We start from the raw sequence: 72089 nt of genomic DNA on the forward strand, positions 1-72089 counted from the left end.
AATTAAATTCCTCTGGAGCAGTAGTTTTCAGTGTGCAGACTTCACTTCTTTATTTGATTATATTACTCAGTTGTCTTGCACCTGCATCCTATTTGGATGTTTGGGATGTGCACACCATTTTTGTGTTATTGATTCTTTCATAGATTGATCTACACCATTTATTTGTGGAAATGATTAAAGGGTCTTGGGACATGCACTGGATGAAGAAAATGAGAAATAAAACACTGACCTGAAACAACCTTAGTAACACTTTCAGAGATGATCTCTAGTATCTGGAGAGAGCTAGCTGTTACCATTACAAATAATTTCCATGCAAACAACCCTAAAAAGTGTGCCAATATCTGGTAACACTTTTCGAGCTAATCACTTGAGTGATTTGATTTGTTTTCTCATTCAGTATCTTTTTTTGGGTTTTGGGTCAATTGCTGATTTAGGCTGTAAATATCTTTAACATAACAAAAATATTTGAACTGTAATTAGGTCAAGACCTGTGTGAAACTACTTTAGCTGTGTGTTTCTTGAAAAATAATTAGAATATTTATCCACCAAACAGCATTCAGCATTCAACAGCCACATCCTGTAAACATTTACATTGATGGACAAAAAATAAAATAAATAAATAAATAAAGATGGCCACTGAACTGACTTGTCCATCAGGGAATTATTGATCAAAAATGAAAATTGTGTGAGTATACTTCATGTCATTTCAGAACATATTTTTTCTCTCTTCAGGTGAACATAAAAGAAGAATATTCTGAAGAATATGTTTCATACAACGATGTCTGAAGGGGGAGCTTTCATGAAACATGAAAAACAGCAACCACTGATAAGTGCAAGAAAGTATGCTTTCAAACTATAATCAACTTGATTTTTATTCCAAGTTAGTGTATGGTAAGTAGACTTGCAATATAGTGCATCACCCGTATGAATCATTATTTATGATGGTTTATATATATATATATATATATATATATATATATATATATATATATATATATATATATATATATATGTGTGTGTGTGTGTGTACTGTATATATATTTCCTGTCATTCTTAATTTTGGCTTTATATGGGATGATGCAAAAACCTCAAAATAAATTTGAAAGTGATAAAATGTTACAGCTTCACTTAAAGGGGGGGGAGGGGGGGGGGTGAAATGCTATTTCATGCATACTGAGTTTTTTACACTGTTAAAGAGTTGGATTCCCATGCTAAACATGGACAAAGTTTCAAAAATTAAGTTGTACGTTTGAAGGAGTATTTTTGTTCCCAAAAATACTCCTTGAGGTTTGTCACAAGTTTCGGAAAGTTTTTTTCGAGTATGGCTCTGTGTGACGTTAGATGGAGCGGAATTTCCTTATATGGGTCCTAGGGCACTTCTGCCAGAAGAGCGCACGCTCCCGTATAGCGAGGCTGAGCAACACAGACATTTCACTCAGAGCGATTCACTGATCAGAGCGAGCGCGTCGCGAAATGTCACAAAAGAAGTGTGTTTTTGGTTGCCAGGGCAAGACAACCCTGCACAGATTACCAAAAAAAAAAAAAACTGCATTAAGGGACCAGTGGATGGAGTTTATTTTTACAGAGCATCAACGGAGTTGTGCAAGTGTTTTTGTTTGTTCCCTGCATTTCGAAGATGCTTGTTTTACAAATAAGGCCCAGTTTGACGATGGATTTGCACATTGTTTATTTCTTAAGGATGATGCAATCCCAACGAAAAAGGGTCACGATCGTGTGTTGGAACCGCAGGCGGTGAGTAAAACTGCTTCAAATATCTCTGCCTCCTTGTTAGTGCATCTGTCTCCCATGCCGGAGACGCGGGTTCGAGCCCCGCTCGGAGCGAGTCGTTGCTGCTGCTGCTCTCGTTCAGTTTCAGCCTCTGGATTTGATTCTGGATCATAAATATACACTGAATCTGACTGTTAGCCATGGTTTGTTTTGGATGATGGTTTTTCCATTTTCTCGTATGAATATAATAAAACTAAAGACTTTTAGGAGTTGTGAAGGATGCAGTACTACTCTATAGGTACTCAAGATTAACAGGAGATTGAGTGAAAACGAGCATTTCACCCCCCCCCCTCCCCCCCCCCCCCTTTAACTGTCACAAGAGTCACTCCAATCATTCGACCACTTCACAGCCATATTAACAACCACTTGGAGAGCAAGGGATGAGTAATTTACATTTACTACTCTTCCTCTTTTCAATTAAAATCTCATTTCATTCCACACCCTTGAAAAATGGGAAGTTTCAAAGGAAAGAGGCTGATTTCTTTCTCTCTATCATCGACTCAGAAGCTCATTCTGAAGGGAGTTCATTAACCAAATGGCTGTAACTCTATGTGGCTTGTTGTCATTCAGAGTAAAGGCCTTTTATTTGACCCCATTTACAGCCAGCCAAACATTTTTAGGATTTGGGGGATGATGGCAGAGCAAATGTAAAGTCTGACATCAGAAGCCAGTGATTTATACATACAGAGGAGGGAAACTGATTCAATATTTCCTTTTAAAGCCATATTAAACTCAGATGTGGGAAGCATTGAAATTAACTTATAATAGAAACACTTTAGAATCATGTAGCCGTTTCTGTAAATCCTGTCAATAAACAGAAAATGATCAGCTATATGCGATTAAATGGTCTCAAATTAGAACTGGTGGGTCACGACCCAAAATTGGTGGAGAAAACACTTTCAGTCTTTCATTGACATACTGTACGAAAGGTGTTTTGTCCAAGAAAACATAATGGTATTTTGGCAGAAATTAATCTGTGACTATAGTTAATCAAACATGACATATGCTAACATATATACAAACTGACATATCTTCATAGTCTAAAACTACAAACAAAACTATGCAAGGCTGAGGAAAATACAACTAAATCAGTTTGAGAATGAAATAAATGTGATTTGATTTAGTTTTTTTGCATTGTTTGGATGGTGAATTACAGGTTATCAGGAGAATTACACCCTAAAAATTCATATAGTGTCAAATGATTTCAAAGACATTTTTTAACTATTGTACAACAGTTATGGTACTGGATTGGGTCACCACTTGGTATTCGATGTAAAATCAGTGTCTCGAAGCATTAGCCATAGCATTTGCATACAGAGCACATCAATTAGAAATGGTATTCACCTAATAGTGGTGGTCTTTATTTAACTTGAGAGAGGAATATAAATTGAGTCTGAAAAAGGTGAAATTGGGCTGGAAAGCATCTTGACACTTTCATTTAAAGCAGGAAATATCAGCAGCACATTGTTTATCCATCACTTGATTCTGTATATATACAAATACATTTGTAAATGTTGTTAAAAAAATAAACAACATACAAACTTACATTTCAAGCATCAAATGTGAAACAAAATGAAATATATATATATATAAATATATTATATTTTTATATAAAAATAGGTCGTATTGTATAAATGGTGTGTAATTTCATAAAATCTGTTTTACACTGATTTTCCAAAAAAACAAACAAAAAAAAACGTACTTTTCAAGGATCAAGTGTGACCCAAAAGTGAAGGAACTCAGTCAAATGTATTTTAATAGAAAAAATAGAAATGTTATAAATATTGTGTAGTAAATCTCAGGTAAAAGTACGGAAACAGTTTTTATTTGAAAATAATATCTTAAACTCTTTTCAATCTGGTTTTAAATTTTTCTAATTTAATGAGATAACAACAATTTCATTTGACATATTCTGTGAATAGTTTAATTTATTTTCATGAAAAAAAGGTGATAAAAACTGTATAAACACATACATTTTCCTAAAAATAAATAAATAAATAAGTAAAATAATAAATAAATAAAAATAATACACTTAATTTCAAGCACCAAGTGTGACCCAAAAAAGGAGGAGTTTAATTTATTTTCATGGAAGAAAAATAGATGATAAAAACTGTATAAATATAGCATAGTATTACAGAATCTCCTCAAAATTCAAAAAAAAAAAAAAACTAAAAATATTATTGAATATTTTCATGGGAGAAAAATAGATGATAAAACTGCATAAATATTGCGTAGCATTATAAAATCTCCTTAAAATTCAAAATAAAAAACTAAAATATAATACTGAATAAAAATGTATTACTTTAATCTTCCTAAAAAAAAAAAAAAACACTTAATTTCAAGCACCAAGTGTGACTCAAAAATGAAGGAGTTTAATTTATTTTCATTGAAGATAAATCGATGATAAAAACTGTTTAAATATTTCATACTATCATAAAATCGCCTAAAAATTCAAGATAAAAAACTAAAAATATTACTGAATAAGAAAATGTATACAATAATTTTCTTTAAAAAAAAAAGGAATCTCTTTAAAATTCTAACTAAAAAAAAAACAAAAAATATTATTGAATAAAAATATATTACTTTAATTTTCCTAAAAAAAATACAAACAAACAAACAACAACAACAAGAAAAAAGCACTTTATTTCAAGCACCAAGTGTGACTCAAAAAAGGAATTTCATTTATTTTCATGGAAGAAAAATAGATGATAAAAACTGCATAAATATTGCGTAGAATTATAAAATCTCCTTAAAATTTCAAAATAAAAATATTTTTGAATAAAAATGTATTACATTAATTTTCATAAAAAGAAAGAAAATAATAAATAAATAAAAATAAAAACACTTAATTTCAAGCACCAAGTGTGACCCAAAAATGAAGCAGTTTAGAGTTTAATTTATTTTCATGGAAGAAAAATAGATGATAAAAACTTTAAAAATATTGTGTAGCATTATAAAATCTCCTCAAAATTCAAAATAAAAAACTAAAAATATTGTTGAATAAAAATGTATTACTTTAATTTTCCTAAAAACAAACAAACAAACAACAAAAAACACTTAATTTCAAGCACCAAGTGTGACCCAAAAAAGGAGGAGTTTAATTTATTTTCATTGAAGATAAATAGATGATAAAAACTGTATAAATATTTCATGCTATCATAAAATTGCCTAAAAATTCAAGATAAAAAACTAAAAATATTTCTGAATAAGAAAATGTAAACAATAATTTTCTTACAAAAAAATATATATATATATTATTGAATAAAAATGTATTACTTTAATTTTCCTAAAAAAATACAAACAAACAAACAACAACAACAACAAAAAAAACACTTAATTTCAAGCACCAAGAGTGACCCAAAAAGTTTAGAGTTAAATTTGTTTTCATGGAAAAAAAAGGTGATAAAAACTGTATAAATATAGCATAGTATTACAGAATCTCCTCAAAATTCAAAATAAAAAACTAAAAATATTATTGAATAAAAATGTATTACTTTAATTTTCATAAAAAAACAAAAAACACTTAATTTCAAGCACCAAGAGTGACCCAAAAATGAAGGAGTTTAATTTATTTTCATTGAAGATAAATAGATGATAAAAACTGTATAAATATTGCGTAGCATTATAAAATCTCCTCAAAATTCAAAATAAAAAACTAAAAATATTGTTGAATAAAAGTGTATTACTTTAATTTTCCTAAAAAAACAAAAAAACACTTAATTTCAAGCACCAAGAGTGACCCAAAAAGTTTAGAGTTAAATTTGTTTTCATGGGAAAAAAAGGTGATAAAAACTGTATAAATATAGCATAATATTACAGAATCTCCTCAAAATTCAAAATAAAAAAACTAAAAATATTGTTGAATAAAAGTGTATTACTTTAATTTTCCTAAAAAAACAAAAAAACACTTAATTTCAAGCACCAAGAGTGACCCAAAAAGTTTAGAGTTAAATTTGTTTTCATGGGAAAAAAAGGTGATAAAAACTGTATAAATATAGCATAATATTACAGAATCTCCTCAAAATTCAAAATAAAAAAACTAAAAATATTGTTGAATAAAAGTGTATTACTTTAATCTTCCTAAAAAAAAACAAAAAACACTTAATTTCAAGCACCAAGTGTGACCCAAAAATGGAGGAGTTTAATTTATTTTCATGGAAGAAAAATAGATGATAAAAACAGCATAAATATTGTTTAGAATTATAAAATCTCCTTAACATTCAAAATAAAAAACTAAAAATATTATTGAATAAAAATGTATTACTTTAATTTTCCTAAAAAGAAAGAAAATAGGAAATAGATAAAAATACAAAACACTTAATTTCAAGCACCAAGTGTGACCCAAAAATGAAGCAGTTTAGAGTTTAGTTTATTTTCATGGAAGAAAAATAGATGATAAAAACTTAAAAAATATCGTGTAGCATTATAAAATCTCCTCAAAATTCAAAATAAAAAACTAAAAATATTGTTGAATAAAAGTGTATTACTTTAATCTTCCTAAAAAAAAAAAAACACTTAATTTCAAGCACCAAGAGTGACCCAAAAATGAAGGAGTTTAATTTATTTTCATTGAAGATAAATAGATGATAAAAACTGTATAAATATTTCATACTATCATAAAATCGCCTAAAAATTCAAGATAAAAAAACTAAAAATATTTCTGAATAAGAAAATGTATACAATAATTTTCTAAATATATATATATATATATATATATATATATATATATATATATTATTGAATAAAAATGTATTACTTTGATTTTCCTAAAAAAATACAAACAAACAAACAACAACAAAAAAACCCACTTAATTTCAAGCACCAAGTGTGACCCAAAAAGTTTAGAGTTAAATTTGTTTTCATGGAAAAAAAAGGTGATAAAAACTGTATAAATATAGCATAATATTACAGAATCTCCTCAAAATTCAAAATAAAAAAACTAAAAATATTGTTGAATAAAAGTGTATTACTTTAATCTTCCTAAAAAAACAAAAAACACTTAATTTCAAGCACCAAGAGTGACCCAAAAATGAAGGAGTTTAATTTATTTTCATTGAAGATAAATAGATGATAAAAACTGTATAAATATTTCATACTATCATAAAATCGCCTAAAAATTTAAGATAAAAAAAACTAAAAATATTTCTGAATAAGAAAATGTAAACAATAATTTTCTAACAAAAAAAAAATATATATATTATTGAATAAAAATGTATTACTTTAATTTTCCTAAAAAAAAAAAACAATAAAAAAAAAAAAACCTAATTTCAAGCACCAAGATTGACCCAAAAAAGGAGGAGTTTAATTTATTTTCATTGAAGATAAATAGATGATAAAAACTGTATAAATATTGTGTAGAATTATAAAATCTCCTCAAAATTCAAAATAAAAAACTAAAAATATTGTTGAATAAAAATGTATTACTTTAATTTTCCTAAAAACAAACAAACAAACAACAAAAAACACTTAATTTCAAGCACCAAGTGTGACCCAAAAATGAAGGAGTTTAATTTATTTTCATTGAAGATAAATAGATGATAAAAACTGTATCAATATTTCATGCTATCATAAAATCGGCTAAAAATTCAAGATAAAAAAACTAAAAATATTACTGATTGAGAAAATGTATACAATAATTTTCTTACAAAAAAAAAGGGAAACTTAAATTTCAAGCATCAAGTGTGAGATAAAAATGAAGAGGCTCCGAGCGTTAAATTCTTCACATTAATGTTTTTAATGTACAGCTGCATAAACACTTTTCTCCAGCAGTGCTTTGAATGTTGGTTTCAGACACATGATAATTATAATAATATCAATAATGATGATGATGATGAAGTAATTTTATTCTGAACTCTACACTACAATGACGTGAACTCGTGAAAATAGAGTCAGAGAAATATGAAAGAGCAGTGTAAATATGAGCTGATTCCACACACACACTTGTGTATTTGTCTGTTTGTGTGTGTGACTGAAACATCTTCATGATGATCAGAAACAGGAAACTGATGTTCAACTTCCTGAAGATGAGATTCACAGGAGTTCAGATTAAAACACACACTTTCACATCATTACACACTCAACCTGTGTGTACTAGTCTGTGTGTGTGTGTGTGTGTGTGTGTGTGTGCGCGTGTGTGTGTGTGTGTGTGTGTGTGTGTTTAATGTGACACAGAGACACTGAAGAGTTGTTACAATAACCAAGTGTAAATCCAGCGAGTAGAGGCTGAGTGAATGTGTGTGTGAGTGTGAGTGTGTGTGTGTTTAGTGTTTAATGTGACACAGAGACACTGAAGAGTTGTAAGTATTAAGGTAAAATCCAGCGTGTAGAGGTTGAGTGAATGTGTGTGTGAATGTGTGTAAGTGTGTGTGTGTGTGTGAGTGAGTGAGTGTGTGTTTAGTGTTTAATGTGACACAGAGACACTGAAGAGTTTGTATAAAGGTAAAATCCAGCGTGTAGAGGTCGAGTGAATGTGTGTGTGAATGTGTGTAAGTGTGTGAGTGTGTGTGTGTCAGAGACGCTGTAGAAGGACAGAGAGCCGCTCGACTCGTCCAGAAACACTGCGACTCTCTTACAGGAGTCTGGAGCAACAGAGATACGAGTCTCTTTATTATTGTGACGAGCAGTGAATCCGTGATCAGAGCATTCAAGACTCCAGGAGATATCATTACGTCCAAACCTACTGTCATTACTCCCTCCTTTCCTCTTGATTTCTTTATAACACACTGATATATCAACATATCCGCTCCGTTCAGTCTCCCAGTAACAGCGTCCAGTCAGTCTCTCTGAACACAGAACCTGACGCCAATAACCAAATCTGTCGGGATGATCAGGATACGACTGATACTCAGAGACATACGTCACCTTTCTGTTCTCCTCAGACAGAACGAGTCGAGTGTGTGCTGTGTTTGGATCCAGTGTGAGATCACAGGCGTCTGAACACAACACACACACATTACAACACACACATTACAACACAACTACAAACAACAAAACTGTGTTTCTGTGTGTGACTTACATTTGTGGAGTCCTGTGATCATGAAGTCTCCTCCATGATCCACACTAGAAAACAACCACACACACACACACACACACACACACACACACACACACACACACACAGATCATTTATTAGAGAGAAGTAAACAATGTTTTCACTTTAGATGATATTTCAGGAAGCGCATCATATTATCAGGATGTTGTCACGGTAACTTCTGAGTCTCTAAACTTCGGTTTCATTAGCCGCTAAAATAAAACACTGCACGCTACAAAACCTGATGTTCATCTGTGGACAACAGGCTCACACACACACACACACACACACACACACACACACACACACACACACACACTGAGATGCACTTGGGCTATTGCTTGATGGACAGTCTGCTGAACCTGATGTTCAGAAATAATCAGATGAGAAATGTATAACATAATCAGTTTATATTTCTCACAGCAATGTTGAAAAGGAAAAGATTTATTCACCCATTTATCAATGTCCATCTAGAGTCAGGTGTAGAATCCAGAAACACGCTGAGATTGTTTTTCTAATTTTAATTTTGTCCAGCAAACACTTCTTTTAAACTTAACATTTAAACTGAAACTAGGAAACAATGTCAATGTGCTAGCTGCTTTAAGTCAGTTAAGTGTAGTTTCTTGACTTTTGTTATTATCAAGTCTTGATGTATCACTATACTTCACTTTACTGTGAGAAAACCTGTCCGTGTAAAGAAGTTATCACTTAAAGTACTTTGATAACCATCAACCTGAAAACTGGAGGAACATCTGCTCATTAAATATTTCTGCTGCTTGTTTTAAGACATTTTTTATGAGGAACTACATTCCACTGTTTCAGTAAGAAGGTGAACAGATTAATCCAATATAATATTAGTTCAGATGTATATTTGCTCTATATGGAAACAGTAATATAATACCCTGAGTTTGGACGTCAGCACGGACAGATGCAGTGCAATGCTGCAGTGTAGCACGACGGCACCCATCTCACAGTACAGATCACGATCAAGATCATTTAGAAAGGGTTTTAAACGACAAAACACACTCATTTACACACATCTGAGAATCAGAATATCAGATAGTTCAGGACATGAGCGAGTTTGTGAATATTTAACGTAATAAACACGATCTGTGTGTCACAGTGTTGTGGCCGCGGTGTGTCACGTGACGAGCCTGACGCGTCGCCATGGAAACATAGCTGCTTCTTTAACGGATGCTCTGTTGCTTAGTTACGTGCATTCTGTGACCGTTTAAACCCCCATGTCAATCATTTTGGTCTTGTGTCGCTGTGTCTGTAAAATATCTCAGAGATGGGACGTTGTAATATGGACGCAAATCATCCGCAATATAAAAATTGTGATTGATTGTGTAATGCGCTTTGCCCTTTCCGAGCCGAGGGGAAGCTTCGACAATATAGTCTGCTCAATGTCCTCTGTTTAGCAGCAATGACATATTTGTGGTGTTTCCAAAATATTTTAGTTTTACTCTACAAAACTTACAAATAGTGCGGCTCTTGTCCAGCTCATTTCGCCCTTCAACTTCACAGAAGCCAAAATATTTCCACACGTCAGCTTTTAACGAGAAGGGTGTTTGGACATCGCGCTCAGCCGTTGCGTCTCTCTCGCGTGATTTTTTTCCCCAAACCGGTTGAGCGCAAACCACGCCCCCTACGCGAAAACCCCACCCCGCAGCCGTGACTCACGTCTCTAGCTCGATTTCATTGGTCAACTCTGTTACCTCACCTGAGAAGAAGTTTGGACGTCAATCAAAGTCGTTGCTGGATCCGTCGCCGACTAACGGTAAACAGTTCTTTTCAATAACATTTTATTATTAGAAGTATTTGTAGGTCTCAATGTGAGTTTATACATGTATTATTAAAGTTTTCATTTGAACTTTATCTTATTCATTAGGTTCGCTCTCAGGAGAGTGCGCATGTTTGGGCTGTGGTGAAGACCAAGCCGTACATCTGAAGGTAAAAATATGATTTCACAAAAAAAAATTAATAAATAAACATTGTACATATTTATATATTTTACCAAAGTAAACTGTCTCTGATTTTACTCAATGACAATGATATTCGACTCACTCATTAAACGCTCACTACTGGCACCTACTGGCATCATAATTTCTTGTTTTTTTTTATATTAAAAAAATATTTAAAATAATCTCATGATATTATTTAATACAGTTGTATTTTTCAGTGTAAATTATTACATTTTATAGGTATAGATAATCACATTATTATAAATTGTATTCATGGATCAAATGTAAGAATTTGAAATAAAAGTATTAATGAGATTAATGGGAAAATGCCCTCTATAAAGGAAAAAAAAACCAAAAACAAAAAAAACAAACTGTATATTCTATGGCCCTACACCAACCCTACACCTAACCCTAACCCTCACAGGAAACTGTGCATTTTTACTTTCTCAAAAAACCTCATTCTGTATGATTTATAAGGGTTTTGAAAAATGGGGACATGGGTTATGTCCTCATAAGTCACCCTCTCCTTGTAATACCTGTGTCATACCCATGTCATTATACAGAGATGTGTCCTGATATGTCACAAAAACAAGAGCACACACACACACACACACACACACACACACACTACCAGTCAAAATTTGTGATAATAATGAATTATTATTTTTCATTTTATTTATTTACTTATTTATTTTTACTGTTGTTTCTTATGCTCATCAAGGCTGCATTCATTTGATCAAAAAATACAGGGAATTTTTTTTTATTGTTAAATATTATTATGGTGTAAAATAATTTTTTCTATGTTTTCTAAATCTAATTTATTCTTGTGATCAAAGCTGAATTTTCAGCATCATTACTTCAGTCTTCAGTGTCATTTCCTCAAAAAGATTATTCTAATGTGCTGATTTATTATCAATGTTGGAAATTGTTGTGCTACTTCATATTTTTTTGGAACCTGTGATACTTTTTTCAGGATTCTTTGATGAATAAAAGGTTAAAAAGAAGAACATTTATTCAAAATATTAATCTTTTCTAACAATATACTCTGCAGTTCTAAAGTTTGGGCTCAGTATTTTTTTTTTTTTTTTTGAAAGAAATAAAAAATATTTATTCAGCAAGTTGTTTATTCAGTGTTAAATTAATACCAAGTGATAGCAAATATTAAAAATTTATAAAAGATTTATATTTTAAATAAATGCACTTATATACAGAAATAAATGACAGTTTAAAATATATATTTAAGAAGGAAACTTTGTTTTATATTGTCATAACATTTTGCAAGATTATTGTTTTTTCCTGTATTTTTTATCATCAAATGCAGCCTTGATGAGCATAAGAGACTTATTTAAAAACATAAGTCTTACTGATACTAAAGTTTTGAATGGCCGTGTATACACACACACTACTGTGCAAAAGATTTTGGACACTAGTATTTTATTTTATTTTATTTGTTAAATAAACTTGGTTTACTGTTATGTGTCTAAACGTTGGGCCATCTCAGTTATAATACTAATGGGTGAATTTTCTGTTTGGTGACTTCTTTTTACTTTTACAGAACTGGTTGCCTTCTGGGTATAAATATCACTTCTGCACATATCGTTTGTGCACTACAGAAGGCAACTCACACCTGGACCACACAAGTTTTGAGGCATCACTAAGAATTGCATTGACAGAAATTTGTGAAGTAAAGGAATGGGTGGGAAAGCTTAGTGAATCATCAGGAGTGAGTTGGAGAGTGGCAGTGACCAAACCAAATAAGGGACAACGTGTACTTTATAAGGTAATATCAAATAATTTAATTCATCTTTACACTATATAAGTGTAAGACCATTAGTTACACTGAAAATGACTTTACAGTAAATTTTGTTAACATACAGAATTGTACTGTGCAAAAGGCACATTAGATTCTTCCCCCAAATTTCAAGACCATTATTTATATATATATTATCTATATTTCATTTTATTCTGCCAGTAAGTAATATCAGTTAACACTGATTTTTACCATTAATTGAAATAGTCCAGTGAGATTTGTATCCCTGTGATGGACTTGCTATCTCTAGACTCCAGTATTTGTATAACCTTAGGACAAGTGAGATGGATTGATGGATTTTTGTATGCACAGGGGATCTGAAATCATATAGTTCACACATAGATCAAATCTCACCATCATCTAGTCCATCTGGGATTGCATAAAGAGGTGAAAAAATGGAGAGACACTAAAACCTGTGGCAAAATCTCCAATACACTTGGAGAAATATACCTGAAAATTTAAATGATAAAATCTAAAACATTAATAAAAAATGTATTCATGACATTATTTAATAAAAATACATAATTTAGAACACTATTTCTGGAAGCATCATCAATTTACAGCATATACATTACATATGCGTATACATTTTTCAATTTTTTTAGCTTTACAGGTTGATTTATCCAAAGGTCTTGGAGATATTTGCACAGTATGTAGCCTGTCTTTTTTTGTTTCTTTATGGAATCCCTGTTGGACTGTTGAAACTGAGATCATATATCTGTGTAGTCCATACTTTTTGCTGTTGGACTTGTTGCAATTTTCTCCCTGGAAGAAGAGATCTTATATGTCAATGAAATGTTTTCCTGGACAACTAAAGGAGTTATAATAAAAATAATTACAATTAATGGCAAAATGTAAGTTTGGACATAATTTTCTATTGGCAGAGTAATGTAAAATATATAAATAACTAAATACAAAAATTAGCATGTCTAAGATTTGTGCATACTTCTATACATATTTAAACATTCATATTATGTCTATCTTTAGGCTCATTACAGGTGCCAGCACAATGTTTATGTCCGATCAGACACGGCTAATCAAAGGCGGCTTTCAAAAAATACATGCTGTGAGGCAAAAATGGTTTGCACTCTGGTGAAGACTACAGACAAAAGGGGAGGAACTAGTAGGTGGGTTAGAAATGTCAAGATTGGATAAAATCAGTACTTTTGCTTGCTTCTTTGTGTGATTTGTTTTTATTTTTCAGGAGCATTGATCCCCATATACCTACTTTCCCAACTTCGGTGCGTTTGTACAATGTACACAATCATAACATCTTTGTTGCAGAGGCACTGAGGCACAAGGATGTAGGGGTCAAGGCAATTGAAACCCTGACACAGTTGTTTGAGGTTGGGCACAGTCCAACCTCAGCTCTGGCTGTACTTAAAAGTGACCTGTTGGCTGAGCATGGCAACAAATATGTATATGTCTCAGCCAACCGTGCCATTTGCCCAGACCTTCAGTTTTGCTACAGGTATGTGAAATTTCACTTGGTGCAAATCAGTTGCTTTGACGAACTTATTTAGTCAAGACAATTTTAATTTGCAGACTGTATCAGAAGTTGAAAAAGCAGGAGTTTGGAGAGCAAAGTGGGGAAGCAATGCTAGCGGCTTTGGAAAGACAGGTAGAATCGTACAATGCAGCCTGTAATGACACCTGCGTCAAGCTTAAAATATCTTCAGCAGGAACACCACTTGTAGCCATTTGTTCCCCATTGATGAAACAAACACACACTCTCTCAAATAGTGGAGAAATGTGTTTTATGGATTCATCTGGTAACATGGACCGGGAGAACTGCAGGGTGTTTCTCCTCCTCACACACACCTGTGCAGGTGGTCTTCCTCTTGGGATAGTGATAACACAGTCAGAAGATGAGAAGACAATTGTTGAGGGATTAGAGCTGCTGAAGTCCTTACTGAAAAATGATGCCTTTGGAGGGCGAGGTGAGGCAGGCCCTCATGTGTTTTTGACAGATGACTCAAAAGCTGAGAAGGGAGCTATAGCACAGGTCTTTCCTGAAGCCGCACAACTGCTCTGCATATTTCATCTTCTCCAAGCTGTGTGGAGGTGGTTGTGAACATGAAGTTGAGATGAAGGACAGGCAGACAATGTTCAGCATAGTAAAAGACATGCTTTATGCCAGGGAGATGAGTACAGTTGAATTACTCTACTAGCAAGCCCTTGACAACCCTTTGACCACCAGGTAGAGAAAATAGTAGACAGTTAGAGGTAGCTTAAATATTTTAGTAGTACTTCTGATGCATTTACCCTCCCGAGGCCTATCCTGAGGGTTTTATAATTTCTCTTTACCCATTACAGATACAGGAAATTCCTGACCTATCTACAGAATCTTTACAGTCGAAGTGAGAGTTGGGCTCTCAGCTATATGAGGGACTTGCCAACCCGTGGCAACCAAACCAATAACTATGTGGAGGCTGCAATGCGTGTCTTGAAAGACAAAATACTTCATAGGACAAAAGCATTCAACCTGTCTCAATTATTCAACCTTTTCATTACCCGACTAGAGATGTACTATGAAGCACGTGTGACAGACGTTGCTCTTGGCCATTGGGAGGCATTCCACCGGTCAAGATTTCTTGCTACACAAAGTAATATCAAAGCATCGGATATTTCTCAGGTAAAATGTAATTTTTTAATTATGGATCATTAAAAAACGTGTGTTTTTAAGCCTTTTAAGTCTTGTTTTCATACTGTAATAATCAACTGGCAAAGTTAAACTTCAATACGAAATACGCGAGAATGCAGGTCCGTTCTGTGCATTTTTATAATTGAGAAACATCCAATATGTCTGTATTTTTGTCTTTATGTCACTTTTAGGTTGGAGAAAAGAAATTTTAGGTGAGATCATCCCCATTAGGGCACACATATACCGTGGACATGGAGCTGGAGCTCTGCACTTGTCCAGTTGGCCATAGTGGGGCACCATGCAAACACCAGGCAGCAGTAGTGCAAAATTACATAATCACCTCCATCAACTTTCTCCCCACAACAGCTGAAATGAGGGCTGAGCTGCTGAAAATAACAAAAGGTAAGTATTTCTTTGTACCATAGATTGTCACACACACACTGACTAATGCTGTTTTTAAAAACTTTCTTCTTTAGATATTTTAACTATTAAATTATTATATTAATTATATGTCTTGTTCATCATCTTCACAGCCTCAGTTTCTCTTGACTTTCTAAACCCTTTACGGCAAAATATGCCAACGCGGAGCACATTAGCTCCAGGTAAGGAAGTTCAAGTGGGACAAAGAAACTTCATCAAACATGCTTAATTCTTAACAAAACAACTATTACAGCGGTGCAACATTGGTATACATTTTTTTAGACATGCCTCCGAAACAAGAAACCTGCACTTCTGATCATCAGTATCATCTCAGTGCTGAAGATGATGGTCAGTATAAAGGGAGGGATGGTGCTGGTTTTTTTTTTTTATGTATTTTCTTTTCTTTTCTTTCTTATGGTTTCATATTGAACAGAAACACTCTTGTAACATTTCAATTTGTCTATCTGTATCTTTTGAATTGTAGAGTCACATCAGCTGGACCTGTCTTCGACCAGCTCTACACAACTGCAACAAATATCACCTATGCAAGAGGACCCATACTCCAACCATCCCTGTGTTCAGGGTAACTCAGAGGGAGGTGAGTCAATTAAGCTTAAAGTTACATTAAAAATTCTGTATAGATGCTTAATTGGGCCCTAGCTTAAAGGGATCCTTAAAGGGATAGTTCACCTTAAAATGGTTATTGGTTGGTAATCAAACAGTTGCTGTAGTATATTTGCATTGCCATTTTTCCATGCTGTGCATATTTGGAACAACCTTATGCTGAGTAAATTACGTCAGATGTTTGATTTTTTTTTTTTTTTTACTTTGAACACGTTGGCATAGTCTGCCGTTGTTTGGTATTCTTGCTTTAATCTTTTTGGTCTTAAGTGCGAGCTTTTTAGTATTTTGAGGGGATCTACTACTAAACAATATTCTGTATTCAATTATATGCCATTTATTTCTGTAAAAAAAGAAAATGATTAAAAAAACATTTTATACTTTTTTTTTATTAATCCAGTAAGTTAAAAGTAGGTAAATTAAAACAAAGATATTTAAAATCCAATGAATGGAGGCAGATTAATAGAAAGAGATAAATGTAATCAAGTGCAATACTGTAGTATAACCAGATGACTGTATAGGCATATATTTAAACAGGACTGTGTGATTCCTGTTGTTGAGAACAGTGTTTTTCAGCTTTTAATAGGCATTTGTGGGTGTTTGTTGTTATATAATAGTTTTTTATTGTTGTCTCTTTAAACAGCATCTTTACCTCAGTCTCCTGTGAAACGGATGCTGAGACTGCTCAGTGAAATGGCTGAAAACCCAGACTACAGTAATGCCATGTCTAAAATGGCCAAGCAGCTTGAAAAGATGCAGCACAACCAGACCCAACTGATCTCAGCATTTTACTGCTTTGGTAAAGGGATGTCTGTATCAAAACGTGCAGCAGCGTTAAGACGAGCTGCTAGACGACCAGGTCCTATTATTGGCTGTCAGCCAACAGCAGTGGCCAGAAGAACAGCTAAGACTGGTTCTAGGCAGCGTTTGACAGCTGGACGCCCCAGAAAATGCAGTTCTGGTTCAGAGCATGACTACAGCAGATATACAGGGAAAAGGGCTGTCAGGGTTCGCCACAAATTGTCAGAATCTGTGGCAATGAATTACTCAGATCAAGCATAAAATTATTTGTATGACGTGGGTGGGTTTGGGAGTGTGTGTGTGTGTGTGTGTGTGTGTGAGTGTGTTTAAAAATGGTTATTTAGTAGATTAGTTAATGCAAACATAGTATTATTTATGAAATTTAGATCCAGACTGCAGGTTATGTAGCCATTTTAAAATCATTTTTGGAAACTTGTTAAAAATATTAACTGCACAGAAAAAAAATGCAAAAGTTTTTATAGCAATTGTGAATTGCATGTAATGTTTTTGTGTACCAGGACATTTTTGTATTTTATCTATGTAATTGATAAATAAAGCATTCTATGGCCAGTCAGCAAGTTGATTATTACTAATCATCACGCAAAATGCAAACAAAGACATGCTTTTAAATCGTTGTTGGGTTACTTTGATGCCACTTTAAGTCAAAATGCACCTAAAGTCTTGAATTCTGGGCTAGGAATGCAGGTAAAAGGTCATATTGTTCGCTATATTAAATTAAAATTATATATATATATATCAGTATTAAGCTTCTCTGTGTTCCTGTTTTATAGCAGCCTACATTATGTAACTTCATAATTTTTTTAATTTTGTACACCCTTTTATTTGTGTTTTGGATATTATATCCATATATCTATGATTGTATAAAAATTTGTTCGTTTGTTTCAACGCAATGTAGCAATAAGCACTGTGATGGAGTTGACCAATGAAATCGAGCTAGAGACGTGAGTCACGGCTGCGGGGTGGGGTTTTCGCGTATGGGGCGTGGTTTGCGCTCAACTGGTTTGGGAAAAAAAAATCACGCGTCTCGTCTCTCTTTGTTATGTGCACGTCACAGACGGTCCGGGCACTGCACTTCCGCGCTTCAGGGTTCCGTTTTTTGCGTTCCGTCAATATTACGTTATTAGAACTATATACTTTTTTTTTTTAAATCAATTTTGGACATTTGTGAATCTATTCAGAATCGTCCACGTCCGCATCGCGATGCATCTAAGAATCGAATTTTCCGCCACCCCTAATAGTAATGTGATCTTTTAAAGGGTACTTTACGATCTGAATTAATATATAAAAATGCCTGTTCGACTGCTTAAGTATTTGTAAAATATGAACAAGCAGTCTAACTTAATCAGAATTGAAAATGAACAATAAATTAATATTCACAGATAGTACATTCCCACAAAATATACGTTTTATGAATTAAGTATAATTTATATATATGTGTGTATGTGTGTGTGTGTGTGTGTACAATATTGATGTTATCATTATATTATAGCTGTTTTATCTAAACTATAACACATTTTCAATGTTGCGTTTCGGATTATTAGATTTTTTTTTACAAAAAAAAAAAAAAAAAAAAAAAAAAAAAAAAGAGTCAAAATAGGTCTGTCGTGTTACATTGAAGACATGCACATTCACTTCCAAACATTAAATAATGGAGAATGGGATTTAACGTTTCCAGAGGAAGTAAGTTAATCAGCTGGCCCAAACACTGCGAGAAGACGTTGTGTCCTTTGAATCTTGTACTTTGCTGGTGAGAAGATTATTAAGTGCTTCTGCAGTACTTTTAATTTAATTTTTAATTTAATTTCATATGTTGCTAAGTGTGTTGTATATCAGTTTAATATCAGTTTAATAGTTCATTTACATGAAACTTGATTTATTTAGAGGACACCACTAAAGGTAACATACAGCTTTTCATTAATACAGTGGGTTCATAAGGGGTTATTTGTTTATAAATTGGTTCATAAAGGGTTATTTGTTTTAAATTGGTTCATAAAGGGTTATTTGTTGATAAATTGGACACTGAAATTGTCCAGATGGGTCCAGCTCAAATGTGTCAGGTCCTTGAACTAAACCAAGTAACTTTACATTGGTGGATCAGTATATACAGTAATAACCTATAGCCTGTGTTCATGATAGATTAATGAGATTTATACTGAGTTTGGTGTTATACAATATTTACTATTTATATTGTTTCTGTGTGAGTAAAACGAATAAAGAGTGCTGCTGCAGAAATCTACGTTTGTTCCAACTTCGAGGCTGTTAACTGTTGTTTTGGTTTTACATTTAAAAGGATATTCATGTGTAAAAAAATAACAATAAATAAATCACAGCCACTAAGTTTGATCATCTGATGACTCTATTGTTGACATGTTTTTACATTACAGAGTCACACACTTGGATGAAAACCTGCTTAAGGAGAGACAGATTAATTGGGAAGATGAAGTGTGGTGCTGATGTACCCAGAAAATGATGAATTTTAAAACCAAAAAAGCTCAGATGATGTGGTTCCAAAGACTGTCAGCTCAGCCTCAGCAAGTTTGCTCTTTTTTTTTTTCTTTTTTAATTATTACTTTTTTTAAATCCAGCAAAAAAATAAAAAATAAAATAAAATAAGAAAAGAAACAAAGGCTGGGCAGCATGTAACGAAGCAACAAATTAAACATAAGCCAAAAAGAAAACAGGCAAAAAATTGTAAATACTATGAAACTGTACTGTCACTATCAATTTCAGAAACAGAGTTTTTCATATTTTGCTTTTTTTTCAAAACAAAATAACACAAAAGTTTTGTTTATGCTGCTTATGTATCTTTTCAAGGTCCCTGTAAATGAATAAATTCAAAAAATGCAAAGAAGAAGAGAAGGGCTACAGAAAGAAAACATACAGCTCAGAGAGGAACTTGAAAACTGTAAGACCATCCTTAAAAATATTCTTGTTTGCCGTAACCCGACCGACCCTGTCAATTTAGGACTGACTCAATTTTTTATTTTTTTCTGCTTTTAGTCCGACCGACTTGCCGATTGTAAATTTGCGTTAAGACCGACCAATTTTTTTTTTACTCTTCATACAACTAATACAAAAGCAATAAAATAATATTAATTATATTTAAGTATTATAAATATATAAATTTCAAAAGGCACATTGATTCATTGTATGTGGAATATGATCAAATAAAAGAGTTTTGGAAAGAAATTAATAATATGATATGGCATATAGTCTCAGTGAGATTGCCACTGGATCCTGAGCTTTTCATTATTGGTATTCATCCAGATAACTGGAAAATTAAAAAGGACACTCAAGTATTGATAGATATGTGTATTCTACATGCTAAACGGCTCATCGCCATTTATTGGAAAAAGATAGAAAGGCCTACTACAACTCAATGGTTAAGAGAAATAACTTAATGCATAACATATATTCTTAAGGGTAAAGAAGACCAATTTAAGAGGTTTTGGAGTCCCTTTTTATTATTTATTGAGCAAGGGGATATGAACAATATAATAGAGGAGGAACAAAATGCTTGATTAAGTATTATATTCATTTGAAAATACATTTTAATTTGCACTAATCCTATTTTATTTGATTTACCTTATCTGTGGCTATTATTGATTCCAGTGTACTGTTAACTCTGTCTTCCAAAGTACATACTTTATCCAATGTTGGTTTGTGCTATTGCATTTTTCAAGTAATATGAGCCCCAGTGTTTGTTTGTTTGTCTTTTTTTGTTTTGTTTTTTGTTTTTGTACATTATATGTGATGTTACAGACATGTGATGTACATTGTTGTGTAAGTGTTGAAGAAAATGCAATAAAAACAGTATTACGCAAAAAAATATATACATTTCCTAGGCCTACATACAAATGAAGGCTAAAAATTAATTTTAAAAAAAACCTGTGACGTCATCTATGTTTACACTTATGGTTAACAGATGTCACACTATTGCTGTGTCTGAAATCGCTCACTCATTCACTCATCCCTATATAGTGTATGGCAGTTGAGTTCACTATATCAGGAAGGAGTGAACAAATAAATAAGTGAACGGATTCGGACAGTATAGCCTACACTGCGCGTGAGACTTGGAGCTGTTGCCATATGTACTTTTATATTACATGTACCTTATTTTAGAAAATAATACTAATAGCAATAATACTCAAAATTACTTTATATTGCAGTTATACATACCTCCGCTTCAGGTTTGTGGTTTCATCGATGGTACATAATTATTGTTTTTTGTAATGCTTTTATGTTCATAATCATTAAATGCTATTAAAATAAAGTACTGAGAACAAAAATAAACACACATAAAAACGTTCATAATTATGTATTTATTATTTTTAGTATCTTGACACTCGCTCAAGCAGCGTTTTGAGCTCAGATAAGATGGTTGTAGAGCGTCCTCAGACAACCGTTAATTTTACATCAGAATACACTACCTGTTATTAACGAGAAAATGTAAATTATCCACCAAATTATTATCATTTTTGTAAGCTAACAACGATGACATAATTTTGATTTTTTTTTTTTTTTTATGAACTAAGCTTCCCATGCAATTTTTTTGCTACTAAAGTTTCTCTTGACAAACCACAAAACAATGACTAATTCTCTATCTCTCACACAGCAGAAAGGATGTTTGTTTCGGCTCAACTTACTTGAGTTTTTCCAGGTGGCTGAGTAGCTTCACTCCTGATTCTCCTGGGTGATTGTAGCTCAGATCCAGCTCTCTCAGGTGTGATGGGTTTAAACTCAGAGCTGATGCCAGAGCAGCACATCCTTCTGCTGTCACCAAACACTGAGATAACCTACAACAGAATGTGTTCATGTTAGTGTGCTTCATTTCTCAGGGAAATTTAGTACAATATAGAGGTCAGCAGATAGTTGATTTTGCCGAAACCGATAGCTAGGTTGGACCACACTGGCCGATACAGATTAATTAACCGATAGATTTTAAAATGGATAGTGAACAAAAACTAAAATAGTGCTTAAATATATATATATATATATATATATATATATATTAGTGGTGGGCATAGATCATAGATAAGTCTTTGAGAAGGGGTTTATCAAGCTAGGTGGTGCATTAGAAAAGGGGCTCATCTTCTGTTTCCAAAATGCATCACAAAGTGCTTGAAAAAGCTGTAAACTAATTCCACATTGCACAAGGTGCAAACAACCTTACGCCTGTTTCCCAAATACTCCGTCTGCAGTGCGTATGCGTTGCATATTTTTTTACGCACCCATGTTAACGGATTCCAGTTGCATTCCAGGAGTGTTGCGTCTGCAGCAGTGCAGCGATCGTTTACGTGCCAAGTAGCGAACTGCAAACGCGTCCTGTGTGAAAGCACATCGAGTCTGTGCTGCACCACATACCTAACGCACACAGACTGAATACGCACTGCAGACGGAGTATGTGTGAAACAGGCGTGAGAAGGGCCGTAGCTGGGGTCAGCGGGGCCCCGGTGAAGGTTGTACCAGTGGGCCCTGTTTGAAATTGATAAATTTGTATGTTCGTTCGTTTTTATTTATTTGTGCTATTTACACAAGGTTTTTTTTTTTTTTTTTCAAGTTTGTAGGTGTCAAGGTACAGAAACCAAATAATTAAATGTAAAATAGCACTGGATAGTCTTCAATGTAAAAATGAAAAATACAATCAAACCTACATTTATTCAGACACATTATTACAGTTTTGCTATATATATCAAAAATTATATCTGGTGTCTGAATAATTTTTGGTTTGACTGTTAAGACTACAAAGTGAGTGAGTAATTTTCATTTTCATTTTCTTGGATTAACATTACAGCAGCCAGTAGCTAAATTAGGCGTGGTCGCTTTAAGAGACGATGAACGCATCCAATATAATACACATCCCATTTGTTCCTCAACTGTTTACTTTAACTTAATAAATAACGGGGTTTTTTCGACCATAATATCCAAGGTGGATATTTTGCCCGATAAGAGTCTCATGTTAGCACAGCACGTTAACGCCGATAATGGCCCACCACTAATATTTATATATACAATACTGAATCATACTAGTAGTAGTAATAATAATAAAAGTAGTAATAATAGTAAATGTTGAAGTTACCAAAAAATCGGTTTAATTTTTTTATTATTCCATTTTATTTTTTTCTAAATTCCATTATTTCCGTATGAATTTTTCTGGATTTTTTTTGTCTGTTTACATTTTTCTTTACTCTAAATTTAAATTAAATTTACATTTAAATTTAAATTAAATTTATATTTTAAATGTACGCATTTAGCAGACGCTTTTATCCAAAGCGACTTACAGTGCATTCAGGCTATCAATTTTTACTTTTCATGTGTTCCCGGGGAATCGAACCCCCAACCTTGCGCTTGATAACGCAATGCTCTACCAATTGAGCTACAGGAACATTAAAACATACTCTGTTTTAATAGTCAACGTTTATTAAACATTTTCACATCACAATCGTACCTATGATTTGCATAATTATATATGAATTTTACAGGTATCATTTACACTCACTGGCATCTTTATTAGTTACATCTTGCTAGTTCCATATTGGATCTGCTATTGCCTTCAGTACTGCTTTAATTCAAGACTTCCGATTGAGAATGTGAGTGAGAAGACAAACGTGGATTAAGCTTCAGAGGATTTTATCTTTTAATTGTACTTTTCAGGTAACCCAGCTGAGCTGAGCTGACATCTTTCATAGCAATAAAGAGGAAATCCGCTACTAACTCTGCTCTGGCCCCAGTTGTTGTGCATTTTCAGAGTAAAAAGTCAAGCACTGAATGACACATTGATGAGCCTGATCAGCACTTTAATGATTACTACTGCATTGTAGCACTGTATTGTCTCAGAGGAGTAAACCAGTTTGCAGCAACTCGTCTGAGGTGGTAATTTCCTTGGACACCAGACGTTTGATAGGATAGAGTAGGAATATCTTTTTTATGTTGCCTAAGAAGTTTGGCTTTGGGGATGCATTAATGGATACATTTATTATATGTTGATCCCCAAGCATCCATATATACGAAACAGGTTAAATTAGATGATTGTACTTTTGTTACTCCTCTATCTCCATGATTTTTTTTTTTTTTTTTTTTTTGTCATAGCTATTGGGATTCTCTCAATGTTTACACTTCCTGTATTTCAGGAAATAATCCAAAAGAGAACTGAAATTAAACTAGCTTTACACGGACCAGCTTGTTACTTTGTTACTTATCCAATCTGCATCTATTCACAAGATAATATAACTATTCGATGCATTTAGGAATTTCTCTGGGAATAAACTGAACCTACAAAATAGTGAATGTCTAAGCATAAATCGGTCTAGCCATAAAATAAAACAGACTGACATTCCTTTTCATCTGAATTATTGAAATATTGACATCACAGCATCAGGCAGTTGTTATAGATTTCTGGGTAGTGCATCAATGATGTCAATATCCCATTCCACCACATCACAAGATGCTCTTTTGTTGAATCCAAGTCATGTTCCTGGAGATCTACCTTCCTCCGGATATCAAGTTCAACCCTGATCAAACACACCAATCTGTAATTACCAAGTGATCCTAAAGATCTTAATTAGTTGTTTCAGTTGTGTTTGATCAGAGTCGTAGCTGAACTTTGCAGGAAAATCTACAAGAACAGATTTGGGCACAGATTAAGATCTGGTGATTGTTGAGGCCATGAAAACTCACTTTTACATCAAAAAAAAAAAGTGGCTTGAGCTTTTTGACATATTGCATTATTCTCCTGGAGGTGGACACACAATTGGGCTTAAAATGGTCATTAAGGACTTAACCCTCTGGGGACGGATTGGGCGGTACCGCCCAAAATGGCATACTTTTACAAATGTGTAGTTATCTCAAAAACTATTAATGCTAGAGAGATGCGGGTTTTTTTGCAGTCTTCCTCAGATTCCGCTGAAAACAGCAGTGTCCAGTTTGTATATTAAACACTTCCCTTATTGCGCAATACCACTGCGTAAACAGGCCAATGAAAACGATTGTGCTAGGCAGATTCAACACGCAACAGCCAATGGAAAAATTGCCGCTGGGAGGAGTCTTTTTCTAACCCAATCAGAGGAAGGTTATGTCTTCTAGCCATTCAGAGGAATCTGTAGCTCTGCTGTAGCCCTGTAAAAGCTGGCTGGACTAAAGTAAAAGACATGTAATCAATAAGCGTTCAGAGAATCCGCGTCAGGGTGGAGAAAGCAGAAAGCGATCAGAGTATTAGCGAGCACAAAAAGCTAAATTCGAGCGATCGGAGAATCAGCATCACGTGGAGAAAGCAGAAAGCGATCGGAGTGTTAGCGAGCACAAAGAGATAAATTGAAGAGAGATACAGCATTATTACAGGATTGTTTTATCAAAATGGCAAGCAGTAAAAGATTTACGGCAGAACAAGCTCTGGAACAATTACTGGAAAGGCCTGGAGAGGCCTTTCTTTGCTCACTGGCATGCCTAGGACTGTTTTTTAAAAAAAATAATTATTTAATTGTTCTTTACACATTTGATTAAACAATAACACATTTCTGTCAAGCAAAGAGTATGAAAAAATATATTTTCTTTGTTCAAATCTGTTCTATATTGTGTGTTTTTCAGTAATAAATGACAAAAATCTAATTTTCGTTTTTGAAATTCTCTAGTTTATTGTAAAATTTTTCACTCATACTTCCTTTATATAAACATATTGCATGCGTGCTTATGGTAGCTTAGGGTCTTCTGAATCCATAGATACCAAACACAGGGTGTTCCATCTCCTTTACATATGATTTATAAGCCCAAATATAAAAATAGAGAAAACAGACCAAAAAGGGCTTGGTCCCAAAAATAAAAAAAAACGCCTAGGACTGTTTGTAAATAAAGTTAATTATTTAATTGTTCTTTACACATTTGATTGAACATTAACCTTTTTCTGTCAAGCAAAGAGTTTGAAAAATATATTTTTGGGTCAAAAACTTTTAACTATTGTTGTGTGAGGTAGGATTTTCAGTAATAAATGACAAAAATCTCATTTTCGTCTTTGAAATTCTCTAGTTTATTGTACAATTTTTCACTCATACTTCCTTTATAGACATATTGCATGCATGCTTATGGTAGCTTAGGGTCTTCTGAATCCATTGATACCAAATACATGGTGGTCCATCCTCATTACATATGGTTTATAAGCCGAAATGTAAAAATAGAGAAAACGGACCAAAAAGGGCTTAGTCCCCTAAGGGTTAAACTAATAACAAACCATATTTCCAGCATCTGATTCAGAAGCGCCATATCGTCGTAGCAAAGTCAGAATTACCTCCTCTCCACAAAATGGTTGTCTATAAAATGTGTTGCTGTTCTGTTTTAAGTAATCTTAAAGATTCCTAAATGCATCTCACTAATGCATCACTGAGATTACAGCTGGCCAACCTAAACTGTTTAAATAATTCATTACATATACAATAGAATATAATGTCTCATGTTTCTTATAATAAGTTGTCTGCATATATGAATGTAAAAGGTTTACATCTCACTGTGATACTCAGTTATCTCATACAGTAATGGTAACAACCTCATATGTGGGATAAATGAATGGCCACATTCAGGGGCACTGCTAAGGATTTTGGGCCCCATGAAAAGAATCTTAACAGGGCCCCCAACACAGCTGAGAGTTTTTTCATATTAATTTACATAAAATAATAAGCTTTTATGGTATTTTGACTATCATTCTCATATATTTAAGTCAATCAGACAATTGAACTCCATCCCATGTTCACACCTGTAATTTGTCCTCTTTAATACTACACTACTTCAGTACTGTATAATGTATATACTGTGCATAGCTGTACATGTGTCATATAGTGTATTCACATATATTCATATTTGTATGAATGTACTGTACATATTTGTCCAATGACAATAAAGTTAATCTAATCTAACCTAATATTTTTAACATGACAGTTGAAATGTAACGGAAACACTGAGCACTCTTAATACAAAGAAATTTATTTATATTTATTTGCTTCAACACTGATACTGAAATTTCAAAATAAAACTCTTCAATTAAAAAAAAACAGGAATTTAAAAAAAAAAAGTCTCAGCAAGAAAACACCACCATAAAACAAAATGGCCATATTAAATTTCTAATAATTTAAGCAGAACTTGCATAATATACTATATCAAAGAACGGCCAATGTATAACATAGATGAGTCTGAGTTACTCTTTCCACATCATTTCTAATCTCTTGTACTTGCTCAACATTTCTAAAAAATAAAAAGTCCAACGTCTGGCCTTTTCAGCTGCAAAATCATAAAATCATGCTGCAAAGCCTTTCTTGAGACATTGTAGACCTCAAGTAGTAATACAACTCCACATCATCTTCAAGAGATGCACTGAAACCTCACAAACAGCTGATAGTAGTTTGTACATTAGCTGGCAGAGGATTTTTATCAGAGTTCATGAAGTTAGACTGCTTGCAAGACAGGTGCAACAGCGTGGACCGCAGCAGGGTGCTGAAAGTGGGCGCCGCCTCGTACAAACATGCCGACACCGGCTGCATGTGAGGAAAAGCCGTGCACCCGCTGCCCACGGCCTGCTCTATCAAAACGTGCTAACTTATCCGAAAAAATGCTACCATAGAGACCTAGGGCCTCATGTACAAAGCGTGCGTACACACAGAAAAGTGCCGTAGGCTACGATCATTGTCACGGGCGATCCACTAACAATTTAGGCCTAATTACAAACCCACCTTTTCTTGTGAAATATTGGGTAACATACTGTCGACCCTTTGCCGCTTTCACTTCTCTTATTTTTTTCTCTTTCCGTTTTTGACTTCCAGATTTTTGAGCCATTTTCACATCCTCTGTCAGGTTGAAGTGAAGTCAAGCTGTTTGTGTTGCCTTGGTTACTGGATACATTTTGGGCAGACTGAACCATTTTATGATAATCGAGAGGGGGAGAGGGGCCCACGGACATTTGTGTTTTCTAAACAAATAAATATTTTGACACCAGGAAACAGCAAATAGAATAATTTATTTTATATTTTTATATTTTATTTGGGGCTTCTCTGGGCCCACTCTTAGTCATGGGCCCCGAGAATCGTCATCGTTTACCCCCCCTTTACAGCGCCCCAGACCACATTATCATTTTGTTTTCATCATTAATGTGTTTCAATATCTCTTGACCATAAAACACTAATTAGAGTTAGTAGTTTCATGTGGAAGAAAACTTGAAGCATACAAATACAAAACACAGGAAATAATCTGCTAGCTTTATTTATAATACTAGAATATATGTATAAATCAATTATTATTATTATTATTATTAGTAGTAGTAGTATTATTGTTGTTGTTGTTGTTGTTATTATTATTATTAAAACTGGATTCAGTATGAAAGCCAAACCTCAGTTTGTTGAGTTGACAGTTTAAACTCTTCAGTCCAGCAGAGAGCAGCTCCACTCCTGAATCCTGCAGATGATTGTTACTCAGGTCCAGCTCTCTCAGAGAGTTTGATGATTGTAAAACTGAAGCAACAGGTTTACAGCACTGATCAGTGAGTTTGCATTCAGCCAATCTAAAGAGGATAAGGAGAAATAATTCATTACATACACAATGTATAGTTAGAAATTGATGATTGAGAGCATTTGATGTATCGTCTCATATTTCTGATAAAAAGGTGTCTGCATAGAACATGAATGTGAAGGTTACATCACAATATTGCATGATAGAAATTATAACTTTGTGTGGAGTAACTGATGATATATTAATCACCACATGATCATCATGTTCTCATCCTATTTTTGCACTCATGAATTAGAGTACAGGTAGAACAATCCTTAAAGTATATACTGTACATACAAAAACACATGAAATAATATATTAAAATCTGAATCAATGTGAAAGTATACCTCAGTATGTTGAGTTGACAGTTTAAACTCTTCAGTCCAGCAGAGAGCAGCTCCACTCCTGAATCCTGCAGATGATTGTTACTCAGGTCCAGCTCTCTCAGGGAGTTTGATGATTGTAAAACTGAAGCAACAGGTTTACAGCACTGATCAGTGAGTTTGCAGTCAACCAATCTAAAGAGGATAATGAGAAATAATTCATTACAAACACAATGTATAGTTAGAAATTGATGATTGAGAGCATTTGATGTATTGTCTCATATTTCTGATAAGAAGGTGTCTGCATAGAACATGAATGTGAAGGTTACATCACAATATTGCATGATAGAAATTATAACTTTGCGTGGAGTAACTGATGATTTATTAATCATCACATGATCATCATGTTCTCATCCTATTTTTGCACTCATGAATTAGAGTACAGGTAGAACAATCCTTAAAGTATATGCTGTACATACAAAAACACATGAAATAATATATTAAAATCTGAATCAATGTGAAACACAAACCTCAGTATGTTGAATTGACAGTTTGGATTCTTCAGTCCAGCACATAGGTGCTCTACTCTTGAACCCTGCAGGTCATTGTTACTCAGGTCCAGCTCTCGCGGGGAGGAGTCTGATGATTGTAGAGCTGAAGCCAAAATCTCATAGCACTGATCAGTGAGATTACAGCTGGACAATCTAAACAGTGTAATTAAAAAAAAAAAATCATTACATATATACTGTATAAATAGAAATTGATGGCTGAGAGCATTGTCAAAGATGTTATGAATGTAAAGATTTGTGAATTTGAGTTCTGTCATGACCTGACTTGCTATTGCCAATACATCCACAGACATGCTGCTACACATATATAATAGAATTACACAAATCCTTTAATAATAGCCACATTATCATACTGTTGTATTCATGTCTTTTAAAGGTCACATACTGTAAACTTTCATTTTTATAAGGTATAATTACCAAAAAACATCATTATATTTTTACAGTTCCTTTCTTTGGAGATCTGCAAAGAAGGTTGATTTTAGCCTGTCTAATTAATATTCATGAGCCTCTCTTCTGATTGGCCTGTTGTTTTCTGAGTGACGTCACTGCGCTAGTTGGAGGCAGCAAAATAAAGGGGAAACTAGAGACAGCTACCTAAGGAGCTTAAAATATCGTCTTGTTGTGATGTTGGGTGCCAGAATTTATGTAATACATCCTCAAATTAGAAATTTGATCACATATTTGCTGCCACTGCCAGACAAACAAACTGATGACAGCTATGGTTAAAAGCGATAAAATTAGTGGACTGGACTAAAACGTTCATCAGAAATACTCATGTTTGCAGCATGCACTTATTGAAAAGGTTCAATAAAGTATTGTCTTATGTTTTGGATGAGTCTACAGATTTCTAGCCATGTTTCTTGCATCTCACGATGTCGTGTATGGAAAAAATGTCTGTGCATGTGTGTAAAGCAACAAACTGACATTATATATATTATTATTTATGATTGGATATCCATTGTTGTGATTTATTGTGGCTGGAACAATAATGTAGCTATAAAAATAGTTGCCTGCTGAAATTGAAAAGTACATACATCTTCAACATGTGCTAGATAGACACGATGAGTTTGACTTTACTATACACTTTAGATGTGATCCACCTCCTAGTAAAAATCCTGCCAGATCATCCATCCCTTGAGTGAGAGGGTAAGGTTTAGACAATTTTGACATGTTTCAGTGCTGTTATTGCTCAATGCTCAGCAATAGCATGGAGGTGATGTTGTCTCGGTGTTTGACAGAAGGAGAGTGGGTTGGTGGGCGGTTCTGACTGAAGTTAGGTGACTGTGGAGATCTGACATCAACTTTTTACGGAAATCACAACAGTTCATGAAAAATCACAGCTACTTTAAGCAGGATGTGTGCATTTTACTGTGGACTGACTGTTTTGAAATGTATATGTAAGTTAAATAGTTCCTAGACCTCAGTTATCTTTTATTAAAATCTGAATCAGTGTGAAAGCCAAACCTCAGTTTGTTGAGTTGACAGTTTGGACTCTTCAGTCCAGCAGAGAGCAGCTTCACTCCTGAATCCTGCAGATGACTTTTACTCAGGTCCAGCTCTCTCAGGGAGTTTGATGATTGTAAAACTGAAGCTACGATTTCACAGTGTTGATCAGTGAGATCACAGCCTGTCAATCTGAAAACAGAGAGTATGTGCTGATGAACAGGTGTATCCATGAGATCGCAAGACTGTATAATTTTACCTAACCGTATGTCAATGCATGTTATATGATTATACTATTTCAGATAACATCATCAGACAGTGCAAATGTGCCCTTGTTTTGGCTCTCTATGGAGTTACACAAGCTGGGTGTTTACTTAAATTAATATTTTAAATGAAGACATTGGATGGATTTTTTTTTCACTGAAGTGAAGTTCACTGAAATTCAGAATTTCAGCTGAAATATATATTTAGAGAATAATAAGCCAAGGCTGAAAAAAAAAAAAAAAAGCTTAAAGAACAAATGAGCTGACTTGGCCAAGATACACCATATGCCCAAAAACACTGATATTTTAACTTCAAAGTCTGCATAAACCAGAAATAGTAATTGTCTTCCCTATTGTTACGCAGCTGAGTGAAACAGCTTCTTAAATAAGAAAAATGTGGGACTTGGTTTTTTCCTTTGAAAACTGATTTGATTTCTGGATCATTGTTATTTACTGATTAATGTGAACGTTTTATGAGTGACAGGTTGCTGGAGAGGAAGGACTGAAACTTGTCTGGCTATTGGACAACCTTATTGTCAGATTTCAGAATATTAAATAAATCAGTTCATAAACAAGATACAGTAGCTACTTTAAACTGTAAAAAGGAAACCACGGAGTATTGCTGAAAAAACGGACAATAGTCTAATCCTCATAAAGCAGGTAGATAAAACAAAAATAAGCATCTCTGCATTTTTGTCAGCAAACTGATTGTTTCATCTTCCTGACAAAACATAGCAGCCAAATGTTTATATTGGACATTTATCTGCATAAATGATATGCCAAAAACATTCTGCTCCCCAATCTGAAATAAATGCTTATTAAAAAAAAAATCATTTATTTATTCACATTAACAGCTGCCTAACAATAGTATTAGTTTTACCCGTAGATTGGTTTACAAAGTGTACATATTTTATAAAAAACTTTTTTTTTTTAATAATTTATAAAATATATTTATTGTATTAATTAGGTAAAGAATAAAAAACATCACTTAACTGCAATAACTTACATTGTATGCTTGTAAACAAACCCAGAAGATCATATCCTCCACCATCAATTTTTGTCAAATATAACTACTGCATGTTTGTATTTTCACACTTACAGAGCTTTTCTGCAGTTCCTCAGAGCAGGTAACAGTCTCTGTCTCCCATCTTTTGATTTAGTGGTGAATTTTTTAAGCTCAAACTCATCCAGCACCTCCTCTGACATCAGGATTATGTTTGCCAAAGTTGAACATTGTGCAAGAGAAAGACTTTTACTTGTATTTCCAGAATTTAAAAATGCCTGCATTTCTTCAACAACTGAGTTATCCTTCATCTCAATCAAGCAATGTGACAGATTTATCCATCTGTCAGGACTGACGTTATTTTTCTGACCTCGTTTGAGGTTTTGGGTTATTTTTTTGATGTTCTCTGGGTTGTTCTCTGTGTGTATCAGTACTTCCTGTAAGAGTCTCTGATTGGACTCCAGTGAGACGCCATGAAGAAACCGAAGGAAGAGATCCAGGTGTCCAGTTTTACTCTTTAAGGCTTTATTCATTGCTCCTTTCAGAAACACATCCAGAGAAACACTCTGAGTTCTGGACTTTCCTGTCAGGAACATCTTCAGAACCTCACTGTTCTTGTTTAAATAGCAGAAAAACACAAACAGTGCTGCAAAAAACTCCTGAAAGCTCAGATGTACAAAGCTGTAAACCTTCCTCTGATAAATCACAGATTCCTCTCTAAAGATCTCAGTGCAGATCCCAGAATACACTGAGGCGTCAGTGACGTCTATGCCGCTCTCTCTCAGGTCCTCCTCATAAAACATCACATTGCCCTTCGTCAGCTGATTGAAAGCCAGTTCAGCAAGTTTCACAATCACTTCTCTGTTGGACTGCAGGAGTTTCTCTGGATGTCTCTCTTCATACTTCTGGTTCCTCATCTTTGTTTGAATGAGCAGGAAGTAGATGTACATTTCAGTCAGAGTTTGAGGGATTTCTGCACTGAGATCTTGTTTCAGGATGTTTTGAAGCACAGTGGATGAGATCCAGCAGAAGACGGGTATGTGACACATGATGTGGAGGCTTCTTGCTCTTCTGATGTGTGAGATGATTCTGCTGGCTTGATGCTCGTCACTGATTCTCTTCCTGAAATATTCCTCCTTCTGAGGGTCATTGAATCCCTGAATCTCTGTCACACGGTTGATGTAGTTGGAGGGGATCTGATTGGCTGCTGCTGGTCTGGTGGTGATCCAGATGAGAGCAGAGGGAAGCAGATCTCCTCTCAGGAGGTTTGACATCAACACACCCACTGATGAAATCTCAGTCACATCAGAAACTTTCTGACTGTCTGAAAACATCAGTGTAATTCTGCTTTCATCCAGACCATCAAAGATGAACACAACTTTACATTCATCATAAATCTTTGAGTCCAGATACTGAAGTTCAGGATGAAAGTCAAGCAGAAGTCTGTGAAGACTGTACTGATGATCTTTAATCAAGTTCATCTCTCTAAATGTAAGCACAAACATGAAATCTACATCCTGATTGGCTTTTCCCTCGGCCCAGTCCAGAATGAACTTCTGCACAGAGACGGTTTTTCCAATTCCAGCGATGCCTTTAGTAAGAACAGTCTTTATTGTGTCTTTCTTCTCTCTTCTCTTCTCCTCATCTCCTGGTTCAGGTAAAGGATTAAAGATGTCATTGCAGTTGATTGGAGTGTCTTGGAGTGTCCTGTAACTTTTCTCCATCTGTAGCACTTCATGTTCTTTATTCACTCCTTCACTCTCTCCCTCTATGATGTACAGCTGTGTGTAAATCCTGTTCAGGAGGGTTTGATTCTCTTGTAGTTTGACTCCCTCAAATAAGCTCTCATACTTGTTCTTCATGCTGGTTTTGTGCTGGTCTTTGACTCTCTGTAGATCATCATGCTCTGGTTGATGAGAATCGAGCTGCAGATCTGCTTCTGTGTCATGATGACTGATGTGGTTATGACTGTAGGAGGATGTGGAGGTCTGACAGGATATGTATCCGATCTGGTCAGCTCTACCAGCACTGAAAATACATTTAGAAGAACAGACACTCAAAAACAACCAGAAAATACCTTTATCAATATGGATAAAATATTTAAATGCATCCAAAATTAAATGAACTTATTTAAAACCCCTTATCACAAGTGTAACACAAATTGAACATTTGAATACTGTACACATGGTAAAACAATATGTTTTAAATGGTAAAGAGAACAAGGCTCCTCATTTACATTGCATGGCATCAATTAACCTTCTGCTACACACACTGAGGACCGACAGAACCACTTATTTGAAATTGAATGTCCTGCTATTAAGACCCGGTCTCTGATGAATATCAATACCTTGCTCAGTGTATAAAATGCAAAACTTGCAGGTGATGTTTGTAACTTTTTTTCTGGAGTATGGTAATTTATTATTATTTTTTTTTTATTTTTAGTGGTGGGCCGTTATCGGCGTTAACATGCTGCATTAACGGGAGACTCTTATAAAAAAAATATCGCTGTTAATCTATTCTCAAAGTTGTGTTGAGGGTTGGGTCTATATTAGGCAAGCTATGATGACTTTCACATTGATATTTTAGCGCGGATGTATACCTAACCTAATTGCACTGTAGGGGGCGAGAACGAGTCTTCGAACCTGTGTGTATGCCTACAGGGCTTAGGCGCCGCGTTGCATTCTGGGACGTGGCAGCCATGTTGATGGCCTTGCGAATGTAAACATAACGAGAAGAAGCAGAGCTGGGAGAAAGAAAAAAGATGTTAAAATCGCGGAAAGGTTGTGGTATTTATAAGGATACGCTAAATAGGAATGCCAGAGACCGGTAATGTGGACAAAACCGGCACTATTAACGGTTTGGATCCATATGAAAAGAGTGGAGTACTGACGACGACTTGCTGCCGCACTTTTGCATTACAGATATCTTCGGCTATCTTGTTTTGCGAGCGCCTACACTTCAGAATAGTTCCGAAGCTACAAGTCATTGGAGTCTCATGTACAGTTCACAAATGGATAGGTTCAGGAGCTGCAGATCATAGATCCGGCAAACAGTATACAGTAATCCGGACAAAGGTAAGCTGCGCTCTACCTAGCTGCTAGTTTAGTAATTGTTAGTGCTAACAACCATTCACACATGGATTTTTAACTATGTGTTTCAAAAGTGTAGTTAGTAGCTGTAAACCTTCCTGTTTTTTTCCGGGGTTCTCACGTATTTGAGCTCTTGTCCCGCTGTCTTCCCGTTTTAGTATTTTCCTGTAAAATATCCCGTTAGCCCTTCAATCGGACCTGTCAAGTCTCTGTGTTGTTGTCCTGTTGCTACTCCTTGCCCTTCCAGCGAACAGATGTTTTCAGAGCATCGTTTTGCTTACTTGAAAGCAACCTTAGCATGATGTTGGTCTTTTTAAGATAGCGTGGTTGTTGTGAGAGCACGATTTCATGCCAATCTGTAAGCAAAGTCACGTTAGACCTTGCTTCACAAATCGCTTAACATTAGTTAATGCAGCAGTTTTGTAGTACAATTTTTTGCTGTCAGCAGAGGGATAGCAACAAAAAGATGAATGTTGAAACTTCCCGTATTTTGGATGAGTATCCCGGGAAATTTCCCTTATTTTCAATGTTCAATGTTGACTTAAGCTATATAAATTAATATTCAGATGTTATGGTCTCCGTAGTCGTGTCTCCAAGCAGGAAAGCGGTGTAAAGTTAATCCATTCTCATTTTATTTTCCCCATGGCGATTATATGTTGCGCTGTTACACCCCACGATACAGCAACGGTTTACCATGGTTGAAATAGATTTTTAATTAATCAAATTAAAACACACGGATGAGAGGGAGTACGTCTAAACACTGCGCAGTAGTCCGAGTAGCAGTAAAGGAGGCCATCAACATGGCGGCCACGCCAAGTAATGACGTCACGACGCCCAAGCCCTAGAAATTACCACATCAAACATGACGTGCTAACATGGATGCAGCTGAAGCCGCCGGGTTTGCTTTAGGGATTTTTTTTTTTTAAGAAGCTTCCCAATGGAAACCATTTTGGAAACAGGAAACAGCCCCTGGTCTAATGCACCATCTGGCTTTAGAAACCCGTTCTAAAAGACTTACTATTAGTCATTATTTTATTTGGGTGGCACACATATTCTGAATGCCTTTGGCAGAATTCAAATGAGCCATATTAATCAATATTAATTCCAAGATTACAGTGAGATTAATCTAGATTAAAAAAATTAATCTTTTCCCACCTCTAATTTTTTTATTGACAAGTGTTAGATGTTAAAGTGATTATAACTTACATTCACTCATTAATCACTTCAGTAGTGAATTACAAATAAACACATGTAAACCCTTATATGTTAAACTCTAAATCTCTGATTTATCTTCTGTTAGGTAAAACATAGAGGCTCATCTTATTATTTATACACATTAATGTTATCTGAGCGCTCAGGTTAAATCCCGATAGAGAAAATCGGTAACACTTTATTTTAAGGTGTCCTTGTTACTCGTTAAATGTTCTTACTCCCATAATTATAATAAAGTATTTCATATTTACATGCAACTAACCCTAAGCCAAACACTCATCCTCAACCATATCCATATAGTACATGCAGTTAATTAACATTACTCAGTACTTAAATGTGTAATTACACTGAAACAAGGACAAAATAAAGTGTAACCAGAAAAGCAAATAAAGCACAAAAAGAAAACATTTTACTTTTTTTAAGTTTATTTATATTATTTTGTTTTTATTCTGATGCACTTATTGTTAAAAATGAACATTAGTTGATGAATATTTATGAAAATAAATAATTTTTCTTTAATTTTTTTGCACACTCTGCTCTTTTTTTGCACACTCTTGGTGTTAAATGTCCAACCTTATGTGATTATACTCAGACAGGACTAAAACATGTTACACATGATACTCACACAGGGTCAGAGGTCACAGCAGGTTCATCACTGAGATAAGGAGACTGACCAATGGATTTGTTTCTCTTCACAGACACAGAGCTGGATACTGGAGATGTGGCTCTCTTTTTATTCCTGTTGATGATACTGAGAAAAAGACAGACATATTTCAGATTACTTCTCTGTAGTTTATCTGTCTTCTCAAATTAAATTAACATTTGTCAAAACTAGAATATGCATAACATATAGTTGTAAAGACAAAACAAATGTCATAGACACAATATCGAGTTAATAAAATACACACTTCAACCTTTATAAACCTGTTAAATTAATGAACCAGATATTAAGATTATTGTCATTCTTTATCTTTTTCTTAACCATCTTTTTCTTTACTGTAGTACACTTTGAAAGTGAAATTTACAGCACACGTAAGGGTTTGATAAATATAATCATATGTGAGAAGATAATTGTGTTGTTTGTGGAAAGCTGAACAATAAGCATTCAAAAACTGAATGGATCCACAAAAAAGGCTAGATATTGTTCTGTTTGACCTTAAAGTTGGTGAGCTATATTTCCAGTAGAAAAGAGCAGTTTGTTTTGAGTGCCATAAAGATAATGACAGCTGCTCAGACTTTTAGACAGATGAAGGTTTACAATAATGTTTTTGAGTTTTAGATGCTATTCTCATCAGACTCTTCTAAAGATCTTCATGATATGTGCATTATGTGAATGCTGCTCACAAATCCTTAAAGGACAGTTCACCTCCATTAATAGTCCTTTGACCTTTTTAGATGTGTAAAGTCTTGTTTGAGTGGACTTTCAATGGAGGGACAGAAAATGTTTAGGTTTCTTTAAAAATATCTTCATACTGTATGTGTTTTGAAGATCAGGTCTTGGGTTTGGAACAACATGAGGGTGAGTAAATGATGACAAAAATGTATTTGTTGAGTGAACTGCTGGAGTTCAAAGATAATTATATTTGTTCAATGCTAAAAAAAAAAAAAAAATATTGTGGATGTTTTAGGTTGCTCAAAGTAAGAAAGGTAGGTTTTTTAAGATTCTTAATACTCATAGTGATAAGATAGTTGAGGAACTAGATGGTACTCACCCAGGGTCAGAAATCACAGCAGCTCCATCACTGAGATAAGGAGGCAGAGGCATGGACCTGTTACTCTTCATAGACACACAGCTGAATCCTGAAGACCCTGCTCTCTGAGCATCAACGTCACTGAGATAAGGAGGCAGAGGCATGGATCTGTTACTCTTCATAGACACACAGCTGAATCCTGAAGACCCTGCTCTCTGAGCATCAACGTCACTGAGATAAGGAGGCAGAGGCATGGATCTGTTACTCTTCATAGACACACAGCTGAATCCTGAAGACCCTGCTCTCTGAGCATCAACGTCACTGAGATCAGGAGGCAGAGGCATGGATCTGTTACTCTTCATAGACACACAGCTGAATCCTGGAGACCCTGCTCTCTGAGCATCAACGTCACTGAGATCAGGAGGCAGAGGCATGGATCTGTTACTCTTCATAGACACACAGCTGAATCCTGGAGATGCTGCTCTCTGAGTGTCAACAGAGGCCTCCTGCTCTTTCTCCTCATAGAGACTCATTTCACAGACAGGTTTCTCCTCATTTATCTCATGCACACAAATTCTGCAGGCTTCTCTGCTTCTTTTCCTGCTAGATGAGACTTGATTCCATGCCTGTATGTGGAGTCAGATAACATCAAATGAATCTGGATACACTAAAGTAAGTTAAAATAAAATGTCTTTGGTTTTACTTATTAACATTTATCTAAAGATTTTCAGGATTATAGGAATTTATTTTTTTCCAGCTCACATTACAACTCTGCAGTCTCTTCATAATAAATACAAATTTAAAAATTATAAACATTACTGTAACAACATGCTCAATTTACAGTTGTGGTCAAACATTTATATAGACTAAATAGCACAGAACATAGAAGTTTGCATAGAGGAAAAATTGCTAAACGTAAATAACTTTAACAAAATAAACTACTATATCAAATAGATAAAATAAGTAAATTATAGGAAAAAAATAACTCCATACATTTAACATTTCAGCCATTTTATGAGTGAGAGTTCGCATCTTGAAAAATCTTGAGAGTAACAACAAAATTTACATATCAGATGTACCCAGAGGTGCCCCCTAAACTGTCACCCCCGTCTTTTAAATAGGCACTAAAGTGCACTATTGGAATATAAACTTGGTTTAAGGTTGGTCCTTTTTAAAGAATAAAATAGCAAATTTTGGCAAAAGTTTTTTTTTTTTTTTTTTTTAAATGAAAGTATCAACAAGTTATAGAACTTTAAATGTACTGTAAATAAAATGTGCTATATTAATTTTATTTTATTTATTATAAATATTTTACATAACAGGTTTTACTCTAAAATTGGTATAAAATTAAAGCCTTGTGTCTAAATAAGTTGTAACAAATTTGAAGTTAATATGAAAATAAATTATGTTCCTGTGAGATTTTATTTAGGGTGTCATACCACACACAGCCACTGGGAGTCATCAAAACTATTTTGAATTTTGCTTAATTAATTTTTCTGTAGATTTTCTGTGAATTCTACTTCTATCTCAAAATATTTACTTCTATCCTGAGACTCAGACCTTTCCAATGATATGTTTGTTGCCAAGATTATAAAAAGTTTTGGTTCCAGAAGAACGCAATGCATTATGCTTTATGACACTTGACCCAGCCCACTAAGGGGGAGGTGACCACCATTAGATTTTAAAGTACCATTTCCACAGTAAAGCAATATCCAATTTCAAAATGGTTTTCACAGGTTGAATCTTGGGCTTCTAAGCTTTCAAATTATATATGTTGATTACTAAAAAAATTTATAGAGAAAAATACAACAACAAAAAAAGAGTGCCAAGCATCCCACAGGTCAGACAGTGACAGTTATGGGGTTAAGATAACCAGAAGCCCCTGGGCTACAGCATTACAGCCCCCCTTACCCCAATAATAAAATAATAATAATAATAATAATAATAATAATAATAATAATAGTAATAAAACAAACTTTTTTTTTTTTTTTTGCTTCCTAATGATTTGTAAACCTATGTTGAATTTATGTATTAAATTAAAATTAAAATTAAATTTATGCATTTAGCAGACACTTTTATCCAAAGCAACTTACAGTGCATTCAGGCTATCAATTTTTACCTATGATGTGTTCCGGGGAATCAAACCCCCAACTTTGCGCTTGATATAGCAATGCTCTACCAATTGAGCTACAGGAATACTATATATATTGTGACACTTTTCCCGAGCTGTCATCAGCGTTGCCTTGGAAACTGAGAAGACACACCTGCACCTGCTCGTCACGGGCAGAGTGGCCTCACCTTCGCCCCATCAAGCTCTGGCTTCATAAACCCAGCAAACGAACACGGAGGTGAGAGATGTCACCACAAGACTTGGCTAACCTATTCAATTTTTTCTACAAAAAGCAGTGTGTGAAAGCACAGGGAGAGCACGGACCCACACAGCACAGCGCACCAATCGAAGAGGAAGCCGAGCACCGAGCATCAATCCGCCTTTGGCCAACCTTCTTTCCCCCACCAATTCACTAATAAAATCCACCCTTCGGGGAACTTGCCTGCATCCTCGCGTCATGTTCTTCACCCCGCCACACTGGTGGAGAATGCGGGTAGGACAGTGAAGAAGTCACCAACGACCCCTCCACACGACTTTTGTTTTTCTCTCCTATCCATTTTGGCTCACATACCTTCTCTGTTTTCCCCAGGTGGCGCTCCTCCCCCAAGAATGGAAGAACTGCTGAAACACCTCACCGAGGTGAGCATCCACCAGCAGCAAATAATGGAACACATGGCCTCCCGGCAAGGGTAAACCGAACGTGAGCTTGCCGCACTCCGTCTGGCCACTGGCCTGCGAACTCCGCTACCTGACCCCCGTGTCCAGGCAACGCAGTTGCTGCCCAAAATGACGGTGCACGATGACGTAACAATGTATCTCCAGATGCTCGAAAATGTGGACAAATCTTATTTTGACCCATATTTTGGGAAAATGCTTAGAAATTTTTCAAAAACTCAACGGTACACTGTGGGCAGATTCACTACCCCTTCGGTATGTTCGTGGATGAAAACATCCACTAAATTAAACTGTTGTAAAAATGTATCAGATAAATATTTTGTAAAAATGTTTTGCATAAATCTATTAATAAGTCCTGATCAAAACTACCAAATGTTTAAAACAATTCCAAGATTTTAACTCTTTAATTACCAAGTTCATAAATAATGTCACTGATTTGGGAAAAAAACACACAAAATTACATATTTTCAATATAAAAAGTGATTGTGGACTGGATATTTTTTTTACCTTTTATCACAGTCTTGGGCATGTCAAAGATTAGTCACAAGATTGGCTTTGATGCATTGTTAGTTTTTGTGCAGCATTAGATTTTAATTTTTTCTCCCTCATTTGTTGTTGATGGCTGTTTTTGCCCCATTGACTTCCATTATAAAGGCATTTTTTGATTGCAAAGCCATGCCACCATATAATCATGCATTCTTGATTTTTTTGTGGTTTTCCCTTTTGGGAAGAGGTAAAAAAAAATATTTTTACAGTTGATCACTAGGTGACCATTAACCCTTTAGATAGGCCTGTGCAAAAAAGGCTTAGTTTCTGGCTTGTATATAGATTTATATGGAGTATAATAGCAAATTATAGTGTGTGTGTGTGTGTGTGTGTGTGTGTGTGTGTGTGTGTGTGTGTGTGTGGGAGAGAGAGAGAGAGAGAGAGAGAGAGAGAGAGAGAGAGAGAGAAAGAGAGGGTGTGAGAGAGACCTTTGTGCACTTACCTTGATGTACACTATCTGAAAAAATCCAAATATGCACCTCATGCTCTCAGAACTACATGGAGTAAACAATAAAAAAAGAAGTGTGTTTATGCACCTGCTACCTTTTGATGGTGAAAAGTACAGATGGCCTATATGTGAACTGCTCGTATTTTCTTGATGGTAAAGCCAGTTTAAAACCTTAAAATCCTGTAAAAAAAAAATCTACTTTGCATCAAATTTATGAACATAATCTATTATGAACCAAAATGCAATACCAAATTCAAATAAGCTGCAGCTCGCTGGAGGGGTCAAGCTACATAATCATTTCTAAAACTTTGGTACAAGTCAAGCCCTTTCTCGTGTTGCTTGCTGCTCTTCTCACCATTAAATGACCAGCATGATGCCATGCAAGTGTTTAAATCCATGTACTTTGCTTTTGTTTAGTCTATTCCCTTGTTAAGTCTGACGTCACGTAGCAGCGCTTCGTGTTCCAACGCTCTATCAGTTACCACGAGAAAACAACAAAAGGTGCTAATATAAACTCACAATGTGATAGAATACTAGCGAAAAAGTTATAATCTTAACCTTTAACTTCATACCAAAGTCCCAGATAGCCAGACAGTGAAAATATAAATATAAAAAAATATATTAAAAATTATTTGTGTTTGGGATGCTGTGAGCACGGAGACCTGCAGAGTTTAGCTCCAACCCTAATTAAACATACCTGAAAAAGGAAATCAGTGTTTTCGCTATTACTAGATAGATACAGGCAGGTGAGTTTTTATGAGGGCTGAAGCTAAACTCTGCAGGATAGTGGCCCTCCAGGACCAGAGTTGCCCATCCCTGAGGTAGTGTATATCCTAAGTTTGAAAGCGTTTATCTTAAATTATCAATATGAATAAACAGTGCTCATAAACGGCTGCTGAGGTCATATTCTCAAGTGAAGCGAGTTGAAGCCTGGACCCGGAAACAGCGCTTCTTACGTCATCACTTAACAACTGAATACTTTCACCCCTTGTCAAAAAATCCTATTGGAATTTCACTTTGTCCTATTGGATCCTACTGGATTCTTAAAATCCTATTGGACATTCTGATTGATTTTAATGGAATTTCACTTTGTTCTATTGGATCCTACTGGATTCTTAAAATCCTATTGGACATTCTGATTGATTTTAATGGAATTTCACTTTGTCCTATTGGATCCTACTGGATTCTTAAAATCCTATTGGACATTCTGATTGATTTTAATGGAATTTCACTTTGTCCTATTGGATCTTACTGGATTCTTAGAATCCTACTGGACATTCTGATTCATTTTAATGGAATTTCACTTTGTCCTGTAGGATTTTATTTGATGTTTAGAATCTTATTGGATATTGTGTTTAATTTAATGGGATTTAATTTTTTCATGTGATCTTCTATTGATTTGTATTGGACATTGTGATTTTCAAATGGAAATTCACTTTGTCCTGTAGGATCTTCTTTGATTCTGTTAATTACTTTTTAAGAGTAACTTAACTTTTTTAGAGTAGCACTGTGTATGTGTGTGTGTGTGTGTATTTGTAACCCATAAAAATGCAGCCTACATATACACAAATATATATATAAGGTAACAGTAAGGAAAATATTTAATTGATATAATATCCGAATAAGTTAAAATGTATTACATGTGACTAAGAATTCATAAAAACACAAACATCTATAATGGTATTGTCGTGACGCTTCCCCTTTAAGAAATCCGAACGTAGTAGTGCGCGTGACACTGTAGCGTGCATGGTAACGGTCAGGTGAGGAAGCTGAGACATCGAGTGATTAACGTTGTTGAACTTGTTAAAAATGTATTGAAAGACTCTAAAAAGGAAGAAATAATGATACTTATCTGAGCTGCATCCCAAACGAACCATTTTGGGTGAAGTAATTATATCTGTTGCTGAGTTGTTGATCTAGTTACTGTATCTGCTGTTTGCCATTAACTTGCCAGCTCCAGCGCCCTGTCCAGCTCCGCTTCCCTGACCAGCCCCGCTTCCCTGACCAGCTCCAGCGCCCTGACCAGCCCCGCTTCCCTGACCAGCTCCATGACCAGCTCCAGCGCCCTGTCCAGCTCCGCTACCCTGTCCAGCTCCAGCGCCCTGACCACTTCCCTGTCCAGCTCCGCTTCCCTGTCCAGCTCCAGCACCCTGACCACTTCCCTGTCCAGCTCCAGCGCCCTGTCCACTTCCCTGTCCAGCTCCGCTTCCCTGTCCAGCTCCAGCACCCTGACCACTTCCCTGTCCAGCTCCAGCGCCCTGACCACTTCCCTGTCCAGCTCCAGCGCCCTGACCACTTCCCTGTCCAGCTCCGCTTCCCAGTCCAGCTCCAGCGCCCTGACCACTTCCCTGTCCAGCTCCGCTTCCCTGTCCAGCTCCAGCGCCCTGACCACTTCCCTGTCCAGTTCCAGCGCCCTGACCACTTCCCTGTCCAGCTCCAGCGCCCTGACCACTTCCCTGTCCAGCTCCACTTCCCTTTCCAGCTCCATGACCAGCTCCAGCGCCCTGTCCAGCTCTGCTTCCCTGTCCAGCTCCAGCGCCGCTTCCCTGTCCAGCTCCAGCGCCCTGTCCAGCGCCGCTTCCCTGTCCAGCTCCAGCGCCCTGACCACTTCCCTGTCCAGCTCCGCTTCCCTGTCCAGCTCCAGCGCCCTGACCACTTCCCTGTCCAGCTCCGCTTCCCTGTCCAGCTCCAGCGCCCTGACCACTTCCCTGTCCAGCTCCGCTTCCCTGTCCAGCTCCAGCGCCCTGACCACTTCCCTGTCCAGCTCCAGCGCCCTGACCACTTCCCTGTCCAGCTCCAGCGCCCTGACCACTTCCCTGTCCAGCTGCACTTCCCTGTCTAGCTCCATGACCAGCTCCAGCGCCCTGTCCAGCTCCGCTTCCCTGACCAGCCCCGCTTCCCTGACCAGCTCCAGCGCCCTGACCAGCTCCAGCGCCCTGACCAGCCCCGCTTCCCTGACCAGCTCCGCTTCCCTGACCAGCTCCATGACCAGCTCCAGCGCCCTGTCCAGCTCCGCTACCCTGTCCAGCTCCAGCTCCTGGCCACTTCATAATGATGTAGTTGTTTATATTTTTAGCTTCATTGCAAGTGAATGACATTTGGTATAGAAATAAACAATGGTAATTATGCTTTTCCTAAAAATGAGAAAGAAAATACAGGGTATTAAAACCGTATGAACTACAAATAAAGTCAGTATGTGAGGCTAAATAGATGGCTCCGAAAATTCTTCATAAAGAACACAAATAATGGCCTTCTCAGCTGCCATAGTTGCAACTCTTGCGTCATCAGAACAGTGTGTTCAACGCATCACCGTTTCTGTTTAAAAAACCTTGTGCAACGTTTTGTTGGGGCTGAACGCAGCCCAGCTGAATGCTGCGTTCTAGACGTGTCATAAATTAAGCTAGCCTAATTACGAGAGGATTGTGCATTTCTATGGCGACACTATCAACTGCAAAATGAATAGGTGTGCTCAACTTCATGCAGCGCTGCGCAGACCGAGAATTCTTCTTCTTTTCTTAAAATTGTCCAGAACAAAATTTACAACAGTAATGCACAAAAGTATGCAGACCATTTATTCAGTAATCAACAACTGTATACTCCAAAAAAAAAAAATGCATTACAAGCCTTGTATGCTTTTTTATTAATGTTCACCAAACTGGTGCATTAGTCCTAAAGTCTCCTGAAGAAAATGTATGAAATTTGGATTGGATCCTGACCTTATATGTTAAATTTTTCCAAAATAATAAAAATGTACAAGAAAAGTTATCACATTCATTTCAACACATTCGTATCAAAATTCTTTAACTTGAATGTAATACGTTTTCTTTTTCATTACATTTTGCACATCCACCCCAAAAAAAAAAAAATTAAATTGCATACAATTACAATTACAAAAAAATTACAATATACATGGGTAATATATACTCCTTTTCCATTGAGCAAACGAATCGCAGGGATAATCAAGATCCAGATCTCTAACACACTTTAGCCACATGTACCATGAAATAGGGCTGTCAAGATTTTTTTTTTTTTTTATATCACGATTATTGTGACCTTGTGGGGGGAAAAAGATAGTCACTTTTTTTTACTTTGTTTATTGAGTTTTTCTTTTTCACCCAACGAACAAGGATGAATGCAGGACACAAGACTGACTTTCTCCATCATCTTTGAAGCTCCTATGAAATAAGAGAGAAAATACTGCCAAGTTCAACAGTATGATGAATAGTAACACTTTACAATAAGATGTTTTGTTAACATTAACATATTAACTAACACGAATGAACGGTGAACAATACATTACACAATTTATTAATCTTTGTTAAAGTTAATAAATATAGAGTCATTCATGTTAGTTCACAGTACTTTAATGTTTACAAACACAACTTGAGATTTTAATAATGCATAATGCTGAGATTAACATGAACTAAGATTAATAAATTCGGTGGAAATATTGTTCAATATTATGTTATTTATATATGTTAACTAATGTAATTAACTAATGTTAACTAATGAACCTTATTGAAGAATGACTGCATATGAGGCATTAAGTGCATGGCACTGCGATCAACTTAACATTTTACAAGTTTAATGTAGCAATGTGTTTGCTCAGTTTTTCAAGATCAGTTTTAATCAAGTAACTGTTAATAGTTTTGAACAACGAAATAAAGTGTGACTACGCACATGATTACAAATACAAAAACGAGTAACGAAAATGTGGTACTGATTAAATAATCACCCTTTACTTAAATGTATGAACACAGAAAACCGCTGTTAACAGGTCAATATAACATTTCCCAGTCTAGGGCTAGCAAAATAAGGGCAATTTACTCTGATGAACTCGACTCTCCTCAGAGTGGCTGCGTCGTCTTCTTGTGTGACAGGTGTCAGCGTTAATGCACAATACTGCTGCCTGGGAGCTCAACCAGGTTGTGGCGCTGGAGTATTTACATTTGGGGTTATCATAAGAGAACGGTTCATTTTAAATATTGGGGTTGTTGCCAATACCGGTATATTGTCACACACTAAATTAACACTATCAATAATCGTTACTTTGAATATCACGGTTATATCGCGACACCCCTACCATGAAACATTTTAAATAGAGCCTCTTTTACTTTGTTTAAACAGTATATTTTCACAAATACGCCAGGCTTTATTCCGATTTGAAATCCACAATAAGTTTTTGACCTGTAACACCTGTTAAGCTATTCCTATACAAAAACAATGGTTTAAGAATCAACGTTTCTTAGGCACCGTCCACACGTTTCTGTGAAGAGGCACAATTTTTTTTTTTTTTTTATCGGATAGGAATGTCATCCACACAGATCCAGTGTTTTCGGAAGGTGAAACCACAATTTTTTGAAAGCGGATCCCAGAGTTGATAAAGCTGAACACGCCATCTTTCCGGTTTCATGTGGACGTAGCCTTAGAAACATGCTGTCTTTAACATATTGCCTTAGAAGAATCACAAGAGCTTATGGAAGTATTGCTTGCACCCAAACAGTTTTCAGCATTCATGAAATGTTTCTAGAGCACCAAATCGGCATAATATAATGAATTCTGACTGGAGTAATGGCTACAGACTATTCAGCTTTGCCAAGAATAAAGTTTAATACAAAAAGTTTAAATTGGAGTCAAAAAAATAAAACCTAATTGTCCAGTACTCAGGGAGAGGAACTTACAGCACTGATGCCCGAAAGTGGTTATGAGAAAACAGGCAAATGACACCAAACAAACTTTTCAAATCCAGCAATTTTTTTTTTTTTAATTTGAGGTGGTAGAGACAGAAATTCTAAACCACATGAGCAAAAAGGGAAAACATGCCATTTGAATGAAGGAGTGGAAAAGATCTCCAGAAAATATTATGCTAAATTACCATTAACATGTCCCTGACCACAACATTGACCTTGGCCACATCCATGACAATTCCCTCGGCCGCATCCCTGTCCAGCATCGCTGCCATGTCCTGCGCCCTGGCCGCTTCCCTGAGCAGCGCCCTCACCAGCTCCTGCGCCTTGACCAGCTCCTCTTCCATGGCCGCTTCCCTGTCCAGCTCCGCTTCCATGGCCGCTTCCCTGTCCAGCTCCGCTTCCCTGGCTGCTTCCCTGTCCAGCTCTGCTTCCCTGGCTGCTTCCCTGTCCAGCTCCGCTTCCCTGTCCAGCTCGAACGGGTAAGCCTCGCCAGACGGGGTTAAAAGATGTGAGAGTAGCTGAGGGTAGCTTTTTTTTTTTTTTTTTTTTTTTTTTGCAGGATTTGGCGAGAGGACGAGACTCGTAGCGTCGGACGGTTAAGCCTCGCCTACCGTCAAATGGAAAGGTAAGTTGCGTGGCCGAGAGACTGTTACCGACGTCCGAAGGGAGCACACACATCGAACGGGTAAGCCTTGCCGACCGTAGGGTGGAAACGTAAAGCAAGTCTGTCCAGGAGGCTCTCGCCAGCGTCCGAAGGGAGCACACACATCGAACGGGTAAGCCTCGCTGACCATAGAAAAGGAAAAGGTAAGGTTGCCTAACCGGGAGGCTCTTACCTTCGTCCGACAGGAGCTTAAAAAATCCTATTGGAATTTCACTTTGTCCTATTGGATCCTACTGGATTCTTAAAATCCTATTGGACATTCTGATTGATTTTAATGGAATTTCACTTTGTTCTATTGGATCCTACTGGATTCTTAAAATCCTATTGGACATTCTGATTGATTTTAATGGAATTTCACTTTGTCCTATTGGATCCTACTGGATTCTTAAAATCCTATTGGACATTCTGATTGATTTTAATGGAATTTCACTTTGTCCTATTGGATCTTACTGGATTCTTAGAATCCTACTGGACATTCTGATTCATTTTAATGGAATTTCACTTTGTCCTGTAGGATTTTATTTGATGTTTAGAATCTTATTGGATATTGTGTTTAATTTAATGGGATTTAATTTTTTCATGTGATCTTCTATTGATTTGTATTGGACATTGTGATTTTCAAATGGAAATTCACTTTGTCCTGTAGGATCTTCTTTGATTCTGTTAATTACTTTTTAAGAGTAACTTAACTTTTTTAGAGTAGCACTGTGTATGTGTGTGTGTGTGTGTATTTGTAACCCATAAAAATGCAGCCTACATATACACAAATATATATATAAGGTAACAGTAAGGAAAATATTTAATTGATATAATATCCGAATAAGTTAAAATGTATTACATGTGACTAAGAATTCATAAAAACACAAACATCTATAATGGTATTGTCGTGACGCTTCCCCTTTAAGAAATCCGAACGTAGTAGTGCGCGTGACACTGTAGCGTGCATGGTAACGGTCAGGTGAGGAAGCTGAGACATCGAGTGATTAACGTTGTTGAACTTGTTAAAAATGTATTGAAAGACTCTAAAAAGGAAGAAATAATGATACTTATCTGAGCTGCATCCCAAACGAACCATTTTGGGTGAAGTAATTATATCTGTTGCTGAGTTGTTGATCTAGTTACTGTATCTGCTGTTTGCCATTAACTTTAGATAGCAAAAGCTAATTTAACAACTGATATTAATTAAATAATAATGTATGCCATTTATAATAAAATGTAATTGTATAAAACACTGAAGTAGCGAGTACAAAATGCCTGTTCTGCCAACATTTTGAGCGTTTTGAATTGTGCTTTACGGTTTTGTGTACGCTTTATTTGTATTGATGGATTAATGTTCTGTTGTGCAGGTTAGGTTTCCAGTTAAAAAGTTTGACATGATACAGTTCTCCCGTGATATTTGTGTGTACATGAAGACACGCATGACAAGAGAATAGATGGCGTCTTCCGTTATTACTGTCAATCGAAACAATGAGTCCAGAAAAATTTAGCAGATTTACCGGCGTAATATTTAACACTCGCGTTTGTCATTTCTGAAATGGTAAATGTGGATGTTTGGTCGTTTTAGATTAACAAAGATTTTCTTCAAATTGTGAATAGATTTTGTAGAGAAGCTGAGAAAAGTGCTCTCCCCTTAAAGCACAGTACGACTCGAAATTACTGAGCTGGCTTATCTAAAACCAGGAAGTAATCGTGCATGTGTTCATTTGACAGAGCATTAGTGATTGCTTTGGAATATATTTGATACAATATTTTCCAGTTTTTTTTCTCTGTTTTTACATTACACACAAATAGTACTGTATTAAATGAAATGAACAGTTTAAGTTCCCTTTGAGGTGTATTATACTGAGTTACAATATCATATTCTATATATTGTTTGATGTTTTATTGTTCTGTGTTGTGATGTGATTGTATTTGCTATTATTATTATTGTTACAGTAAAGTGTTATTTTTATATTCAACTTCTGGTCTCCTGTATACACTTTATATGTTCCTCCTCACTCTAGATATGTTCCTCCCTTTTTGGGTCTAGAACTGGTTTCACTAGTTCACGCTTACATATAATTAGCTGAGGTATGGTATGCGTATTTGGCGTGCTGTCCGGGGAAGGGCTCCGAGCTCGGGAATTGCCCGAACCTAGAGTACCCCCCAAAAAGGCAAATGTACAAGAGGACAGCCGCCAGTTTAAAGAATGCCCCCCCAAAAAGCAGAGTACTGGCGGGGGCTGATTTGGTTTCTGAGAAGTCATCTCTTTGGCAGGCTGGAAGGGCCTACTTACTCCGGAGGGAGCGACATGGGAGTTGGGAGAGTAGGCCCTACCGGCTGCAGCTAGTGAACTACGTGGTTGTTGGCGCCCGGTCGGTAGGGCTCGGGCCGATGCTCAACTGGAGCTTTTTGGCGTTGGAACGGTGAGCCCTACCGGCCGATGAGGAGGAGCAGCGTGTTTGTGGTGCCCGACCGGGAGGACCCGAGTTGCCTCGACCGGAATAGGTCACGGTGTCGGCGTACGGGCCCTACTGGCTGATAGCCCCTGCTATTCAGTGGGTGAAGGGCCTAACGCTGACCGAGAGGGCCCATGAAGCCTCCGACAGGAGATTGAGACTCAGGATGACGGACGTCTGGGTCCTCTCGGTTTGGCAGATAAAAAGCTTTTGGGCTAGCCGACAAGGAGGACTCTGGCAACATCCGAAGGGAGATCCCGACTCACGGCATCGGATGGATGAGACTCGCTTTCGGCTGGCAAGCATAGGCCCGTCCGGGAGACTCTCGCCAGACGTCTGAAGGGAGCACACGCGACAGACGGGTAAGCCTCGGCGGACGGGGAGGGTTGGAAAGGAAAACCCGACTGGGAGGACTCTCGCAGCATCCGATGGGGCCTCTAACTCAGAACATCGAACGGGTAAGCCTCGCCAGACGGGGTTAAAAGATGTGAGAGTAGCTGAGGGTAGCTTTTTTTTTTTTTTTTTTTTTTTTGCAGGATTTGGCGAGAGGACGAGACTCGTAGCGTCGGACGGTTAAGCCTCGCCTACCGTCAAATGGAAAGGTAAGTTGCGTGGCCGAGAGACTGTTACCGACGTCCGAAGGGAGCACACACATCGAACGGGTAAGCCTTGCCGACCGTAGGGTGGAAACGTAAAGCAAGTCTGTCCAGGAGGCTCTCGCCAGCGTCCGAAGGGAGCACACACATCGAACGGGTAAGCCTCGCTGACCATAGAAAAGGAAAAGGTAAGGTTGCCTAACCGGGAGGCTCTCGCCAGTGTCCGAAGGGAGCACACGCATCGAACGGGTAAGCCTCTCCGGATGGCGGACAGAAAAGGTAACGATAGGTGGCCAGGAGGCTCTTGCCAGCGTCCGGCGGGGACAAAACTGGGTGAGCCTCGCAGGCCGTAGGATGGAAAAGGTAAGTTTGTGTGGTCATTAGGCTGTCGTCAGCGTTTTAAGGGAGTTTGCTACTCCCGGCAAGAGATGGGTTAGCCTTGGCGACCATAGGAAGGAAGGAGAGTTTATTGTGTGTTTGGTGCTTGCAGCATTTGAACAGCTTGCTTGTAGGTTTGAAACCTAAACCACGCGGTAAGGTCGTGGTTGGCTGGCCAGGAGGCTGTCGCCGGCGTCCGATGGGAGCACTCGCATCGGACGGGTAAGCCTCACTGGCCGAGGGTGGAAGAGGTCAGGTTGTCTAGCCGGGAGGCTCGGACCGACGTCCGATAGGAGCTTAGCTCCAGGAATCGAACGGGTAAACCTCTCTGGCTGAAGGACGGAAAAGGTTGTCCGGCTGGGAGGCTCTTACCTTCGTCCGACAGGAGCTTAGCTCCCGGATAGAACGGTTAAGCCTCGCTGGCCAAAGGACGGAAAAGGTAAGGTTGTCTAGCCGGGAAGCTCTCACCTACATTCAATGGGAGCCCTGACTCCGTGCATTGGATGGGTAAACCTCTCCGTACGTAAGACAGAATGGCAAAGCAGGTAGCCGGGGGCTTTCACCTACGTCCGAAGGGAGTGTGAGCTCCTGGCAACGAACGGGTAAGCCTTGCTGGCCGCAGAATGGAAAAGGTGAGGTTGTCTGGCCGGGAGGCTCTCGTCAGCATCCGATGGGAGCTCAAGCTCTTGGCATCGAAGAGAGAAGCCTTGCCGGCCATAGGATTGAAAAAGGTAAGGTTATCTGGTCGGGAGGCTATGGCCAGCATCCGGTGTCTTTTTATTTATCATTTATTTATTTATTTTCTATATTTATTTTTATTTTTATTTATTATATTTATTAAAATTGCGACACCAGATGGGTAGTCTCTCCAGCCATCGGAGGGAAAATTGAGATTGTTTTATCTGCGAAGAGCTCGTTAGTGTTCGGCGAAAGCGTAACTTGCGGTATTGGATGGGTACATCTTGCCATCGGAGGGAAAATTTGTTTGGGCTGCAATGTACTCATTGGTGTTCGATAGGTAAATGTCGTTGTTTTTTTTTTTTTGGTTAATCGGCCTATTTTAATCGGGTAAGCTTCGCTGGTGGTCGGATGGAAAGTCCAAGATTGATTAAGTGGGAAAGCATCTGGCAGGATTGTAATACTTGCGATGTCAAACGAGTAAGCTTTGCTGATAGTTGAATGGAGAAGGCAAAGGTTGGTTCAACCGGGAGCCCTCTTGCAGGGCCTGGCAGGGAGTTCGATACTAAAGATTTATTTGTCTACGAGGGTAGACGCTGTGAGGCTTACTTGAATAATTGTTTAGCAAATCCAATGAGCTGCTTCCGATAATGAGTCCGAAAAATCTTGGTGCAGTCATAGTATCCGAAATTAAGAGTGCAAAAATAAATTGGATTTCCTGTGCCAGTGTACCCCAAATAGGTGCCATGTATCGGCAATGTGGTCATTGTCAGCACGTGAGATCGATGGTACATATCGACGATGTAATCGTGCATGGGTGGAGTAAGAGAAAGATTCTTTATACTTTCTGAGCTTACTATTTACCATTTTGACCATGCAGGTGCACGAAAAGAGCCTATGGAATCACCAATAATCAAAAAAAAAAAAAAATACTTTCGGACGTACTGATACACTGGTATTAAGTATAAGTACTATATTTAAATACTGCTAGGTCATGTAGTCGGCACTACGGTCATCTCGCTTGTCCAGTGAATTTTTTTTTTTTTTTTTTTTTAAACCTACGGGCTCACATCATCCTTTGAGAGCACGGGCGAGCGGGAAATGCAGTGCTGAGATGGGATAACGGAGCAGTTTGATAGCCGATTTAAGGTAGGCCGCCTAATGATTATTATAAAAAAAAAAAAAAAAAACGTTGGTTGGAAAATGGGCCTAATATCGTCTTGGCTATTGTCGATACATGATGCTATCACCGCAAGCTCGGATGCATTGCATGCCTTTAGGCAGAGGTGATGTGTGGTATTTATTTTTTTTTTATTTTTTATTTTTTTATTTTTTATATATATATATATATATTTAGGTGTAGGAAAGGCTCCTGCGGGAGCAGACGCTGCTACAGCAGTGGGGAGAACGGGAAAGGCTCCTGCGGGAGCAGACACTGCTACGGCAGTGTGGAGGTATAGGAAAGGCTCCTGCGGGAGCAGACACTGCGTGGCAGTGAGGAGGTGTAGGAAAGGCTCCTGCGGGAGCAGACACTGCGCGGCAGTGAGGAGGTATAGGAAAAGGCTCCTGCGGGAGCAGATACTGCGCGGCAGTGAGGAGGTGTAGGAAGGCTCCTGCGGGAGCAGACACTGCGCGGCAGTGAGGAGGTATAGGAAAGGCTCCTGCGGGGGCAGGCACTGCTGCGGCAGTGGGGAGAACGGGAAAGGCTCCTGCGGGAGCAGATACTGTTGCGGCAGTGGGGAGATATGGGAAAGGCTCCTGCGGGGGCAGACACTGCAGCGGCAGTGGGCAGATACAGGAAAGGCTCCTGCGGGAGCAGACACTGCAGCGGCGGTGGGGAGATACAGGAAAGGCTCCTGCGGGAGCAGACACTGCAGTGGCGGTGGGGAGGTACAGGAAAGGCTCCTGCAGGAGCAGACACTGCAGCGGCGGTGGGGAGATACAGGAAAGGCTCCTGCGGGAGCAGACACTGCAGTGGCGGTGGGGAGGTACAGGAAAGGCTTCTGCGGGAGCAGACACTGCTGCAGCAGTGAGGAGGTACATAAAAGGCTACTTCGGCTGCTGTAGATGTTGGCTGTGGGAAGAGTAAAAAGTGTTAGTAATATTTGATGGGGCAAGCTAAAAATGGATGGGTAGCCTACTGTGTTATCAGCTTAGCAATTTGTTGCCTGATTTGACAATTCCTCAGGCCTTGTCCACCTTATTATGTTCCTGTTGGAAAAGCATCTTTCCTCTCATTTGGCCTCCGGGCTCTTTAGACGGACTCCCGAGCGGATACGTTTGGAACGCTGTTTTCACGTTGTATTATGGACTGTGGAAACAGAGGCTTTTGGAAACGATTGAGCATGTTTAGTCTTTTTAAGGCGTTGTACCGAAAGACATGATTATAGCAGTAACGTTAACCCCTTACCAGACACCCCCCATTTTTGGCATGGAGGCAGAAATTATATACCCAAAATAAAGATGTTTCTGTTCATGATTCTTTCTGACTAGATCCATGATCAACATTTGTCCATGAGCTAACACTTTGACGTTTACCGTTCAGGAATAGGAATAGTTTTCCTGACATGATGGAAAATTAATCACTGGAATTATGTTTTATCGAAATATTGGTCAAATATAAAAGCCAAAGTCTTTGGACTTCAATTGATGCGTGGTTTATCCAGATCAAGTAAGAGTGTGATGTTTAACGTGCTGTAAAAATGAAACGTAGACTGGGGGCGTTGGCGATGCTTGCAGCAAATGGGTTAACAGCAGTTATGTGCTGTTCGCTTCCAAGTGGTTTCTAAAGAGATTTACTTTCCGTTTTTTTCGTATTACGGTCCTTAAAAGGCGATGGTAATTTTACTCACACTTGCTATCCTGCATCTAAACACGAGGGCAGATGCGTTTTAGATTAATTTTGAGTGATCACGCCAGTGAATGGTAAAATAGGTCCCTAAATGATTTGGTCCTACCAGGAGACTTGCATGGAAATTAAAATTTTAAAATTAAATTAAGCATTTAGCAGGCGCTTTTATCCAGAGACTTAAGTTTTTTTTTTTTTTTTTTTTTTTTTTTTTTTTATAAACGTATGTCTGTATCATTTCGGCGAGGTTTAAACGTGCGCGGTAAGGCGAATGTAACAATAATAATAATAATAATAAATAATAATAAGAATGCATTTTATTTGTAGAAACAAACGCCAAAAGCAATACAACAATTCATTAGAGACAGACAGTCTTGAATAAATGTGACTTAATCAACTTTTTTAAAATCGCCCAACATAGGTGCATATCTGACGTGCAGAAGAAGTACATTCCATAGCTTAGGGGCTTCATATGAAAAGGCTCTTTGCCCCATGGTCTTTAGCTCACATTATGGCTGGTGAAGTGAAAGAGAGTTAGTAGAGCGAAGAGAGCGTGATGGAATATAAGGACTGATGAGTTTCACAAAGATGCTCAGGTGCAGTCCCATGAAGTGCCTAGTATGTTAAGATAGAAATTTTAAAATCAATTCTCACGTTTACGGGAAGCCCGTGTAATTGTGAAAGAACCGGTGTAATGTGTTCGCGAGGAGAAGTACAAGCGTGCGGCAGAATACTGAAGCTTGCTCAACGATTTAGCTGGAAGGCCTGAGAACGAGGCATTACGATAATCTAACCTAATGCCTTTGGCTTCGTGGTTAAAAGTGGCATCATCATCCGACGGAACGGTGTATATGTATTCCAAATCTATGCGGGATCCGCACCCCGGATCAGCGGGTGGCGGTAATGCACCTTTACGTTGGTTTGCCAAAACCGCCATAAAACGCTACTAGAAGAAGACAGAACTACGTCAAGACGTAGTTTAACAAAACTTTAGCCGCAAAACTGCTTTTAGATGCAACACTTTGAATGCGAACTGCCGTAAAAATCCAATGAAGAAAAAGAAGAACCTGTTTTTTAGCGTCTTCGCCTGGAAATGTATTAGTCTGCGCCGCTAGAGGAAGCGGCCTCACACTGCCACTCGGCCGGAACGCCGTGGTGAAAGACTGAGCCGTGGTTGGATTCTTTCTGCTGCAATCCAGCGCTCTACGAGAGCTCGGTCTCGGGCGGCACGATCGTGTATCGAGCAAGACGAGCTCGGAGTTGCACGGTCTATTGGCCACGATGTGTGGCTTGGCGAGGATAGCAGCTGTCGCGATGACGCTTAATGCTGCTCAACGGCCGTGTTTGGCTGGGTAGAAATGATCTCGGGTCCGGCAAAAGCAGCAGGTCTTATAAATCCCCTGTTTAGCGCTCTTCGATGGTACGAAAATTGGGTCTGTGATAAGGTGACTGACGAAGCGAACCAGCATGCTGATAAACCGTCAATGGATAGAGGTAAGTCAGCGATATTTATACTGTGGGATTCATTACTTGATTGTGGTCCACCTGTGATGATTAGGCTAAGTATCTGACGCGCTCCTCCCGAATCTTCATTGATAATTACATTTAGTGTATATTTACATTGGAAGCACAAGTGCTACATATTGTGTGCGTGTGTGTGATCAATCCATTATCAGTCCCTTAGAAATGTTTGCACTAATGCTGTATTGCTGCACAAATCACCTCTTATGTTTTTTACAATGTTACTGAAGGTCATGCAACGTACAATGAACAATGTCTACATCAGGGTGAGTTTAGGCAAACTGCAAGTACTATTTGTTCATAAAACAAATACAATGGAAAAGTTTACCTTTAGAATAAAAAAAAAAAATCCCATATAAACAGTCACCCAACTGGATCCCATTAAAATCCTATAGGAATGATCCTACAGGATATTTATGTCTTGTCCTACAAGACTATTCCTATCAGAATCCTATAGGAACGGTTCCAAAATATGATAGAAAATCCAATTAGAATCCTGTACAGTTTTCTTATTGGAATCCTTTAGGATTTTTTGACAACCATTTAAAGGCAGCAGGTGCATAAATACACTTTTGTTTACTCCATGTAGTTCTGAGAGCTGAGGTGTACATTTTGATTTTCTGAAATACATCAAGGTAAGTGCGCAAAGGTCTCTCTCACACACTCTCTCTCTCTTTCTCACACAAACATACACACACACAATATAATGTTGTTATACTCCATATAGCTTCATATACAAGTCAGAAACTAAGCTTTTATTGCACAGGCCTATCTAAAGGGTTAATGGTCCCACCTACTGTAGTGATCATCTGTAAAAATAACAAATGTTACCTCTTCCCAACAGGGAAAACCACCAACAATCAAGAATCTCACACACACACAAACACTATAATTTGATGTTATACTCCATATAACTCCATATACAAGCCAGAAACTAAGCCTTTTTTTTTTTTTTTTTTTTTGCACAAGCCTATCTAAAGGGTTAATGGTCCCACCTAGTGATCAACTGTAAAAGTAAAAAAAAAATTGTACCTCTTCCCAAAAGGGAAAACCACAAACAATCAAGAATGCATGATTTTATGGTGTCATGGCTTTGCAATCAAAAAATGTCGTTATAATGGAAGTCAATGGGGCAAAAACAGCCAACAACAACAAATGAGGGAGAAAAAAAAATAAATATAATGCTGCACAAACACTAAAAATGCATCAAAGCCAATTTTGCTACTAATCTTTGACATCCTCTAGACTGTTATAAAAAGTAAAAAAAAAAAAAAAAAAAAAAAAAAAAATCCAGCCACAATTAGGACTGATTAACAGATTTATGCAAAAAAAATTACAAAAAAAAATATGAATCTGATAAATTTTTACAGCAGTTTAATTGAGTGGATGTTTTCATCCCGAACATACCGAAAGGGTAGTGAATTTGAACAATCCATAAGGGTTAAATATTTAGACTTAATAGGCTATTTAATTTCAAACTTTTGTATTTATATATATATATATATTTATATATATATATATATATATATATATATATATATATATATATATATATATATATATATAAAACATTTTAATTTGGACCACAACATGCCCTAGGCCCTAGATAGTGTTTGAAAGTGTTTTGATTCTTTATTGTTCGTTCACACTTTACATTAGGGCTTCATTAGTTGACATTGTTAACTCATTAGTTAACAAACTGTCAATGAAAAATTATTCTAAACATTAATTAATCTTAGATAATTCCAGTATTTAATAAAACATTGTTAAAACTGAAAGTTTACGTTTGTTTCTGTTCTGTTGAGTTTATGAATGCAATGGCCAATCAGAGGCTTTCAGATGAGTCATCGCTGAAACACTGCACGCACTCGCTGACTAAATTCTCTGGCGAATTCTCTCATCAGAAACTAAAAAGTACAGATGTGCTATGAATACAAGTAATATATTCATTCATTTAACACTGTATGCAGTATAAGTAATTCTAATGTTATTTTTGGAGAGTGCTTGAACTCTGGCTAGACTAAATGAAAATTTTCTTTGATAATGTAAATGTTATTTTGCCATCTTTCTGTACAATAAAAGTGTTAAATTAGTAACTTTTTTTTAAAAAAATTCACATTAAAAACAAAAACAAAACAAAAATTATATTTTTATGGTATGACACCCATACCTGGTACTTAAGTAAAAAAAATGGGATTTTATGCATAGCTAGTGGGAAGTCGTGGCCTAATGGTTAGAGGGTTGAACTCCCAATCGAAGGGTTGTGAGTTCTAGTCTCGGGCCGGATGGAATTGTGGGTGGGGGAGTGCATGTACAGTTCTCTCTCCACCTTCAATACCACGACTGAGGTGCCCTTGAGCAAGGCATCGAACCCCCAACTGCTCCCCGGACGCCGCAGCATAAATGGCTGCCCACTGCTCCGGGTGTGTGCTCACAGTGTGTGTGTGTGTGTGTTCACTGCTCTGTGTGTGTGCATTTTGGATGGGTTAAATGCAGAGCACAAATTCTGAGTATGGGTCACCATACTTGGCTGAATGTCACTTCACTTCACTTCAGTACATTACACTATTAGGCCACTTTGTCTGCATGGCCTGTTGTAGGTCAATTAACATAATTTACAAAGGCACAACATGTATTTCCTTACACATATTTGAGAATCAAGATATGATTATGATATAGTTACAATGTTTGGGAATATTTTGAGTAAAAAGTAAAACATAAGCCCATATAAATTATACAGTGACATCATGGCTGCTGTGTATCACATGACAAGCAAGAAGACACACACACACACACACACACTCGCGCCCCTCAAAAATAATGAGTGCATGACGTACCTATATGTACCTATACATAAACATTTCTATAAAATCCACGGATTTGTACAGTAAGTTAATGAACCCAAACTGTATGATGTTACAGAAAACTCGTTTTCCGGTTTCATTCACACAACAGGGCGTCGAAGAAAATGTTGCGAGTCCTGAAAAAATTGTGTGTTTATAGAATATTGCTGTCATTTCTGCACTCTCCCACATATACAAATTATTATTAGAAAAATATAATATAATGTATAATTAAAATGATAAATTACATAAAATGTATATAAAATACAACTTACTTGTACGTCTTCAGTGTAGGCCCGTGGGCTTCAGGCCGTTGAATCCTGTGTGTTAATGCACCTCTGCATGTACCTTATGTGACATATTTGTTTAGGCGCAAATGATATCGATATTACAGTTATGAAACGTTATAACGAACTTACCGTAACGTGTGAAGGTATTTTCTGGTTTTGAATCCTGCGAGATGGCGTCTGGTCATCCGATTTGAAAACTTTTACTTTCACTTTGACCTTTTTCTTCTGGTGCTGTTTACATTTACAAGCCAACTGATGAATTACTGCCTCCTACTTGGACTGGAGTATGAAACAGCAAAAGAATAGAAGCAGAACACATTCAGAGAGTGGGAGAGTGAGAGAGCGAGAGAGAATCATGGTAAAGTTCAGCACTCCTTAAAACTGAGATGAAAATAATTAAAATAATTAAAATTTAGTGAAACACATTTAAAGGTATTAATGTATAAATTTGAGAGTGCATTGTTATTGCAATCTTTACCACTGGGGGACACTCAGCTCAGTAAAAAAAAAAAAAAAATGCATTTATTTTGTTCGCAGTAATGCTGAGGATTTATCTGTTTGGCATATGGTTGTTATTTGTTTTGTGTTTGATGACAGAAGGGTTATTTCTTATTTATCATTCTCCAGTGAGGTGAAATTGAAGTAATTTTGAACATTAGATCCTCATTGTGAAACCAAAAATGACAGTATTGGACATTTCTGAATTATAGTTTGTACAGTTATTTTTGTATCATATACTGCTGGTGCTAAATTAATAAACATATACAGGTACATGCATAAATGTAGACACTGTACTCAGTAAAATGCACTATGATCCATTTCCATCTCTAAATGATTTCAAGTCTTATGAGAAGAGCACAGATGATTTCACATATTTCTACGTTCAGATTCTTCACAATTTCTTGTTTTGTGTTCTACTACAAAAGTAAGAAATAAAAATAAAAACAATAAAATTGTAGGTTTGTAACAGCACGATGGTGTAAATAATGGCAGAATGGTCAGTTTTGTGTGAACTAGCCCTTCAGTTGCTGAAATGCTCTTATTTGTGTTTCCCACTAGATAGTGTCACGTTGCTCAGTTATAGAAGTCAGTAATTCAGCCATAAAACCACTGATGAGTGCAGCAGATTTCAACACAAAAGCTTTGGACTGTGCTTCTGCTTCAAGAGTTTTGTAAGCCTCATGAAAATAAATGAGACCTAATCAAATTACCTCCTGAATATACAATGTGGATGCAGATATAAACATCTCTCAGGTAATCTTCTTATAGTGAATTTGTAAATATCCACTTTTCAACTCTGGTTTACCCTCCCTACTAATAGTTTATGATAATGAAGTCATCTTTTATTGCATCTGTGAGTTCACCTGTGCACAAATGTGTTGTTCTGCATGTCTCTCCCCTTCATATAGCAATAAGAGCTGCAGATGTACACGTAGAAGTGTCATTTCCATAAACTCTTCAGCTAAATGATGCTGTTGTTGTGTATCTGAACAGGGAGTTTGACAGAAAGTATGTTACTGTGGCTATTATCTTCCCAAGAGCAGGTTTTGGATCAGAGCTGTGATGTTGTTCATGGCTCTGTGTTTAAGGCTGTAAAATCATTATTATTTGACCCTTGATTTAATCCAGAGACGCAACGTCCCCTGTGTTTGTCTTTGGCTTTACTATGCCCATTGTTTTCCTGAGTTTGTCGGATCAATGCTGATGTTGTTCTACTGAGGATTTCCAAACTGACTGCTTTCATTTGGTGAAATTTCCCTCAGTGCCTCCTTTTAACAGAGGGTGAGCCCCTTCTAAAATGTTAAAAATGAACAATCATTTTTCATCATTTCATTTTCATTTCATTTCATTTTTCATCAATCTTCCCTCCTCAGACAATTTTCAGGTTGTAGTTATCCTTCAAGTCTTCTCCCATTTGTTGGCCACAATCCACAGAGTTTAATTGAAAATTATTCCCATGCCTTGACACTTGAATAACAAGGAGGGCATACGTTTTACCCTAACTGCTATTCAGACACATTTCAATTATCAATTAAGTTTCATTGTAATCATGGACTGAGCCATTCACAAAGCTTGCAGCAGTTACCTGCAGACCTCCATTACTGTCAGCTGAAGATTATAGAGCTTAGCAATAGTACAAGCGGGTAAAATCATGATTTTATTCTATTCATACTATACAGTATGTCATATTGTCAACAGTAACAGACAAAGCTACAGTAAAAACCTGTTCATTGGTCAATGAAGATTGTGCAACATAATGATAAATAAACATTTTTTAAAATGAATATGACATGATGTTACCACTATAACCAGAAGATGGCTGCAGAGGATCACTCATTTGATCATTTTGCCATGTTTTACTTTCTAATATATTAAAGCAATAAGCCCCAAGAAGCCATGGTTTACAGTGAATTTATACCAGCTAAGGGGCGTTGTTAGGTACAACACGAAGCGGAGTGCCCTAAAACACCTTTAGCTGAAATGAATTCACTGTAAACAACAGCTTCACACGGCTTATTGCTTTTATAAAATGGTTATTCCATGTATGTAATTTCACAAAATAAAACAAAGCAAAATGAAATGTAATGATATTAATAAAAACAGTATTCTTCCACTAAATAATTTAGTTCCTCAGAATCAGTTGTTGTTTGCCAAGCAACACACAAACATAAAACAAAGGTGTATGTTTGTGGAGTAATTTACAAAAGCTTCGAAAGCAGCTCAACCAATCAGAGGACTGGAAATATCCATATTATAATACTGATTATATATTACTGCAGTCCTCATTTGAATTGTTTTTCAGTTTCTCTTTGTTATTTTCTGTTCTGCACCCAAGAACATTCCACCCTCTATTCATTTTGGTCACATGACTGTTTGTGACAGTAATGTCGAAGAGTGAGCATTTCGTGATGTGGATTGAAGAGAGAGAGGACTCAAGTGCGAGAGCAATGACAACAGTCTTTAATTAAACAAAGTCAGGCCACAGGTAAATCCAACAAAGGCGTGGGAGAAATGGAAGAAACAGAGAAAGACCCGTAGACTGGGCACAAACAAACTCAGATGATCTCTGTGGCAGGGACGACCAGCAGGCTGGGCAAGGCGGAGGCTTATCAGAGCTCACAGAGGAGCCAGCGGTAGGTGCTCGCAGAGCGGGGAGACCAAGGCGTTACACATCAGGTAAGGTTCCGTGGGTGCAAATGGTGAGCACAGAGTAATTCCTGCAGTGGTTGTGATCTACTAACCAAACCCCGATGAGACAGGACAGGACAGGACAGGACAGGACAGGACTGAGTGTGCAGACGCAATGACCGATGCTGATAGGTGATAATAATGTGACAAAGAGACAAGGAAACGAGAGGGTAGAAGTAGCCATGAAAATGAGGCAGGATGAGAAACAGGTGGAGGGAAATAATCACAATGGGAAGTGTAGACAGCTGTGAAACAGAAACGGAGGGTGAGGGGAAAAGGAGAAGAGTAACCAGCAGAGGGAGACAGAGAGAGAGACAGGATCATGACAAGACCATGACACGGACATGCCGGTTTTGAATTTCAACTGATTGACCCCTTTAATTTACTGAATTAATGACTTACTGGTGTAAAAACTAATTAAAAGGTGAGTAAACAACTAACCTACTTAGATATCAAGACTTAATGTCTTTCACATCCAAACCAGAAATGACTAAAAAACATGAACCATGATTGGTTTTTGTGAGCAGTCAGTTTTATTAAAATAAAGGTACATATCTGTGACAGCTGCAGTGCTTATTGAGGTTTGATGACTAATGGCCCAAAAATAAGCTGGCTATTGAAAAAGCAGTTGAACATTTTTTAAAAAAGCAAAGCTGAACATGCAGCTCATAAAATGCATTAGTGCTGGATTTGTTTCTTACAAACATGCAGCTTTTTTCAATTCATAATATTTTAATTGATGGACTGGAGTGGTGTGGATTACTTGTGGATTATTGTGATGATTTATCGGCTGTTTGGACTCATTCTTATGGCACCCATTTAATGCAGAGGATCCATGTGTGATGATCCAAGTGATGTAATGCTACATTTTTCCAAATCTGTAGAATCTGATGAACTCATTTACATCTTGGATGAAGGCCCGAAGGTGAATAATATTCAGCACATTTTCATTTATGGACAGTTCAGTGAATTTAGTAGTTTACAATAAGAAAATAGTTAATCTTATCTTATTATTTATTTTCTATTCAGAATCTAATGGAGAACAATAAAAAGAATCACCATCCATTTTTCATGAATGATCTAAGTCTTCCATTATTAATTTGCATATAGGACCCAAACATTCTCAGAAAGTCAAGGACGCATCGTAACATGATTATCTCTGTACGGTGCCAGACTAGTTGTTCTATTTTGTAGAAAATTAGCTGGTATCCATAACCCTGATCTGCAGGGGTATATGCTTTTCTTACAACCTTCGAATAGTGGTTGCTAAAGTACCATACAGACAAGTGGGAATAAATCACTGTCAATGTGTTTCCAAGGTGAAAATAAACTCTAACCACAAACGTTGCACTGGATGTGAAACCGTTTCATTCAAGGATGGTGGACACCCACATGGTCAGAATGTCATGGATGGGCCAATTAACAGTAAGAGTGTTTGTCTAAAGCCCCTTTCACACTGCACGTCGGACCCGGCATATTGCCGGAACATTGCCGGGTCGCCTTCTGTGTGAAAGCAAACACGTCCCGGGATTGATTAAAAAAAAAACGTGTTATTTATCCCCGCGAGGAATACGCGGAAGTGAGTGCATATTCCTTTGAAACTATCCACTGCGCATGCGCAAAGCAAGCAGGACGGCACCGTGGGAAATAGTTAGACCTACTACAACAAATAAAGAAAAATTGAGAAAACTTAAATTTGATCCATTATTTCGTTCTGGTTTCCTTGTTTGTTATATTTCCCGTTTCGAGCTGAAAGCAATGAAACAAACGTCAGTTTTTCATATTTGGTTAATACAGAAAAACAGAAAAACTAAATATTGATTCGTTATTTCGTTTTTGGTTTGCCAGATTAAATAGAATAATTGAATGATCGGATGATACACGGACCTGGTAGCTACATGATTAACAGGCAGGGAGTGTTAATCAGGCGGGTGCAGGAGGATAGTGTGTGTGTGGTTGGGCCATGACGAAGATGATGATTTGCCTAAATTAATGAATAATATAATAAGACAACATAATCATTGTCACTGTTATAAAATCTGTCAGATTGTCACCTACTGCACTAGCCACTGCACTAGCCACTCAGCTTAAGTCAAATAACACAGCATAAACTATTTTCATTGTTTTTGTAACTAGGTTAGCAGTTAAAACTTCTTCAGTTGCAACTTCGGCTGACTATTCTAATGTTAACCCTTTAAAACCCATAATGGCCGCACGACCATTCTCTAGAAAAACTTAAATGATGCCATTTGATTATTTTCATTATTACTCACAATGGCTGTGTAAAGGCGCCCTCGACGAGTTACATGTTGGAAGAGAGGTAAGTTATGCTGCATTCCAGGCAGGTTTTTGAGCTCGTAAGTCATGATTTCAAACCACGACTAACGACTTTGTACCATTCCAGGCAAGTCACATCAAACTTCCTGGCCACAAGGAATTTTAGCTAGATTGTTAATTTTATTGCAATGTTACATTGTCCTAAAATCGTTTTTTCAATGTGTACCACTTGCATAAACACTACATCCTATAGGAAATATTATTCATAGGGGCTGTCATTGTTGTTTTGCGTGCTGTGTGACGTCAGAACTCGGAACTCGAAGTACATCAATCTAGTACGAGTTCACGGGTGGGAAGTCACGGGTTTGACTGCCGCTCCAGTGCACTTTCATGGGTTTAAGGTTGGAAAAACTGGAATGCGGCATTAGCTAACGCGTGATATTTGGGGATTAAAACCCGCCTTGCATTTTGAAAGCTGTATATTTTTGTTTAGCTGTATATTCAATGAAGAAGATATTTTCTCATGTTTCTAATTAATTTCGAATATCATTAATATGCAATATTAATGGTGAGTGAATGATATGAATATCATATATACTATTAGGATGTTTTGTGTGAGTAATTTGGTAGTATAGTTTGTTTTTACCTTTTTATGGGAATTATTTCAACAATGAGAGGTAAATGTTGTTTGGTGTCATATCAAATAGGGTTTTGTGCTATTTAAAACAAAGTAGATTATACTTGCAATTGTAAACTAGTTTTTCTGCTGTCTGGTTCATAGAAAAAAACATTTAATTAACATTTCTTTTTAAAATTAGTAGTATTCTACATCCACATTCTATTGGGTTCTAAAGGGTTAACTAGCTTTTATAATAAGGAACACATTGTCCATCTAGAAATCCTCCTCTTCAAGAATACAGGACTATATAACCAAAATGGATCCTTACTAAGTGTACTTTTAACAACTCTTCCAAATAACTGTAATCATCTCTCTCTGTCTGTCCTTATGTATAGTCAAGCCAGGTTGAGTTAGCAGTGGAGGAGCACCTTTGATCACCAGGGAGTCAGTCAAGAGAGAGTGAGTACACTGGTCCACTTGCACTGGTATACTGGTCTATGGCACTTAGTTCTGAGCTTTGTAGGGGTTTTTGGGAATGGAACAGTAGATATGCATATCTACAATCCGCAAGGATGGTGTACTGGTTGGTTGTGTCCAACCGATTGTGGTGGGCCGGTCCGAGCAAAAATGCCAGGGCCCTTTTTTGGTCCCAGTCCAGCCCTGGTCACGATCGTGTGTTGGATCCGCAGGCGGTGAGTAAAACTGCTTAAAATATCTCTGCCTCCTTGTTAGTGAGTCCCCTCCCATGCCGGAGACCCGGGTTCAAGCCCCACACGGAGCGAGTCGTTGCTGCTGCTGCTCTTGTTCAGTTTCAGCCTCGGGATTTGATTCTGGATCATAAATAAACGGCTGAATCTGACTGTAAGCCATGGTTTGTTTTGGATGATGGTTTTTCCCTCACAGTAATGCCACAGCTTCCACATGCTCTCAACGCAAAAGCTTACTGGCGCTCGTGATTCTTTAGCTCCGCCCACACGTCACGCCTCCAGCCGGTCGTGTTTTTCCGGAAAAAATCGGTACAGACTATCTTTCTCTTATGAATATAATAAAACTAAAGACTTTTTGGAGTTATGAAGGATGCAGTACTACTCTATAGGTACTCAAGATTAACAGGATATTGAGTGAAAACGAGCATTTCACCCCCCCTTTAAATTAACTTTTATGTTGGTACAGACGACTCGTGAGGTGAAAACACGCTTACAGAATTTAATTTGTGACTATAGTTAATCAAACATGGCATATGCTAACACATATATGCTGACTGACATATCTTCATAGTCTAAAACTACAAACAAAACTATGCAAGGCTAAGGAAAATACAACTAAATCAGTTTGAGAATGAAATAAATTTTATAGTTTTTTATAGTTTGGATGTTGAATTACTGGTTATCAGGAGAATTAAACCCCCAAAATTGCCAAATCGGTGACAAAAAATGGGATATCGCTTCGATAGACCAATCTACTTTGAGTGTAAACTAAATGAGCCAATGCACATTGGCATGAAATTATTGCATCCAGCTGCCGCTGATCACAGCGTGAGTATAGGAAGGTAGCAGGTGCAATGCATACCAGTGCCCTGTGTGAGCCGCCTACGTCCCTATAAGGTGTAGGCCGGGGCTCGGAACAAGTAGTTCCATTCCCCATTGTCAAAGCACTACCTCACTGGGGGAGACTGGATAACACTAGGAAAATGTACCCTTTCCGCTTGGGACAGGGACGCTGCGGAAGCCCCATCCTTCCCGAAGGAGATCTCGGGAGCAAATACAGTACGGAACCCAGCCTTCCATGGTTCTCAAGGATTCATCATGAAGGCCTGGCGCTGGACGTTCTGCTCCCTCCAGCTGCCTAGGGTGTTGGAGGATCTCAACAGGGTCTACATTACGGACACTCTGGAGCAGTTTAAGCAAGCCGACACTAACCGGGGCCTCTCAGTGCCACTACCCGTTTGAGGTGAAAACACAGGAGGATACTGGCTCTACACAAAGGCTATAGAACCTAGCAAACGTGTTAGAGGTCGCCCAGCATGCAGCTCTACAGATATCTGTCAGCGAGGCACTACGAGCCAGCGCCCAGGAGGATGCAGAACTTCTAGTTGAGTGACAAATAGCTGGTCTGAGGTCCTGAAGCTTTGGTCCATTCTACGTAGCATCTCAATGCTCGGAAGGGCAGAGCAAAGCCAGGGCTGGGTCTTCCTCCTCCAGGGGCAGTGCTTGCAGGTTCACCACTTGGTCTTTGAAGGGTGTAGTGGGAACCTTGGGCACATATCCAGGCCAGGGCCTCAGGATTACCTGGGAGTTAGCCGGCCCAAACTCTAGGCATGAATCGTTGACCGAAAATACAGGCAGGTCCCCTACCCTCTTGATGGAGGCCAGTGCAAGCAGGAGCAGAGTTTTCAATGAAAGAAACTTTAGCTCAATTCAATGCAAAGGCTCGATTGGGCCCTGCTGTAGTGATTTAAGCACTAGAGTCAGATCCCAAGAGGGTATAGAGGGGGGCCGGGAAGGATTTAACCTCCTAGCCCCTCTAAGAAACTTGACGATGAGGTCATGCTTACCCAAAGACTTCCAATTCACAGGGTCGTGGTACGCAGCAATTGCGGCAACCTGGAGTTTGAGGGTGGAGGGAGACCGCATTCGCTCCAGCCCTTGCTGCAAAAAGGAAAGCACGACCACAATCGGGCACCTTCGGGGGTCTCCTCTGCGAGAAGAACACCACTCTAAGAAACAGGTTCCACTTCAAGCCGCAAGCGTGTCTCGTAGACGGTGCTCTTGCCGAAGTGATGGTGTTCACTACCTCTTGGGGTAGGTCACCAAGAACCTCCGCGGGTGCCAAATAGTGCCTCGTCTCTGAGTCAGTAGATCCCTCCTCAGAGGAATCGGCCAAGGAGGGGCTGGCGAGAGGAGCACTAGTTCGGGGAACCAGGTCCGAGTTGGCCAATACTGCGCCAAGGCAGCGGCAACGGGACTCCGCCCCCTAAAGGTAGCGGAGCCTGGTTCGCAGCTCCGAGATGGTCATGTTCCCACAATGAGGACATGACGCATCCACAAAAGCCACCTCAGCATGCTTAACGCCCAGACACGTGAGGCAGCGATCGTGACCATCACGCGGTGCCAGGTAACAGCCACATAAAGAAATGCACGGGTGAAATGACATCCTTATAAGGACGTTCCTCCGTTTTTATAATGAGGCACCAGTGGAGCTCTTTAAGAGGAAATTTGCTCTTGGGAAACACTCTTTTAGTGTTGAGGCGCACAAGTGAAAAGCTTGTATGCATTGCACCTGCTGCCTTCTTATACTCACGCTGTGATCAGCGGCAGCTGGATGCAATAATTGCATGTCAATGTGCATTGGGTCGTTTAGTTTACACTCAAAGTAGATTGGTCTATCGAAGCGATATCCCATTTTGCGTCAGTCACCGATGTGGCGTCGAGAGTGACCAACTGACAGGGAACGAATCTGCACCCACAGAGTCTTATTCACTCAAAAGCAATGATGGTAATCCTAAATATGTAAAGGTGAAATTGGGCAGGAACAGTGTCTTGACACTTTTGATTTAAAGCAGGAAATATCTATCACTTAATTCTGGATGTAAATTATCTAGTGAATTCACTGCAGAACCATGATTACCTTCAAACATATGAACATCCCTGTGATCAAAATCTTAAAGAAATAAATCACTTCCACACTAAAATGCTTTTCTATATCGGTCACTATTCACCATGAAACTGATTCTGGAAGTTTCATTTTTTTAAAGGATATAAAATAATCATAAAAAGCATCATACATAATATGACTGTATTTTAAGTCTTTAAAGGCATATTATACAAATATCAGGAATGAATTGAAATGTAAATACTTTGTAACTGGGAATCTTGACTTCTGGCTTGGCTCACCTAGTCATTAGAAAAGTAGCAATGTCTGATTCATGAACAGATTGTTCTTTTGAGGCAAGTCTATTTAGTGAACCTGTTGATTTGGCTAATAAAATTATTTCCATCAATCTGTTTCAGAATTCATTTTTCATTTTTAAAAGATAGGTAAAGAGTCTTTATTTTCATGGTCCACAGTCATACAGCTTTGAAATTACGTAAGATTTATTACTTATTTTTTTATAAAAAAAAATTGAACTACAATGCACGTTTAATTTAACCTTTAGATATAAATTGACACTTTTTAAACAGTAGATGTAATGAGCTTAATACATGCTGAATAAGCTCCTGCCACCTGGCTGCACTGTTTCACTGTACAGTAAACACTTTGTACAAATGGGAGGCTGCTCAGTGCACTCCATTGCATACACAACTGACTTCTGGAATTGAATTGATGGAATTGTACTGAAGTCCTTTTTTCACTCTGAAATATGCATTATGTACATACATTTTCAAGTCATGTCATACATAATTTAAGAATTATATATATATATATATATATATATATATATATATATATATATATATATATATATATATATATATATATATATATATATATATATTTTTTTTTTTTATTATTATTTTTTTTTAATCGCATTACCATTGCTTATAATTTGGTGTTGCGCAAGTCGGTTTTCAGAGGCAGAATTGTTTATTTTGGTCTTGTCCACTAAAGCTGTGACATTTTTTTTGATTGTAAAGTACCTTCATGAATCCCATGTTTTTCAGTCTATTACAATTATTTATGTTTGCATAGGGCTCCTGTTATATTTTGCTCCATATTAATTTGCTGGCAAATGTGCCATTGTAATCCATGACAGGGAATGTTAAAGAAAAGACAGAGGGAGCCATTCAGTCTATCATCTCTCTTTCTTTCTTCATTAATGAGTGAAGCACCAACAGAAGAGCGCAACAATTCAGCAAACAATGTAGGTAGGTTCAAAACCAAGGATCAGAAGTTGGAATGTCCTTTATTGGAACCTTTCAGTGGGGTAAAAGTAGCTCCTCGGCTAGTTTTTATTCTCTCTCATGAACCAAACCAATAGTATCAAGACCGCTGCTCCCTTCTTAACCTATGAAGCCCAATCTAAGGACCTCTTGCTCCTATTTCACAATTATCATAGTATCAGTCACATCAGCAGCTGCAGGAATCTAATCAAAAGCCGGAGGAATCTAAATTTCAGATTGCATTTGCAGTTTACGCTGCAGATCAAAGGCCAGTGACTGTGGCTCAGCGGTTCGAGAATGTTTTCAAGAAGGATCAGAAGCTGTAGATGTTGCCAAGCCGGGGATTTTCCTTTCTTAACCTGATTAGTCTGGGGAACGTTTTCCAAAGCCGAGCAGAGAGGAAAACCAAATGATCTGATGTAAAAACCCCTTTGTTACCCTGAAAAAGTCCACTTGCTGTGCAGAAATGCACAGTCTTTGAAATAATAATTCATTATTACAGAGTGGTGCTATCACTTGCTCGCTTCCCAAGGGTTGTAACGTGATCACAAGGCTGCAAGGAACTTTTCTAAATGGTTACTGTGATAGGAAATGAAGCCGGAGATTAAAAAGCTTCCAGCCTCCACTAGATTCAGAATGGATTGTCTGTGCAGAACAATAAAAATTCATTATTTGTGCTGCCTAAGGTGTAGGTGGAAAATGTCCCAAATTTCATTGTAATATTTCCGACAGGGATGCAGCACACCTCGGATGTAATGTTTTGCATAACTACTTTCAGAGAGCTGCGACGACTCAGTCGTGCAGTTTTAGTCATATGAGCCATGTGTCTCTTCTTCACACAGAGCTAAGCAAAGCATTTAGGTTTTTTTTAGTTCTGACTGAGTTTAATGTGGAGACAGGGGTTATTTTACATATACAGCATTTTAAAGTTCACTGTATTGCCTTTTGGGTTTAGCTGTGAACACGAGCAGGTTTTAGCATTTCTTCCATAAAAATTAAACAACTAAACCCTGTGTATTATTGCTGTGCTCTTATTCTACGCGATAGCTTGCAACATGATGTACAAGACATTTTAGACAAAAGAATGAGCATCCACAATGCAAAAGTCTCATTCCTGACATCTGTTTATTATTAACCATGATGGATTGGCTCCTATAGCTATTAAATCAACAAAGAGAGGAAGAAGA

At 37.3% G+C, this 72089-nt stretch overlaps 2 protein-coding genes across 9 annotated transcripts; one reads left to right on the forward strand and one right to left on the reverse strand.

Moving 5' to 3' along the window:
* Positions 1 to 7503: 7503 nt before the first annotated feature.
* Positions 7504 to 60153, reverse strand: LOC113046572 (NACHT, LRR and PYD domains-containing protein 3-like). 6 transcript variants are annotated; one of them, XM_026207392.1, is made up of 12 exons: positions 60067 to 60153; positions 59923 to 59995; positions 38234 to 38838; positions 37147 to 37272; positions 32317 to 34248; positions 30976 to 31146; positions 29473 to 29646; positions 28967 to 29137; positions 28462 to 28632; positions 21746 to 21895; positions 8804 to 8847; positions 7504 to 8720 (listed from the first exon to the last, which is right to left on the reverse strand). In XM_026207392.1, the coding sequence occupies exons 3-12, from the start codon at positions 38743 to 38745 to the stop codon at positions 8182 to 8184; spliced, it is 3990 nt and encodes a 1329-aa protein (XP_026063177.1). In that variant the 5' UTR covers positions 38746 to 38838; positions 59923 to 59995; positions 60067 to 60153; the 3' UTR covers positions 7504 to 8181. The 6 variants fall into 6 exon arrangements, with proteins under 6 accessions (XP_026063177.1, XP_026063178.1, XP_026063181.1 ...); XM_026207393.1 differs by having other exon boundaries at positions 59923 to 59985; positions 60067 to 60132; XM_026207396.1 differs by lacking the exon at positions 29473 to 29646.
* On the forward strand, positions 9282 to 20421 carry LOC113046574 (uncharacterized). Of its 3 annotated transcripts, XM_026207401.1 has the most exons (10): positions 9287 to 10771; positions 12338 to 12562; positions 13580 to 13719; positions 13797 to 14063; positions 14909 to 15227; positions 15428 to 15638; positions 15770 to 15838; positions 15939 to 16004; positions 16141 to 16254; positions 16921 to 20421. In XM_026207401.1, the coding sequence occupies exons 6-10, from the start codon at positions 15488 to 15490 to the stop codon at positions 17337 to 17339; spliced, it is 819 nt and encodes a 272-aa protein (XP_026063186.1). In that variant the 5' UTR covers positions 9287 to 10771; positions 12338 to 12562; positions 13580 to 13719; positions 13797 to 14063; positions 14909 to 15227; positions 15428 to 15487; the 3' UTR covers positions 17340 to 20421. The 3 variants fall into 3 exon arrangements, with proteins under 3 accessions (XP_026063185.1, XP_026063184.1, XP_026063186.1); XM_026207400.1 differs by lacking the exons at positions 14909 to 15227; positions 15428 to 15638; positions 15770 to 15838; ... (1 more) ...; positions 16141 to 16254; positions 16921 to 20421 and adding an exon at positions 14138 to 14902 and having other exon boundaries at positions 9282 to 10598; positions 10710 to 10771; XM_026207399.1 differs by lacking the exons at positions 14909 to 15227; positions 15428 to 15638; positions 15770 to 15838; ... (1 more) ...; positions 16141 to 16254; positions 16921 to 20421 and adding an exon at positions 14138 to 14902 and having other exon boundaries at positions 9282 to 10771.
* Positions 60154 to 72089: the final 11936 nt, after the last annotated feature.

This window comes from Carassius auratus, chromosome 28 (assembly GCF_003368295.1).
Source record: "Carassius auratus strain Wakin chromosome 28, ASM336829v1, whole genome shotgun sequence".
NCBI classification, from domain to species: Eukaryota; Metazoa; Chordata; class Actinopteri; order Cypriniformes; family Cyprinidae; genus Carassius; species Carassius auratus.

What these genes read in the sequence shown, in the direction of transcription:
- LOC113046574 (XM_026207399.1), top strand. Translation starts at nt 13,670, where the DNA reads ATGGTTTGCACTCTGGTGAAGACTACAGACAAAAGGGGAGGAACTAGT. An exon ending in AAAAGGGGAGGAACTAGTAG is followed by an intron (nt 13,720 to 13,796) that starts GTGGGTTAGAAA and finishes TTTATTTTTCAG; the next exon opens with GAGCATTGATCCCCATATAC. An exon ending in GACCTTCAGTTTTGCTACAG is followed by an intron (nt 14,064 to 14,137) that starts GTATGTGAAATT and finishes TTTAATTTGCAG; the next exon opens with ACTGTATCAGAAGTTGAAAA.
- LOC113046572 (XM_026207392.1), bottom strand. Translation starts at nt 38,745, where the DNA reads ATGAGTCTCTATGAGGAGAAAGAGCAGGAGGCCTCTGTTGACACTCAG. An exon ending in GCTGTGACCTCTGACCCTGT is followed by an intron (nt 34,249 to 37,146) that starts GTGAGTATCATG and finishes ATGTATTTTCAG; the next exon opens with TGCTGGTAGAGCTGACCAGA. An exon ending in TGTCAACTCAACATACTGAG is followed by an intron (nt 28,633 to 28,966) that starts GTATACTTTCAC and finishes TATCCTCTTTAG; the next exon opens with ATTGGCTGAATGCAAACTCA.